This window comes from Impatiens glandulifera, chromosome 4, assembly GCF_907164915.1.
Source record: "Impatiens glandulifera chromosome 4, dImpGla2.1, whole genome shotgun sequence".
Classification (NCBI taxonomy): domain Eukaryota; kingdom Viridiplantae; phylum Streptophyta; class Magnoliopsida; order Ericales; family Balsaminaceae; genus Impatiens; species Impatiens glandulifera.
In genome coordinates this window covers 46117349-46189437 of record NC_061865.1, presented here as the reverse complement: position 1 = coordinate 46189437, position 72089 = coordinate 46117349, and the positions used below count along the sequence as shown (strand labels likewise).

Sequence of the window (72089 nt, the reverse complement as noted above, 5' to 3'; positions counted from 1 at the left end):
AACTAGGGAAGAAAATACCTAAAGAATATCAGTATTTAAGGCATTAGGGTTCAAACATAAATCCTAAACAAGCCTTTATCAATAAATATTTTATGAAAATATCACAAAAAATATTTTGAAATTATTTTCTAATTTTTCGAGATTTTTAGAAAATGGTTTGGAGTTCCAAAATTATAAAAAGAATTTTGGAAATTTTAAAATTGGAACCAAATAGGCATTAGGACTGGTGTCCTAGTTCTTGGGTTTGTTTTATTGGTCGGAGCTAAAAAAAGCCCTCGGTCCTGATCGGGGATCCCTTGGTTTGCGTTTAGGATCCTCGGTTAGAGAGTAGAAGCCCCTCGGTTGGGATGCTATAACCTCTAGGTCCTTGGCTAGAATTTTTGGTCGGGTGCTAGAATTCTTGGTCAGACACCTCGGTCCTAGGTGGAAGTCATTGGTCCTGGGTTATAGAGTTCTCGGTCGGATGCGAGACTCCTCGGTCCTAGGTTTGACTTCTTAGTAGGACTCTTCGGTCTTGAGTAGAAGTCATCAATAATGGGTTAAGGAGTTATGGGTCAGGTGCGAGACTCCTCGGTCCTAGGTTCGACCTTTTGGTCGGATGTAAAAATCATTAGTCGGACCTCTCGGTCCTAGATGAAGAACATAGATCGGACCTCTCGGTCCTAGATGAAAAACATCGATCGGACCTCTCGTTCCTAGATGAAAAGCTTCGGTCGGACCTCTTGATTCTGGCTAAAAATTATCGGTTGGACCTCTCGGTCCGGACCGAAAATCCTCGGTCGGATCTATCGGTCCTAATCGGTTTTACAGAACATCAAAATTACAGGTTTTGCAATTTTGATGGAGACATGAATCCTTTGATTCAAGAGTTTGGGTAGCTTCACATAGCTCCCAAGAACATTAGAAATATCATCCTTAGGTATCATTCGACCTGAGTGAAGATCAATTTGTTCAAAACAGTTTAAATGCCAAAAATCGTGATTTTGGTTTTAGAGTTTAATAAAGTGTAAGGAGCTTGCCAATAGATTTCTTATACTTAAAATAAATATTGATAACAAAATTTGAATATTGGTTATTCATTTGGACCAATTCAAGAACTGAAAATTTTCAATTATTTTCAAAATTTTAAATTTGATCAAGCATTATCGAGATGAATTAAATATGATCCAAATAGTTACCCAACATCATTATAAACATTTTGGGAAGCTTTTTAAGCTGATGTTCTTGAAGATTTTCCCAAGAACAAAAAACCCGCTTTTAAACTTTTCCAAATTCAAACTTGTTTTTTGTTTAAGACCGATTGATCAGTTCTGGCTTTCACATAAAGCTTTTAAATGATCCTTAGATCGATTTTCAATCAATTAATTCAAGAACCATGCAACATACAACAAGCTTATGAAAGCTAAAATACAAAAATTTTAATTTTAAACTATAAGTATGAATTAAATGATGATTGAGATCATATCAAAGATTGGAGAACACTTCTTAGGCTTTGGGTGGCTTTTGGGATGCTTGGATCCAAGCTTTAAAACCTTATACATAATTTCGAAAATTTCAGAAGCTTTGAGCTTCAATGACGGATTTTTGATTTTTTGTGATTGAGGGCAGAAGATGATCTCTTTAGCTTCATAATTATTAAAGGAGACTATTTATAGCCTCCCAAAGTCGGTTGAGGAAGTCAAATGTCTTGAATTAGTCAAACACCATTTATGGTGTTTTGTCTGTTCTTTAGGCTAGTTGTCAAAATAGGCATCACTGATGCCTGTAAATTAGGAGAAATGATCATCGTGGTAGGGTGAACATTTCACCTTTTGAATTAGCAGAAATAGTGGACTATCGACGAAGTTTTATCTTTGAAAAATCAAAGATGGATGTCGTTCATATCCTTCTAGTGATCGCGATGAAGACGACGGCCGCATGAGAAATGGCGTCGTTTTGGGCATATTTTGCGAACGCGGAGCATTCCGTTAGCGCTACGTTGTGTTTCAGCTAGCGGGGCATTAACTGATCTAGTGTGACGCGGGCACGCGTTCCTTCCGCGGGAAACATACACATCTCATGGGCATTTGATGATAATCCAGCGCTCATTTGATGGTTGCGGTTTCAGATATAGCCACTCTCCCGAATTTCTACTACACCCGATTACAGATTTAATTTTTATTTTAAAACCTTATGGGTTTATTTAAAATTGATTTTCTCTTTCACCCTTTTGCCTTTATTTTTACATATTTAAAATACACAAAATATTTAAAATAAATATGACAAATACTTTTCCAATTTATTTTATTTTGTTATGTATTTTTGGGTTAAATAAATATTTTTTTAGATAAAATGGGTACCACATTTCATCTTAAATTATTTATTTTAATCCTTTTAATTTTTCTAAAATTATTTTGAGATAAAATGAGTATAACATTTATCCCAAATATTTTTATTTATTTTATTTGACCATTATCCTTAATTAATTATGTTTTAATTATCATAATAATTAATCTAATTAATTGTTTGATTAGGGTATGGCCTTGAGGTTAATTATTTTGATTTTTTATTAAAAAATAATCAAAATAATTATTTTAAATTTTATAAATTAGATATATAGATTCTTAGTGCTTACACACTCCATACTTAAAACTATTAAAATTCAAACTAAGATTTGCTAATCCCGAAAACTTAAACAATAAATCAAATTGCGAGGACAAAATATAAAAAGCTCTATTCTTATTTCCTTTCTTTTTCTCATATTCTTCTTAAAAAACACATAAATTAACACTCAAATTGTCATAGGTGGGTAATTTTATATCGTAACAATTGCACACAAATATTATATCAATACAACAAAATGATAATAGAAAGAAAAAATACAATAAATTAGTAAATAAAATGAAGAAAAATCTTCTCGTTAGCTCCAAGGTCTGTGAAATCACAGTTCCCTTAAAACAGTTTCACCGTCTCCCGTTTGTGCTAGAGAATTTCGTTTATGGTTGCTTTCCAATATACAACAGAACATGAAATGGTTTAGCATAGAAAAAACACTACAACAACGAACTTTATAAAAATACCTAAATCACAATTATCGGGTTTCGGATAGAAATGGTCGAGTCAATAAACTCGAAGAATACTCACAAAGATAAGGAGAGGTTTTTGGAATTCTAGAGTGTAAAAATGATAAGATTATTTATTGAAGAAATTAAGATCGAGGAATATATATAACTGGAAAGTAAATCATCAAAATGAATCCAACAATTATCAATCCATCATCTAATGACTAACATTTCTTACATCTTCATACAATTAACAATATTGAATGTATTCAATATTTGTTAATTGGCTTATTCAAGAAATTAATGTTAATTAAACAATTAAAAAATTAAAAAATTCATTTTTATTTGAAATAAATTTCACTTTAATTAATATTTGAATTTGGTGTGAATTTTATTTGAATTAAATTTTACCTTAATTCATGTTTGAATTAGTGTGAATTTCATTTGAATTAAATTTATCCAAATTTTCATTTCTATTTAATTAATAAAATTAGTTTAATTTTAAAACCATATACACCCCTTACTTAGTAGATTATGTTTCAAACCGGTAAATGTGCATGTAAATGAACTAAGTATTCGAAGTCACCCATTATAACGTCCCAACACTTCTCTAAAACTCTAGAACGCAAACTATAAGACTTGTTTACTAAAATAAAATAAGTTGATTTTTTTCTTTATTTGTTAAAATTAAATTAAATGACAGCTCTAAAACAAGATACATGAACATTGAAAATAATAATCTATCATAAATAAATTCTTCTCTTAAAATTGATTAGGTCAGACTTTTAAAACCACACAATTTCTTACATTTGTTTTGCGAGAGATATGGAAAGTAAAAGATTTAAAAGATAATTAAGGATAGAAAATATAAACATGTTAGATGTTACATTGTATGTTGTTAATTCACAAACATCCGAACATTTTTCTTAATTTAAAAAAAAATAAAAATAAAAATAAAATCTTGTTGACGATGTCTTATTGTCTTTTGAAATGATCATAAAGTTGATTTCTCTTCAAGTTTCATTTGAAATGTCCACAAAGAACTTAAAATGAAAATGATAAGCATGATGCTTATTATATAGTTTAGTGACTTCAAATAGGGTCCAATGCCTTTTACTTATTTCTATTATGATGTAAATTATATCTTTCTTACTCCTCCCATGTAAATTATCTAAGAGTAAATTAGATTTGATGTACAAATAAAAGAACATGAAAATTGAGAGACTAGTCATAATAAGATATAAGAAATTGAATGACTAATTCTTTTAGCTCAACCATAAATCAAGAGGTTGAGTATAAATAAAATCCATAACTATATATAATATATCATGTTTATACACTTTGTATCAAATAATAGGCACTAGTCCATATGAATATACACCATGAAATCTATAAAAGTTATTAAAATCTTCAATTACTATGATCAGCAACAAAGTTCTCATTCGTGTTTTTGGTTGTTATGCACCATGCCTAATGTCGACCCCTAGCCCGATCCCATTTTTTTTGTCTAACTTAAAACTGGTAATTTTATAAATCAAACTAGTCACCTTAAGATAAAAATTGGGAGACTTGTTAGTCTGTCTAAGTTTGAGGACTCGTTGAACTTACCCTAAGGTTGACCTTGATCATGCCAAAATCAACACGACAAATAATCTAAACATGGAGCCTTATTAGGGGTCCACTTTTAAATGGAATTGTTTGTCATGGTTCAAATCTATATCATAGTAAAGAGAAGGTAAAAAGAGACGTTGGTGGGTATTGTGTATGATAATAATACATATGGGTCAAGAAGTTGACATCTCATCAAAATATTGGTGTGATAACCATACCTTTTGAACAAGATAGTAATAGGCATGCCTTAAGTTGTAGATTTTCAAAAGGAATATGGCATGAGAGAGCCCTTCACATTATCTCTGGGATTTTGAGTAAAGGCCTAGATTCTTGGAATAAAATAGTTGGAGTCATATTTAAACATTTAAACTTTCTTAATTATCTGATTTTATTTCAAATTATATTGAACACCATAAATTTGTCTTCTTTAATGGCACTTGGGATCCCGGTTACCAAGGGCTCTTGTGTCGGTGCCCTTTATGGTTTATGGAAGGGGAATGATGAAAAATATATATAAATATATATTACATTTTTACTCCATCATATATACCAGGCATGAGACTATTTAGTAACAGAGAATCTCAAATGTTTTAATGAAAATTCAAGATCAAAATATTTAAATTGACAGATATTTGAGAAGATTGGATTGTTCGTTTGGTGACCATCCTACCTAGAGGATAAAAATGGGTATCAATTATTGACTTATAATAATTATGATAATATTTTTTTAACATAAATACAGTCAAAATAAAAAATTTACTTAAAATTGTTAAAATATTTGTAACTAGTATAATTGAAAAATAGTTTACTTTATAAAATTATTAGTTACATTTAATTAAATATAAAATTAATTAAAAACAATAATAATAAAAATATGTCATAATTTATTTTTTTGAAATTATTAATATAAATTTATTTTATTTAAGTAAAATCATAAAATTAAAATAATTTATAAAATCATGAAACCTTAAAATCATCTATTTAAAATCATAAACATTTATGTAAACTAGATTAGGGTTAACTTTAATTAAAAAAAAATATAAAAATATTACAGTTTTAGAAGTTTAGACTTTCTGAGAATTTGTACATATATTTTCAAATTTAGCAAAACAAACAATTCAAATGATTTAGCAGTCCAGCTTAATCTTAGGCCGTGATTTCCAGCCAATCTAGCCCAGGAATCTTGAATTATATTAGTTGGCCCAAGCACAACTGGACCGCTAACTTAACAGCACCATTTTTTTGAGAGAAAAAAAGTTTAACCTAAATCAACTGAGCCCTGACACATTTTTATACACCAAATCAGAGAGAATACAATATTTTAAATATTTTAAAGTTTCATTTATTATTTTATCCACAGTAAACTCTAATAATAATATAAATATATAAAGGTTTAGTTTAGGGTGATTAGTTCAAAACTCCACCACAATAATAAGGGAGCTAAGTGTGAGTTAAACTTGGAGTTGGAAGTCTTTTTTTTTCGTTTCTTGACTGTGAAGTGAGATCTTAGAGCCATAAGTGAGATATTACTCCGGAAGAACTAGAATTCTTAACTCGAGTAGGGAACATGAAAATTTTTGTGATACATCCGAAATCTGATTCAAATCCAATATAGCACCTATAGGCACAGAAATATATTGAATCGATTCTTTTTTTGGATTCAAAGAAATCAGAATACTGAGAATCATAGAACTATGTCAACGTTCTTGTTTGTGCCCGTCCTCTTGAAATAATTTAAAATAATGATTAAATTTTTTTTTTAATCATTTTATTTGTGAGGGTAACATACCAAAAACGGTAATAGAAGAAGTTAACTCATATTATAAATGGTGCATATTACATTACTAGAGAAACACACAAATAAAATATTATAATATATTTTTTTGATTTTATAAGTTTTATTTATTTTTGTATAACTAAGATTAGAGATGGGCTAGGGACCGACATGACAAGGTTGGGGCAGGATCATTGGTCATTTTGTTGTTTGTTCATTTTATTTTATTTTATTTCATATTATGGACCTAGTTAATTTAATCCATTTAAAACATTACTAATAATTGACTAATTATTATAAGATTTTTTCTTCTAAAGTTCAAAATTTAGGCTATAAACTCAAATAAATCAAGAATTCCACATCTAGAAAGGGGCATATTTACCTCTTTATATCTTCCATACTTATGTTTTGAATATGAATTCTATAATGAACATTTTAATAAAAATAACACAAAGATTGCATAGCAAAAACATAAAAAGAATACACAACAGGACAACAAAATAAATGACAAAATTTGAACAAAAAAAAAATTGAAACCAAACTTTTCTATTCTCAAGCAGTCCACATTGAACCCTATATATAATGGTTATGAAATTACATCTCAGAAGTCACTATTTAGAAACTTTATCTTTAACCTTATTTTTCATTGAAAGAAATATACATAAGATCGTATTCGACCGATAGTTTTATCTACGACGCTATTATTATAACATTTTGTAAGATTCATTCTAATAATTTTGTGGAGTCGGTTGAGGAACTTATCGTCTTTCTTCATGGCCTTTGTACTCATTAATTTTTTATTTTTCTTTTATTAATTTTAAATTCTATTATGGCATGCTTATTTTTATTGTGTTTAAACTATTCTAATTTTTCATACAACATTCACCGATATTATAAAATAAAAATAGACTGTTTAAAAACTTTATTTTAGCTCGAAGAACTATCCAATTCAAAAATTGTTCACATATATGTACATCCATATATAAACCTACTGAAAACATTGTTGTAAAACTGGTTAGGTTAAGAAAACAAAAACTGAATATACTTTGAATTTCAAATATTGATATATTTGAAAAGTTTAGAGGTTAAATAAAATAAAAGGTATTAAATATAGCATCCCAAATATGACAACTGTCCTTGAATTGGAATTGACTCTTCCATTGTCCTACATGTATGGAAATGACCCCATCCATTAAATGGGTCAAAGCTATAGCTCAAAGGGTAGGACACAGCACATCACAGCCTATATGAAGATTGAAGGGTCCCCCCTTTGAAAGTCACATGGAAAACTGCAGAGGCAGGCTAGAAATCCAAAAGTGGACAAACAATTTACATCCCTCTCTCTTGACCCAATTTTGCCATAGTACTGTACATCACATGAGAAGGAAACTTGTCATCAGTCACAATTCATACCATCATATAATTATTATCAATTATATGAATAAAAGATAGAGAACTTAAATCTTTGTCACAAAAATAAATAAATATTTTGCAGTGCAATCTCATTTTATTTGTTTAATTATATCTGAAATGGTGTATTTGAATAAGGTATGTGTGGATATATATAGTTTGTATGAATTTGAAATATTTTAAAATATAATAATGCAGTTCACCTTATAAAAATATATTATCTCTCTTTATAAATATTATTATTATATGCTATGCAAATTCATTTGGTTGGATTTATCTAGTTACAAAGTACAAACTTGCTATTAATAAATTTATTTTATTATACATAATATGAAATATAAACTTATATAAACATGCAACTTACCAACAATAAAGAAATATATTTAGATAGCTCAATCATATTTAGATCTTATAATATTTGAATATGATATATTTATTAAATTTAAAAAGTAACTTTACTTTTAAATATGTTAAATAATATTATTTTAATAAATTAATTTGAATACACACTATTTGCTGGCACCCATGTCCATTAGCTCCCGTTTCCCAACCTCACAGTGGATTTTGGAGCCCACTTTTCTCACAAGTCATTCATCATTCATTTTCTTTCCTTTGTATTTATTATTCTAGGAACTTGTTTGATTTGATATGGGTTATTTTGTTTAAACCAAAAAATATTCAAATAACAATATTATAATATTCCATTATTTCATTAAATTATAATCTTCTAACATTATAAAATATATTTATATAGAACATTTAATTAAACCATTAATAGTTCAATTAAATAGTGTATGTTCTCACTAAACAATATTTAAAATTTTAAAATAATAAAATTTATTAAATATTCTTAAAATGAATGAATAAGAAACATCATAGGAAAACATTGTCATACTATAATGATGGTCATGAGGCCCATGACATATGCATGCGAAAAGAGAGAGAGAAAGACAGAGATAAGGAAAGACGTGAAGGGGATCAAATGTACGTACTAAGATAGATGAGAGAGAAACAAACCCTAACTACCCAACATGTTAGAACAGATGGGAGCATCTCCATTCACCAAAGCTTGATGATTTCATGTTTGATTTTTTTTTTTTAATGAAAAGGTCATTTTATAAAGGTAATGGAGATAATGAAACGAAAAATATCTAAAAAAAATCTGTAAACAACATAAAGTAAAAGTGAAAGTGAAACTTCAAAAAAGATGGATGTTCTTGTTGAAAAAAAATTAATTATTATTTTTATTTTATTTTTATGTTATATTAAAAATATATAATAAATTTGTATTAAAATTAACAAAAATATAATCAAATCTAATTGGTTAAATGTTTTAATATCATTACTAAAGTCGCAAATTCAAATAATTTTTAATTTTTTAAAGGAGCATCGTATCGGGGTAGCTCGCCTCACAATAGGGTATAGAGGTGAGAGTTCATGGAGGTAGTAAGTAATAATCTTCATGTTGTTTCACACTCTAATCTACCTAGATAAGATAATCATCTTAGAATGCAAAGTCAGAAACAATGTTAGATTATGGCAACTCACTTTCTAAATGAGATATATCATCTAATTTGGTTAATGTAGTTTTTTAATATATTACTTGGTATTGCTTAATAGATATTGATCATTCTTTATGTAAAGGATCATGAAACAAAAAAAAAATCTCCATTAAAATCTCTTTTTTTTACTTCAAGTTTTAGATGATAGGTATTTGTAAAATGGATGCATTGTTGTAAAGATCTTATGTGGTTTTAATGATAGAAAATTCACTACATATCTTTAGTTTTATTGTCACGAGGTGACTATTGAAATTTGTTAAGAAGCTCAACCAATATTTATTGGTTCATGCCTTAAAATTGTTGGAGAATGTTGGGATGCTTAAATTGGAGCGGTTAGTGTTGGACTCGAAAAAACAATTAATGAACCATCATCACATTATTTGTTGGTGTCTCATTTCACTAGAACGAAATTATCGAACTTTTAATAATTTAAAAAGACTTATTAAGTTTATCTATAGCGCAATTCTCGTGACTTTAGGTATATAGGAACTTTAACATATGTATATAGAAGATGATTTAACTAGTTCAATACTAGTTCAATAGCCAAACTTGATGGCAGGAAAGTTTATATTTGTTTTTTATGTTTTTTTTTTGTTAAGTTTTTATAAATTTAATAGTTATGTTTAAATGATAATTCATTATAAGGGAGTCAATGTCCAATTTCTAAGGCTGTCTTTATGTCCAACCGAATATCATCTCCATATCATATTTAAGCTTGGTTGATGTGAATTATTTATATTAATTTAATTATTCAAATCAACTCTGTAAAATTAAATTATTTTTATCAAATTATTCATGTCATTATTATATATTAAATTGAAATTTTTAATAATATTTGTGTAATTCTATCTAGATAAAATTAAGAATATTTTGATAATTTTTTAAAAATAATTAGATCTAAGCAATGCCAGACAATACTATTTGAAAAACAAATAACTAATTATCTTCCAGTAATCCTAAATCATACAAGCCCTATTTTGAAAATATGTTGTCCCATGCCATACCCATCCATGAATTGATTGCATTTGCATTTTTAATATATAAAATATTGTCTTTCATATATATATATAATATTGTTATTTGTTAACATTTATATTACTATATATAGGTTATATATTTCTTTCAAATTTGTACCAATTTATATGCATTTTCAAGAACATTACGGGTTAAAAATAACAAGTTTTTATTAAAACTATAATAAACAAATGGTAAAGATTGCATTGAGTATTTCATAACAAAATAAAGTTCAAAATGAAAACAAAAACCAATAAGTATAAGGAAGTAAAACACAGTTGTACGTGGAAAGTATGGATCGATCTTGATCGTGCTTTGAAGCTGCCACTTTTTATGTTGTATTTGAAATATTTATAAATTCGTATTGATCAATTCTTCATTTTAGCTATGATGTGAAGATTCTAATTCCATAGTTTTGATTTTTTAGCTATTCAGAATGATTATATTCAAAATTTCCACTTCACACAAAACATAAAAGGTGTATTTCAACTTTTGTACATTTTGAACTTTGAAATCGATTATTAATTTTGTTTTCATTTCAATTACACGGGGATAGTCTCGTTAAAATGTAAGTTTATATACTTTACTTTTAATATTTGGGCTCTCATGCATAATATTATAGGTATTAAGGAAATTATGTCTAACTTTTGTACAAGATTGTAAGAGTCTTGGACTAAATTATGCAATACATCCAATTTGAGAAGAAAAAAAATTTTCAATCTTGATTTTTCGTGTCGTGAGCAATATGTTGGGGGCGGAATTGTAGATTTTTTCAAATGTTCACGCTATTATATATAGCTCTTTTGTTCAACAACTTCCTTTGTTACGTTAATTTTTGTAAAAAAACATAAAAAATTTACCTTTTTGTTTAAGAAAGTATTATAAAGAATTTGAAAGATAGAAATTTACATAGAAGAACATTGGATTAATCAGATAATAAATAATTTAAATGAGATAGTTATTAAATATAATATAAATAAAAACAAGTCTATTTTCCTGGTCTCGATGGGGACTGAACGTATGTGAATGTGATGCTCTACAGTGACATGTCCTTTTATCCCAAATAAAGGAAAAGGGAAAATAAGATGCTCGACATTATTAATATACACTACCATACACTTGTTTCACATGCATATATATTATCCAAAGAATAATAAACCCGTGAATAATTTCTCAAAGTATTTCTCAATTTTATATGTTTATATAATTTCAACAAATGAAACAATTTTATTATGAGACCTTTTTAAACAACAACTTTTAACATAATTTTTAAGTGAAATTCAAGATATAAAACTCGATTAGTGCATGGTTACAAATATATTATAAGCCTATAACATGTAGATATCGATAAACTCTGTCTTTAGTCATTTAGATTTGTTAACTATTTCAAATTTGGACAGTATATGTGACTGATATATTTGAACTATTAAATTCACTACCTAAGGTATGATGATTGGACATATGGGTAATTTGCATATAAGATATTGGAGATAAGAGGATGAATCTTGTTGAAACTTTTCTCATTTATATTTATGGTTGTAGTATGAGTTTTATGTTTAGGATTGAATGAAGTTAGCATTTTGTGACAATGGAATAATATCCAACAAAATTGAATATAAAATAACCACACTTAGACAAGTAAGTAAAATGCATGAACTAACAAGAAAAGTGACACAATAATAGTTGTTGACAAATTAGACTAAATGTTATAGTTAAGCAATATTTTACTTATTATTTGGTGAATAACTTGTTTTTGAGAAAAATAAAAGAATATTTGACAGAATACACCGGTTAAATCTCTTAATTAAGAGTATTTTGTTGACTAGTTTAGCTGAAATTCGGTTGAGAAATATAGTTACAAGGATCTTTTGATTTTTTTTATGAGATTAGGGTTAAACAATAGTCTGACATGTTTTTATTTAGTTCAAGCCAACACTTAAAAGATCTTTGAATGAGTATTTGGTCACTAATATCTTTTACAATGGGTGGATATGCATTTTGGATTTTATTTGGCTATAAATGCCCTCACTTCCTAGGCCCTACAAAATTTTAAAACTACACTATCAAAATTTGAATTTAAGAGCATAATAAATATTATCTTAGTATTTAATCAACTAAACTAATCACTTTTATTAATTATAATACAAACCTATTATATGTATTTAATATAATATAAAATATATAATTTTAAATAAAAAAAATAAGAATTGATTTTTTTTATACCATTTATAATCCATACAAAATATTTAAAATAAGTAAAAGTCACAATTAAAATTATTATTTGTTATTTGTTATGAATTTTAAGATACATTTCAAATTTTTTTATTATTAATAATTAAGTTTAACCATTATCTCTTTTTTATCATAAGTGATTTTTTTTTTCTAATGCTATCTAATAAAGTCATATAGAATCTATACAATTGACTATGCGTCTTCATTGATTATGTTTATTCATTGCAAATAAACTAAACTAAATAAATTTAATAATTTTCCTTTTATACTATCAGAGCATCTAACTGTAATGAATTATAACTTCTTATAAGTTGAACACTAGTTACTTAAAGACAAGTTTTTATGCCTAAATAATTTAAAATAAAAATTTTAAAATTATATATCTCTATTAACTCTTTCAAAAGAAAATAAAACATTTTTTATTTTAAAAAATGTTTATTTTCTTCTTATACTATTCTTTTAATTAATGAGAACTTGAATGATACTCATAAACTCAAAACGCTTCTATTACATTTTTATTTTTTAAACTGATTCTTACCAACTACTTTAATTTCTTTACTAAATTTATACTTGTAACCATATTTTCTAATACTTTTAATACCAACTACCTTAATTTTTTTATTTATATATATTTTTTTAATTAATGAGAACTTAAATGACACTCATCAACTAAAAAATGTTTTTAAATGAAATTAAACTAGATCTTTTAACTTTTTTAACTAATTCTTACCGTTTCTTTACTATACATGTAACCATCTTTTCTATTTGAAAAAATAAAATTTATAGTATGTACCATTCATTTTCCTTATTACTTTTAGCCATTTAATGGAATTTATTTAAGATTGGATGGAGTTTATTTACCAAAACCCTTTTCCCCTCTCTTGAAGAAGATATCTTTATATATATATATATCTCCTATATATTATTCCACACACACATAAACGTAGTAGTGTGTGAAGTACTGTTATTGCTACTGTTACACTGTCCTCACTGTGGCTAGTGTCTCTCAACATTGTTTAACTCAATTTGAGAGAAAGAGAAAGGAGGGAGAGAGAGAGAGAGAACCGGGCAAAGCAAAAAGGAACCGGCAGCCCTTTACAGTTCCTGTTTTCTCAGCTCTGTGTTAGATATCAAAACCTGTTAGAAGAAGATAGTGTTTAGAGAGGAGAGGAGAGGAGAGGAGAGGAAATCACGTTTATAGAAGAGAAATATAAAAGGGCAAAGCACACAGATATGCAGCAGCAACAACAGCAGCAGCAGCAGCAGCAGCAGCACCTGATGCAGATGCAGCCCATGATGGCAGCATCAGCAGCCTACTATCCCAACAACGTGACCACTGATCACATTCAACAGGTCCTTCTTCCCTTTTGCCCTACTTTTCTTTTCTCATTCTGGGTGAGTGGGAAGACTTTTTCTCTTTTCTTCATCTCTTCTTCTTCTTTCATTCTGTCAGAAATCGAAGATTTTACCAAATGGGTTATGTCTTCCTTTAGATCTACGGTTTAATGAAAAGAAGAAAAAAAAATAAAGGGTTTTATCATTGGGTGTTTTTGTCTGTCTTAGGTTTTTTCCTTTTCCTTTTTCTAGTCTGGGTTTCTTTGTTTCTATGTTCTTTTTTTTTTTTTTTTTTATCTTTTGTACATCATTTGTTTATTGCTTTGTATTGAGGATTCCAAGTATTCCTTTTGTGGATTTCGTTGCTAGATTATTCAATGATATCTGTTTTGAGACTTGATTTGTGTTGTTTATTCATAGCTTTGTCTTTGCTTACTACTTTGGGTTTTGTGATTATTCTTTATTGGGTTTGGTTTGGTGTTTAGTCTGTGAAGAATATATTCTTTTGATTTATCCCTTTTATTTGGGGATTTCTTTCAAATGTTTTTTTAAACTAATATATCAACTTGGTAGGTAGATCATAGATGCTCTCTTTATGGTTTTCTTTGCTTATTTTAACCCATCTGGTGTACATCTTTCTGAAATGTTTTTTTTTTTTTTATTATTGTTTGAAACCTAACCTAACCTTGAACATAGTAAATGAACTTTAAGGTACAGAAAAATGTAGATCTTTTTTCCTGGTTGTTTTTTTTTAAGAATCTTCTAACTAAGTGGATACAACTGGAAATAGTGTTTTAACTTTCCAACTATCATGATATTTAGACAGTTTGTAGATCTTTATTTAGCAAATACCAACACTTCCTCTATCTGGATGTAGATCTGGGTGAGGCTAAGTTCAGTTACATCATGTTTTCCAATGTGATTCTATGTAGATTCACACATGAATGAGAAATTTGGTTGATACATGGTCTTGGATAATTTGGTTTGGTTCTTAGTAGTGGTTTCATTCTAGATCAAATTTCTTGTTTAAGTTACCCTTGTTTCTATGAATTGTGACAAAATATTAAGACAAGTATGGCTACTATACATAAGTTCATGTATATTTTTCACATTTTATTGGCTTATAATTAAGTGTTTGATTTTGTTGAAACTTTTGCAGTCTCTCATTGATTTATGCATGCTTAAATAAATTAATAAATTTGTCAATTTGTACTATCAGTTTGAAATCTTATGTTGGATTTATGATTTAATAGTGCTATTTCAAATCTTTGCATTCATTGTTATTTGAGCTAATGCTGTTTTTTAATCAATTCTCATTGTGTGCAGTATTTGGACGAGAACAAGTCGCTGATCCTCAAAATCGTGGAGAGCCAGAATTCTGGAAAACTGAATGAATGCGCAGAGTAAGAACGTGCCATTGTCTATTTCTCTAGTAAAAACACAAAAATAACGACATATGAAAACAACATCTACTATGATTGTGTATCTTAATTTGTCTATTCATCATCGATGACAGAAACCAAGCGAGGCTCCAGCGAAATCTTATGTATCTAGCTGCAATTGCGGATTCCCAGCCTCAGCCTCCACCAAGCATGCATTCTCAAGTAAGTAAAATTCATTAAAAACATTTGTCATTGTAAAAACAAGAATAAAAAACTGAAGAAAATAATCGAATTGCTTCTACAGTTTCCTCCAGGTGGGATTTTACAGGGAGGAGGATCTGGTCACTATATGCAGCAGCAGCAGCAGCAACAGATGACTCCTCAATCACTTATGGCTGCTCGATCTTCAATGGTCTACAGCCAGCAGCAGCAAGCCATGCATGCCCAGCTGGGTATGAGCTCGGTTGGGGCGAGTGGGCTCCACATGATGCAAACCGAGGCTAATAGCTCCGGTTATGCTGATTATGGTCGTGCTGGGGAAAATATGCAGGGATTGGGATTGGGAAGGGGAATTGGAATCGGAATGGGTAACAAAATGGAGATTGGGTCTGGTGAAGGAAGAGGAGGAGAAAACCTTTATTTGAAATCTGGGGAAGATGGATCAAACTGAAGTTATCATCATCATCCATCAAACTTGCTATGTGGTTTGGTTGTTTTAACATTCTGAAGAAAACCAAAACATAGGTCACTTTAATTTAGCTTTCTGTTGTTAGATCATGTGTTGTTAGCAAAACAAATCAGATGGAAGATTCTGAATGTCTTAAAAATATTCCCCACTAGTAGTAGTAGCCTAGTAGGTGTATCTTGTATCACGAGTTTTGATCTTAACTATCTTCGTGGTGCCGGCAATGGCGAAAAAAATATTTTCTTTTGCATATATCATTGTTTTGAGCTTGTTCTAGGAATTTAATATTTTGGAAGAAAACTTAGTTTTTATGAAAAAAAAAAGATAGGGTTATTTTGAGTTATTTAATATTTTAATTGTTATACATTTAGTTTAAGAGATAATTAATTGAATAGCACATGCTAGATTTTCTTATCTAGGAGGACAAATAAAGTTATTTTAGGCATGTGAATATTATTAATGTTTACAAAAGCAAACCAAGTTCCAAAAGCTTGGGAGGCTTACCATATTTACAATTATGTTACTATATTTACAACTTATTTTTTAACTCCACTTTAATATTTGACAATGAAATTTTCAAGATGATTACCATGTGGAATGAGAATGCTGATGAGGGTAAAATAGTGATAAAAAAGTTTTCAAATATAAAAAAGTACTAAAAGTAGAATCCATATTATGTCCCTCAGAATAGTGTATAATAAAATATAGTCCATAATAATAAAAAAAACAATTTGTGAATGGTGATAAATAATATCTTTGTATTTCTTAGTGGGGTTCCAAACAAAATGAAGGAAAAAGTCCAATTTATTAGTGTGACATGAACTATTTTAAACCAAAGTTCTTTTGAATGAGAATTGATTTATTAAAATATTAAAACCTTTGTTTTCTTAGGGTTGTACTAATTACAATTTCCAAAATTGATCTTATTTTTTAATTGTTTCAAAATTTTAGAAAATCATTTGGAAATGTCAAGAATTAGTTTTGTTTGAAATGCTCAATAATTTTATGTGTTTTGAGACTCATTATTGAACTTTAAGATTCAGGTACTACAATTATGTTTTCCTCCATTTTCTACAAACCGAAAGAAAAATGATGCCCTAACTTAAAAAGCTAGTTAGACCTCCATTTTCGATCATCAAAAGCTCTTATTCAGTAGAGCCCCAAACAGACAAGAAACAGACATCCCAAAGTAGTAGAAAAGACCTAATTTCATCATCATCTGTTAAATCTGAATAGCAATGGGTAGTAGCAATGTTTTTAATTCATCATCGCTTGAGACCACCATGTTTGGACTCCTTAACTAACACCCGACGAACTACTGTCACAATTTCTTCCTTAACCATGAATAGTATAGCAGCGGCAAGAACACTTTGGACGATCTTCGTGTTCATCCCTTTATAGAACCCGTACAACCCTTCATAATGTATCATCTTCATTATCGCATCAAGCGTACCTATCAACATGAAAAGTTATGATTTTCTTTTTTCCATCAGAATATAATACAAAAATCAAATGATTAAATATAATTACCCTTATAATGACGCGTTTTGTCTCCACCAGTTGTTTGCTTTGCTTGAAGTCGTGACTGCACGAAAATAAACATCAAGTTCTCTTATGAAGCCCAGAAGCTACCAATACGATAAACATCAATACTCCAACTACTAAAGCTTGCAAGTGTTTGAAGCTTTTCAAAGATGTTGTGCAACAAAAATTATTTTGTGTTTCTACGGAACCTAACTTCTTTACAGATGATTTTCTAATTTATTTCCAAATGTGATCTCATATGAATCCACATCCAGATAGATATCAGACAGAAAAATGTTATCTCAAATGGGTCCTTCCTCCACTAAAGGGATCATCAACAAAGGGAGAGTATTTTCACTCATAAGTGTACACAGGTAGATGACCATAATGGCACATGCAATATCCGATAAATTCATGATTATAAGAAATACAATTTGAAAGGCATTAACATCATGAACTAGAGCATCTCCTTAATATATTTATAAATGTTTAGAAGAAATGTGTCAGAATATGATCATTTTTTAAAGTTCTCGTTAAATAGCTAAAATGCACATCCATAGTCAGTTTTACCTTGACAACAAGAAGGGGGTATGTTACAACAGTTGCTCCCAGTTTGGCCAAAGCTCCAAGGAGAAAAATCTGGAGAAAAATGAAAATAAAGGGAAAGGTGTGGTAAATCCATCAAAATAACGAGAATGACCTGAAAAGGAAGATATATTATAACATTGAATGAACTAAACTTGCCTCCAGAGCAGTTATTGTGACACCACTTTTCTTATTCAAGGAACGCCTTTCCTTCAGTTTCTTCAACATAGTTTCATATAGCATGAACTGTATTGAGGGGTTACTGACCTGTAAACAACAATGAGAATGATTAGTATCATCATGGGGAACCCCCAATTAAGAGACTTGTGACCTACCATTATTAATGTTGGGAAGACACCTTTCCAGAATCCCCATAGTCCAGCTTCATCATAGATTTCTTGAATCTGAAACATAGCATGCAATAGATTGTCACCATGATATAACAAAAATATCTCATAAAATAGTTATAAAATACCCCATAAATTGCAAAATATAGATAATAAAATGACATAAGTACCCTCCACATACAGCATTGCTAGTTCCGAAGGGCAACTGCTCCTTCTTGACTAGAACAGCACCTTCTGAGTCAATAGTTGGAGCATTTCCAGGTTGAGTTTTTTTTGTATGAGTCTGCATGAACAGACTTTTTAGTGATTCAGTGACAAAAGAGCTCAAAGGATGACAGTACTTTGAACACTATCACTTCAAAATATATGTAAGAGTGTAGAATGGAATAATCAATTATTTGATACACCAGTCAATGTAAATTATGTGTCTTTTAATCATATGATTACCACCATAATATATCTCAGCCATTTCACTCACTAGGAGTACTATTATGCAATGGGCACAAAAGATAAGAGACAATATCAAATATAGGCCTGAAAATACAATGAAAAGGTTACGTTGAAAATCATGATTGGTTTGAATTTCATTTAGGATTCACTATTGAATAAGATGCTTGTCCTCATTTCAACTGAAAGAAATAGAAATGACATACCATAGTGCACACACATTACATTACATTGCAAGCAAATATTTTTTTTTTTGAGAAACAATGCTTGTTTCTATGAAGGAGGTTAGCATAACATCCTGCCACCAACCACCACCACCGCCACCCTGCCCAACATACACACTTTAGTTTAAGGTGCTTTCATTGGGAACCTTAGTTCAACACTCTTATCACTAAGGTACACTGGGTGGGTCAAATTAGTACTCTTAACGTCTTATATCACCCTTCAACATAGAAAAGACAGTCCACAATCTTTATTTCTAAATCTTGATCAACCCTTTTAAGAGACACTAGTTTTGGATAGATGATGAAGTAGCTCCTTGAACTTGTTGACAAAGATCAAATAAGCCCCTAAACTTTAAACAAAATTATTTAAACCCTTGACAAATACACCACCAATGCCCATACGCCTAAACAAAATTATTTAAACCCTATGTACACAGACGAAGAACATGTGTCACATACGTGAATGACATGGAGACATCTTCTAAAAAGGCACAAGAAACAATGCATATATTTGAATTATCACAAAATGCAAATGATCACATATATGACATCGTTAGGAACAAGCAAAATCCAATGAGGAAAATTTGTAAAGAGAAGTCTCTACAATATGGGCATTTAACTTCCTATGAAGACAAAGAAATAATAAATAATAAACAAAGCGACCCAAAAATCAACTTCAATCGGTCATGGTCCTTCTTCGTCCGCACTGTATGCTCCAAAACAATCGTTAGGATGCCCTCTCAATAAGTGAGACCGAAAGCTCACAAAACAGAACCCCAGGATCACCATACTTCTAGATAACCAATATGTGCAACCATCGAATATATTGGTTGATATTTTAGTGATTATTTTTTGAAAAAGGTCAAATTTTCATTGAAAGTAAAACGCAAGATGCGTTTAGTGAATTAAAGTTGGGAGAAAGAAGAGAAACAAAAATAAAAGAACAGAAGGAGAAGAATAAGACTTAATGCCAATAATTTCAAAAAAAATCCAACCCGTATAAAATCCCCTTTTACGAATAAAAGCAAACGCGTGGAACATAAAACCTTTGATTCTTTCAGCTCCAAAACTTTTCTCTTGGAATGTTCTTCTATTCATTTCTTTCCAAATTGTCCACCACATTATGAGGGGTATAAGCTTCCAATCATCACTGATGTTATTTTGCTCCCCACATGAACCATCTTCCCTGTCTCTATGCACACCTTCTATCCCCATTCTTCCAACTTTCTCAAACTCTCTTCCAAATTACACCACCAATGCCCATACGCCTTTCACACTCACAAACCAAACAATACCAACGTCTCCAAACCCATGACACAAATCCCGAATAACCCACCTCGTTATACCACTTCATCTTCAGCCGCTTTCTCTTACTCAAGATCTGGTAAAGTCGCCCAGATCTGGTAAAGTCTATCTACCATAAACATACTCCAACGTCTTCTCGAGTAAGTCTATCTACCATAAACATACTCCAACGTCTTCTCGAAGGAAACTCGACGTCATCATAAGAGTCTCCCTCAGTCGAGCATCATCACCATTGAGATCCGGTTGCTCTAGCCATTGACACAACATACCTCACCTACTACAGAGAAGTCAATCTTCGTCTCTTCCTTATTCACAAGTTGATGGTTTTGGCGACATGACGACATCAAAGTAAATATGTTTTGGGCCTAGGGTTGGTTTGTATTTTTAGTATTTATTTTATTCCTAACATTAAAAAAACTCATTCCCTCTATTTCATCACTTAACAGATTCAAAGCAAGCCAAGTTTTGAGCTATCATTTATTTTTAAATTAACAACCCTATTCAGTCTCCGGTCAACTTATTAACAACTAAGATTGGTATCATCTCCACCATCGTACCTCTGCAACTCTTTAGTGTTGACTATGTCAATCTTGGGGACGCCGCTCTACGGACACTCCACAACGCGTCTCTGCGAAAGTCTCGACACCGACTTTCTGTTTGACGATTGACTTCATATCCACTCGTTTAATTTTGGCATCACCAACACAGAAACTCCATTGTCGCACCCCTGAAAATACTTCAGCCCCCACTACGTCAATCTAGCGGAGGCCACCATGCAGACCACTCATTTTTAGTTGAACTAAGTACTTTTGAGCATCTTCATTTGGGTTGAATCAAGTCACTCACTAGTCTTCTTAGTTTGAAGAATATGTTGCTTAGTTTGAGGGGAGTGGAAATAGTCAAATTAGGTTTATTTTATTTATTCTAATAAATGTTGAGATATTCTAGGATTGTAATTTACCTTAATTGAGGAAATTAGAATATATTAGTTGAGATATTTTAGGGATTCTATTTATCCTAATTAAGGAAAATCAGCTATTACACTTGTATAAATAGGTTTAACCTATTATGACAAAAATATATCAAAAACATCTCTTTCTCTCTACATTAAAAAATTCCATAGATGGTAATACCAAACTTATCAACAATCAAGGTGATTCTTTTAAACTTCATGTCATAACTAACTGAGCACTGAAGTTTCTTAAGTGCATTCTCAATATTTAATTTCCCCTTCTTCCTCCTGATTCTCTTGTTGTTAAGGAAATAATCAGAAAAGGCTTGAGAAACAACATTGTTCCCTTTATACACTCATCTCCCATTACTCCAGATAAGGGGTTATTTTTAAAATTCTCTTGGACTAGGTTTCTTATAAATAAATTATTTTTAGTTATATGTTTCAGATATTATTGCTTTGGGAATAGAAATGGTCAGAGTATTTTTTGTATCTAACTTAATTCAATACGTTTAATCAGCCAAAGCTCATAAAAGATGTCTGCTCAATACACCCTTCACTGATTGTCAAAAAGATCAACATCAGTGGATGTGAATTTGAGTAACCTATTGGGAACTAGAGAACAGAAGGGTTAGTTTAGTCAATATCACATGTCTACATGGTGGTTGATCCTGGGGAGTCCTGAAAGTATTGACCTAAATTACATCCATCTCACACCCGCCCTTGTGGTATCATAGATACATACAGGAGAAATTCTGATTCATAAAGACTACTTATTTATTAGACTGCAGTATTTAATGAAATCTATTGTACAAAGCTTTAAAGAAAGAATAAATAAGATTTGTACCTGCATGCGAGTGACCACTACCCATATTGGATTAGTCAGCAGAACATTTGTACACCTATGGAGGAAAATTGTATGTCAACCCATGAAAATGAGCTTATATGCATCAGAGGAAATGGAAAAGATTAACCAATAAATAGAACAATGTTATAACAAAAGAGATGGATAGTAGACTAATGTTGTAACAGAAACTATTTCTTTCACGCGGCATATTTTGTCCTATCATTTTCAGTTTCACAAATGGAAAAGATAAAATTCACAAAATCCATCAAAATAGGTGTATCCACATACACAGACAAAAATTCATTGAATAATTCGAAACTAACTGATAAAAACCGTAATGATTAATAATAACTAGTGAAAACAAACAGAAAATTTAGTATTTCCCCTAGTTGAAGTAGCAAAACAATATCCTTAAAGACCAATCTTAAATTGTTAGAATGACGCACTATCGTAGTTGCAACTCATTCAACACACCCACTGAATGCCAAGATTAGTCATTACAACTTAAGTATAACAGACAAAATGTGGATTCTAATTTAAGAAAATTACCCAGCTAGTGCAGCCACGGCAAGCGAGGAGAGCATCCCCACAGATCCATCACCAATACCCCTTATTTTACGTTCAAGGGCAGTGGCCTCCACTCTGTTTCTGAATATTTGATAGAAGTAATAGTAGACACCCTGTTACCATGAAAATTACAAAAGTGTAACCGTCAGGAGAATTGTTTTTTGAGAAAAGCATCAGGAGAACTTGGCAAGAAGGTCATCAACATAATGTGGACATAAGATCCTACATGTTTTCCTTATCAGGAAGAACTAACAAATTTCCCCAATTCAGCAAACAGAGAAACACCATGACATTTTATATTTGTTTCAAAATGAACTAACTTTTGGGCCACAATCAAGCATGTCTTATCTAGGAAAAAAAGGTTATACTTAGACAAGAATTTTCTTAATTGGGGCAAATATACTTTTGATGTCCTGCCATCTCGGGAACCACAAGAAATGAGAACGAGTTTGGTTATCTTCCTAGACACCTTTTGAGCTTGGTTTTGTTGGCCCAGTTATCTGATATACTAGCTATATGAATTGACAACAAAACCTAGCTCAATTGTAGAATAATACCTTGAATTGAATGATGAACAATAAAATTTGATATGAGAAGAAAATTGAGAATTAATGGGCAAAGATAGTACCCTAAATGATAGGGAGAATACAATTGGGACGAGAGAGATAAACTCTACAAGAGTTTTGAACTAATTCAGAAATCTCAATATAATAATGACTAATTTATTTATATTATTCTTATTTGTAACCTTCACTATCCTCCATTTCAATCATAGGGCATTAGCACTAACCCTTCCCCTTGTAACATTGTCTTTCCTACTACATCTATAATTTATATTCAAACACGTGGGTCCATGATGGTGTTACAAAGGGTAACACAGTCGACCCGGTGATGAAACAAAGTGTCATGGGACCACCTCTTGAATCATATTGCAACAAAGTGTCATGTGGGTCACATTTAAGTCCTAACCGAGGATGAGGCTCGGACATGTATTGGAACGTGATGTATCAAGCTATAGGCTATAATTACCTTCTTATGTATCTTTTGGGTTTGTTTGTGGTGACCCGATTGTTTTGCCTAAGGCTATCGTGTATAATCTAACATGTTTCTCAGCCCATCCAGAGCATTACCTTTTGAGCTTGGTTCATCAATCATGAGATGATAATTCTAGTTTTTTTGATTATTTACTATTATAAATAAATTCTAGTGTAGAGTATATAAGCTTGATGTTAATTGAGCTTTAGTTAATCTTAAGAAATGAGACGATGTGAAATAAAATCACAGAATTGCATACAAAAAGAATGATATAATTTAGAATGTGGGGAAGATTGGACTACTAAAAATGCTCTGAACTAAATGTTAGTTATGACTGTGGAGTCATGCTAGTCACTCCCGGAAATAAACCCAGATCAAAAAAACGATTGGATAAGATACTAGTTTTGGAGTGAAGAATGTAGTGTATTGAATATGTACTAGTAATGGCTCTACTATGCACTTTTGTTTCGACACTAACAACTTTGAATATGCATTAATGCTTCGGTTGTAACTGCTCTTATTATGCAATACTACTTTAGTGAGAATGACTATTATTATGCATTACTACTTTAGTGAGAATGACACTCATAATGCATTACTGCTTTAATGACAATAACACTCATAATGCATTACTGCTTTGCTTTGGTGGTAACTGCTTTGATTATGCATTAGTGTTTTGATGTTAACAACACTATGCATTACTCATTTAGCGATAACAATTTGTGATTGCCTTACTACTCTGGTGGTAACGACTTATTATGCATTGCCGAGTAACTTAGTCTTGGCTGAATACCTAACTGCCAAAAGGTTTCGTAAATTCTTTATGTGATTACTTGATTTGGAAGCTTAGAAGGTATAGATTATGTATTAGTCGTCTAGCTCATTCCTTCCTTCCATGATTATTTATTTTTGAGATGATGACTTAGTTAGTTGAGAATGACAACTATGAGTCTCGTATCAAGGGGTGACAATGTCTTTCCTTTAACAGAAAACATTAAATATTGGTTATGATACCAAAATTATATTTTAGAGACCTAAAGAAGTAGTGTTTTCTTTTAATAGCATAGAAGTTTAATAGTGTTGGCAGGAAGGAAGATTAAGAGGGACATGGTTTGTCTTCCCAAGCAAGAAGCTGGCTTTGGAATCAGAAAGTGCAAAGAATGGAACATGAACATATTCAGAAACGCATTTTGGCGTTAGCTAAGGAGGACTCGCTGTGGGTTAAATGAATTCACTATAATTTCATACAAGCCAACAAAAAAGAAAAACTCATCATATGTTCTTATTGCCCGCATTTTACAGAAGGCATTTTCATGTTTAATGGTACAACTTTTCCATAGACTTGTGGAAATGGACTACTAAGTTTGAAAAATCGCCAACTCATATACTTAATATCAAGTAATCTTAAACTAATTGAAGGCCTAGGATCAGAAATCCCAGAGTGTTCATTTGCACTCCCTCTAAGCAGCAGCCTGAGTTCTGTGAAAGAACTTTATGATTGTTTAACATAGTTTTATCTCTTCCTATAGAAATTCACAATTGAACCATGATGTCTATCAAACTTTATCTATTCCATTTCCTTTGGATATACAAAGCTTGAACAATAACATCAAACATAATAGGGTTTATAATGCTTAAGAAAAACCACAAGTACAAGGACAAACAAATGAACTCAATCACTCACTCACTCACTCACCTGAGATACAGCTGTACCAACTAATGACGGTGTTAAGCCACCATATAGCCGATTCCAACCTTCTCTCTTTACAACCTGTCAAATGATCACAGTTCCAATTCAATTCAAACTTCCAATAATAGAAAGCCTAAGATCAAAATCAAACTAAACATCAATTCACAGGAGAGACATGAAGACAAGACCTGATACATTTGCTCTATAGTTCCTTCATTCCTCCTCTCATCTCTTTCTGTTTGCTGCCTTGTATTCACCTGGATCATCACGAAACATATCGATGCAGGTTACAACACAACATCTTGAACGAGGTAAATGAAGAAAGATAGAGAGGTCTTAGTTTGTACTGTTTGAAGAGGAAAAGTGATCGTCTGAGCTATTATTCCACCGCCGGCGCCAGCAAGTCCATTGATCAGAGCGTCTGACATGATCGCTGGCTGTAAAACGGTGAGGAGGAACAAGGTCGGTTTCGGGTCAAAGAGAGAGAGAGAGAGAGTTTTAGATTTGTAGAGATGCCGACATGCCCGGAGAAGACAATCTCTGACCTTGGCTGTAACTGCAAAACAATCCTAATATTACAAGATCAAGGCCATTTCATTCCTGTCGCCGTCGACATAAGGCGGGTCCATAACGTAAGTGTCTTGGATAAATAATAATAATGTATTTCTAAAATTAAACTCTCTTTTTTTTTGTATTAAGATTTGATTTAATTAATTAAATTTTATCTAAATATGAATAATATATTAATAAAAAAAGTAAAAAATATTGGTAAACCCTGTTCTAATCAACTTATATCCTAATCCAACATTTTTATTATAAAGTGTTTGTAATATTCTGTTCTAGCATAATAGTAACCAAATATGAATATTCCGATTTTTCTCATATCCTAAGTTTGAGTCCAACATTTTTATTATAAAGTGTTTGTAATATTCTGTTCTAGCTTAATAGTAACAAGGGATGAATATCTCAGTTTTCTTGAGGTCCTAAGTTTGAGTCGGTCAAACGAAGATGTTCTGTGTACAATTAAATGGTTAAGTGTTCGTGGACAATGAGTTTAAGTTGTGAGATTAGTCAAATTTAAAAAAAAATAAAAATAAAATACGTTTATTTTTGTCTCCTAATTTACCTGTAAAAATAAAATGGGTATCTCTTTATTTAAAAATATCACATTACATATTTATATACAATTAAATAATTATAAAGTATTATTTTATTTAAGAAAATGTTTAAAGTGCATAAGAAAAGAAGAATAGAACGTCAATTTGGACATTTTTAACTCTACTAGGGCATTGTTCGTTATAGGTTTTTATTTGACTTTTTTAAAATTAATTTTTAAATCAATCACTTCTCACCAATCACATCACTCATTTCATTAACCAAAATACTAAAATATCATTTATTTTAAATTATTATTTTATATTTTATTTATATATATCAATACCCTTTAAGTCTTTTTACCAAAAATAATTATCACCTCCTCAAAATTATCACCCATATTCAATTTTTCTCTTCTTGATTTTTAAAAAAACCCATAAACGAACAAGGCCTAAGGATTGTTAAGTCTAAGATATATAATTTATTTACTATTTTATAATTTGAACTCCAAAAAAATTAGATTAAAAACATTTAGAGGGTAACAAGTTACTTCTCATCTTTATAATTTGAAAAAATAATCAAAACCTATAAACTTTTTTTTATTAAACAGATTTGGAATAGTCATTGTTCACGTTTCATAAACAAAACATTAAATCATTTTAAAAAGAAAAAAGGATTTTTCAACGGTGTTCCGTTAGGAAGTAGTCTGGACGTGTTTGTTTATGCCTAATAATTTACTTGATTTGAAAATTTTATTATTATTTGATTTAACTTTAATAATAGATGTAAAAAAATCTAAATCATATTAAAAATAATAATTATATACCAAATAAAACAAATCAATAACCATCTAAATAATAATCTTTTATACAAAAAAATAAATAAATTACTTTTAAATTTTTATTTTAATAATTTTTTATTGAGAAGATATAGGTAAGATAGATGGTAATAAACCAATTTTAAAGGCTCATAAGATAATTTTTTTTTTGTTAAAAATATTTAATTCATTTATTTACTTAGAACAGTGAGAAAATTTGATAAATTTTCATATATATATTTTATATTATAAAAATTCAATCACGTTTCTTTTATATAAATTTAAATAAAATATTTTGTATTTTTCTAATTTTTCTAATTGTGATTAAAATTTCATGGTGATAAAATACATTCTTTTAAAAAAAAAAAACCCAAACTTGTTAAATAAATAAATATATTTTTAATTTTAGTATTGCTATATTAAAAGTAAAAATAATTTGTAATAAAAAAATAATTCTAAAAATTATATCCTCTAATTTAATGATACCTAATTTTTTTTATCGATTCTTTTCACAAGATCATTTTGGTGGTACCTGTATCATCTAAATTAATTAAGGTTTGACACTATTGATTTATATATAAAATGTTATAGGAATAAATATAAAAAATATTTCAATAATTTAAGGGAAAAAAATTAATATGTTAAACAATTAAGGATTTGGAGTAGACTTCAAACAAGGCATAACATTTTCATGACTCCACAAAAGGTGTCGTTCAATTTTGTTGTGGGGCCATTTCGGTCCTTTTCCATGACGTTAGAGTTTGGACAGATTTCTCCTCGGTCCAATGAGAATATTCCAATGATGCGAATTGTGCTGCAGTGTATAATTTTTTTTTTTAATTTTTAGGTTCTATTTTTTCTTCTTCTTTAGATGTTTTTTTTTTAAATAATTCAAACAATGCACAAATTAGATAAGTTATTTCGATAAGGAAAATGGTTAGATTAGATTTCTATTTATTGATCCCAGTTTATTTTTGAGGGGACTAACATCAATACATCATCTCCAAAGTTATTAATGTTTACCGATTTTAATATTTTATTATGTCTAATATTTTTTTTTTTTTTTTGAGAATATTGAAAAATAAATAATGAGATAATTTTTTTTACTATATTTATATTATATATTAAAAAATAAATTAAGAGTTAATTTTTTCTTTAATTAAAAGAAGAGATCTAATAATTAATTATATATATATATATATATATATATATATATATATATATATAATTGTGTGCGATAAAAAGGTCAAGTTTGGTTTTTGTGAGGAAAATTAATTTTACTTGATATTAAAAATTTAAGCGTTAAAAGTAAGGCTTTATGTAAGCACTAAAAATATACACTAATTTATAAGATTAAAATAGTTATTTTAATTTATTTTCGAATAAATAAAATTAAAATAATCAACCTATGGCTAAAACACATTTCAAACAATTAATTAGACTAATTATTGTGATAATTAAAAGCTTAATTAATTAAGAAAAATAGTAAAATAAAAAATAAAAATTATTTGAGATAAATGTTGTACTCATTTATCTTATAATTTTAGAAAAAATCAAGAGATTAAAATAAATAATTTAGGATGAGATGAGTTACCCATTTCATCCCAAAAATTTATTTAATTAACCTAAAATATGAAAAAAATAAATAAATAAATTGGTAAATTATGTGCCATATTTAATTTAATATTTTGTGTATTTAAAAAAGATCAAAATTAAAGCCAAAAGAGTGAAAGAAAAATCAATTTCAAACAAACCCTTAAGGTTTTAAAATAAAAATAAATTTGCGATCCAGTGTAACTGAAATCTAGAAAAAATTCTACAGTCGGAACTACGTCCATTGGCTGAGCACTAGATTCTTATCCAACGCTCCAAACGCGCCCGCATAGCCCGTTGTAGACGAATGAGCGCGCACCCGAGAAACACAAGATCGACTAACGTCTGTTAGCTGAATCGCTAATGGAATGCCCAAACGCCAACGACGTTGGACGGACCACTAATAGAACGCGCAAAAGCGCATGAAACGACGTCGTTTCATGCGCCACCTTCGTCTTCATCATGATCGCCGGAGAAGATAAGATCAAAGACCCGTCTTTGATTTTGCGAATTTGGAACTTAGTCGATAGTCCACCTTTTCGACTGATTCGAAAGCTGAGGTGATTATTTCTACTACTTTCATAGGGATGATTCATCCAATTTCTTCAAATGGTCGGAAGAACGACCAAACCACTATTAGTGGCTTTTTGTTGATTCGATCCACCTAAAGCCTCCACCAACTCAGGGATGCTATAAATACATCTCCTGAATCATTCCAAAGGAAAGAGATAACATCATAAGACCCGAATCAAAAGTTTTCAAAAATCCGTCATTGAAGCTCAAAGCTTCTAATTTTTCAAAAAATTTGTACAAGGCATTAAAGCTTGGATCTAAGCATCCCAAAAACTTCCCTAAGGATCAAAGAGTGTTTTCGAATCCTTGGTAATATTTCAATCAGCCTTTAATTCATATTTATAATTTGAAATTTTTATATTTCAAATTGTATAAGTTTATATGCTTGCTGTTTATGTTGTTTTATGGTTGGAAATCGATCCTAAGATCATTTATAAACTTTCTGGATAGGTTGAGGCAATCAATCAACCTAAAACAGAAAATCCCAAATTTGAATTTTCAAAATAAAAAATTTTTTGTTCTTGGGCTAATTTTCTTGATGTTTTATCCATCCTAATCATGTTTGATCGAAATCAAAAATTTCAAAATAATTAAAAATTTTGAGTTCTTGATTTGATCAAAACGATCCGACAATGTTCTTGTTTTGGTACCAATAAAGTATATATGAGATATAATGAAGATATTAGATAGCTCATTTCTCCTAAAACAACTTTAAAATAAAAAAATCTAAACTTTGATCACCAACTGTTTTGAACGATTTGATCATCATTCAGGCTGATTGATACCTTAAAATGATGATCAACATGTTCTTGAGAGCTTTGTGAAGTTACTCAATCCATTGGATAGAAGAATCCAAGCTTCAATCAAAAATACAAAATCTGCATTTTTGTGTTCTTGAGGACCAATTGGTCTCGACCTAGGACCGAAAGGTCCGACTGATGATCATCAGTCCAGACAGAGACTTAGGACCGATAAATTCGAACCTAGGACCAAGAATTTCAATAGAATCGAGAGGTCCGGCCGATGTTTTTGAGTTAGGACCGAGAAGTCCAACCGATGTTCTTAAGCTAGGATCAAGAGATTCGATCGAGGATTTTCATCTAGGACTAAGATGTCCAACCCATGACTGAGAAATCCTAGAACCTAGGATCGAGAATTCTAGAACCTTGGACCAAGAGGTCGAAACCTAAGACCAAGGAATCTTGACTCAAGATCAAGAATTTCTAAACTTGAGATTAAGGACTTAGCCTAGGACTAACCTATGACTGATGGGTTTATACACTTAGACTGATAATCTCAGCCAAAGACTAAGAGTCCTTAACACCTAGATTGAGGATTTTTAGACCCCGACCCATAAAATCGAACCCAAGGCCTAGGACTCCGATCCTAAGGCCTGTTTGGTTCCAATTTTTTTTATTTTATTTTGGGACCCGAAACTATTTTTTTAAAAATTCCAAAAAATTAGAAAATGATTTCAAAATATTTTTGGGATATTTCCATAAAAAATATTTTGACTAAGGCCTGTTTGGTGTTTATTTCTAAATTTTAATACCTTTAAAAATGATTGATATTCTTCAGGTATAATCCTCCCTTGTTATCAACATCAACAAGTATCAGCATTTAAATATTGTTGTTTCAATATTTTAAATAACGCTAAAACCTAGAAACATAATTAGGACAAAAAAATAATCGGTAAAAATAAAACGTTAAACAACCGATTTTCAAAAGACAACTTTATAAGTAGAGACCGTTTTTAAAATGGGTACGGAGATGAAGCGTGAAAGCTCTTTCCCAAGTATCATCAAATTATGAACTAAAAAAACTATGGTCAATACCTTTGTATACATATGCCAACTTTTATTGATTTAAAAAAAAAATCAATTGGAGACTCTGTTTCAAAACAAATTATCTTTAAAATTAATTACGTTTAATTAATTTAAACTAAGGGATTTCCAAAAATCAAATTGTAATTTGGTTACCGTAAATCCCTGGATTATTTAAAGTTAAACCCGAAATTAATTATTTTTAATTAGTTTTAAAAACTGTCAAGAATTCTTAAAAATAATATTTTATTTTAAAAGAAAAATCTGACATGCAAACCGAAGTTGAAATTCTCAAATCTCAAACTTTTTCGCAAAACCTAAATTAAAAAGGTTTTTTCTGGGGGTTACATAACCCATAACTTACGTTTTCTTCGAATCTGTGAGAGATTAAAATTTTAATGGGAGGTTACCATAAGTCTATTAAAAGTTTTTCGATTTTACAACCTCACGACTATAGAGTCGTCACCTAATTTTTCATAACTAGGAAAATAATTTAGTTGTATGCACACCACATGTTCCACAATGCCCTTAGGTATTTACTAATTCAATTTTTGGCCTTTTAAAACATATTTTTTATTTATCATAAAGCTTATGGTGATTTGTCCACTTTTAAATGGATCTTGTGTTTTGTGTACAACAAGTATAGACAATAAGTGAAATGTAAAAATAAAATAAAAAATGAGAGCAACCTAAAGCTTACAAAATAAATCATCACATAAGTTAAACTAAAATTAATAGTTTAGATTTTGCAAATGTTAGAATTATTCTAAGTCTACTAATTTTAGGATTTTATGTGAGTGTTTAGAATTTAGGCAAAATCTTACAAAATTATATATTTATATATATATATTTATATTTTTTTTATTTTTTATTTTATATTTTTTATTTGGTTTTTGAGTTTTTATATTTTATATTTGTTTTTAGTTAGAGTTTAATATTCTGTTTTCATTTACACAAAACTCAAACTTACAACATACAAACCAAAAACAAAAAATAAACCTAAGAGCCTAAGAGTGATCGAAAAAATAAAAATGAAAACTAAAAAAACTCGGTCGGGACCGAGAAAACTCGGTCGCATGTCAAGCTACTTGATTGCTGACTGAAACGGGTGGAAAACTATGGTTGTGGATCATTTCCCTCGGTCGGAAGACGAGTAACAACAAAGGGGCTCGATTCCTTGGTCGTCTAGTGCAACAATAGCAAGTATCGACTTTCCTAGGTCGTTGACTAAATTCTCGGTCAGGTGCAAGCACGACGTTAGAAAGTAGGTTGCAAGCTTCGGGAAGAGGTTGTCCATCTTCTTCTCGGTTGGATGTGAAGTGGAAGAGAAATAAGGACAACATCTTGATTCCTCGGTCGCTTGGCGAGGAACGTTTGGAGTCCTTGCCGAAACACTATAAAAATTTAGGAATAGTAGCTCTTTCCCTCTCGTGTGCTGCAATAACCAACGCTAGGGAATCCTCATTTGGGGGTTGAGTTTCTCGATCGGACAACTGAGCAACTAGGGGAAGCAAAACAAGCAACTGAACTCAGCCCGGCTACCGAGAAGCATCCGTCTCCAACCGAGCAGCAATCCCTCCCGACTGAGCAGCAACTACTTCCGGCTAATCTAGTCACTCTATAGCAGCAACTAGTATCATCAAAGACATTTGTGCAGAGATTCAGGAGTTTGACTTCTCATCTCAAGCACTGTTACATGTGCCTTCTCCACAATCATCCCTATCTCCTAAAGAACCAAATCCAACTGCCACTTAGAAAAGTGCACAGGCTATTCTCTTGAGATTCTACCAACCGTTTCCCAACATGAACAGTCGACTCTTCATTCTCCAAAAGAATCATCATTAGGAACGGTGGATCTCCGCAGCCTCATTCAGGACACCATTGCTCCTCTGCAACAGAGTATTGCAACCATCTTTGGTGAAATGGAATTCTTTAAGGAGCAAATCTCTTCTAACTCAAAAGCATCGGCCTCAACAGCATCGACGTAGGACAAAATCCTAAGCCAAGTCACGAAGGGCAGTGTTGAGGTTGCGATTATCAGGGAATCCATGAGCAGGCTGAAAACAATATTGTACAACTCCATTGGCGGTTATAATAGAAATCTCTCCGCGAAGATTGATACTATCGGTATGCAAATTGCTAAAGTAACGGACTTCCTTAAGCATGTAGCAAATAATCGATTAGAGGATTCTGATGTTAAAAAGGGGAGAAAGTGGTAGAGGAGGCAGAGCAGTAAGGGGAAAGCCTGAAAGAGGAAAGTAGCAGAGGAAGCCAACTGAAGGCTCAAGCTACAAAGGAGGAAAAACGAAAAAGGGGAACCTATATTTTAAATATTTTGCTCTCTTATGTTCATATATATATATATTTAATTTATCCTTAGTTCCATGCTCTTATAACTTAGTTTTAATATCATCAAAAAGGGGGAATTGTTAGATTAAGTTAAAGAAAGAAAAATGGGAAAAATTATTAAGTTAAGATTAAAGGAGAAATTGTTAATTAAGTTTAAATATGAAAAACGCTTTAATTGATTAAAATAAACTTATGATGATTAAAATAATACGACATAATTTTGATGATGCGTTGATAAATAAATAAAACTAAGCTCTACAAATGTTTTAATGTGCATGTAAATTTAAAGAAGCGTTGGCAGTAGACTTCCTCTACCAGCTGAGCTGACATCAGTAGAGTCGCGCTATCAACAGAACTGACATCATGCGCTAATAGCTGGGTACCCTAACTAATGAGTTGCACTATCAGATGGGTTGTGTTATCAGATGTGTTGCGTTAACAGCCGAGTAGTCAACATTAGTCTGAAGAAGCGCTAACAATTGAGTAGCCCAACATCAGAGTTGTGCTTAATAGAAGGCAAAGAAGTGCTAATAGCAGACTGAAGAAGCGCCAACAACTGTGTTGCACTAACAATCGAGTAGGCAACAATAGTGTTGCATCAATAGTTGTGTTGCGCTAACAGCCGAGTAGCCAACAACAACGTTGAGCCAATAGTAGTGTTGCGCGAATAGCAGCGTTGCGTCAACAACTGTGTTGCGCTAACAACCAAGTAGGCAACATAAGTGTTGCGTCAACAGATGTGTTGCGCTAACAACCGAGTAGCCAACAACAGTGTTGCGTCAATAGTAGTGTTGCGTCAACAACTGTGTTCGCTATTAGTAGACTTCTACATCATCTTAATACGCCAAAATGTACAACTATCACGTATAAGAATATTCCATTAGTCCGCGCACTATTATCCTGTACGCCATGTTTTACCGAATATTCCATCAGTACGCGCACTACAATCCTGTACGCCACGCACCAACGAATATTATTCTTATGCGCACTACCTCGTAGGTCAGACGTACGACAAACGAAAATTTTCCACGTATCTATGTAATAGATTCGACCGTTGCCATGCATCAAATATATAAAGGCATCAAAGTACAACAGCGACTCCCTCGGCTTTTTGATTACTCTCTCTAGATCGTTTTTCACTAGTGAATACGTCAAGTCACTACATCACGTTGAGAGATAATATTTTGTATTACCTGATAGTAATTTCAGTATTGTAAGTTAGACAGAACGTTGTTTGTTCAACAGAGAGTGTGATAGCTAGAATTTTAAAACAGACAAGTGTTAAGACCTGTGATCTGAGTGGGTTTGTGTAGAGGCTATACAAATTAAAGTCTTCTAGTGGAATCCTTCTGGAAACAAAAGAAGGGATGACGTAGGAGTTTTATCTTCGAACATCCATAAAATTTTGTGTTGTCCTTTCATTGCATCATTCACTTCGTACATCTGCTGTTTCAAATCTAGCAATCATTTTCTACAATTGAAACCGTTCAAGAGCTTGTTAAGATTTGTTAAAAAATATAAATAGATTTTCAATCTCTAACAAGATTAAAATCGCATTTAAAGTGAAAAATTAAACAACAATATTCAACCCCCTTCTATTATTGTAGTAGATTCTAACAACAATCCAGTTTATGCTTTAATTAATTTACTAACATGAAGAGACTGGTGAAGTGATGATGCAGAAGATCAGACGGCGACAACGGAAGTAACTGTACGGAAGAAAATTTATGTAGAAGTTGGAATTAGGCGGGATGGAAATAGAAAAGGGCGTTAGAGAAGATTTTCGAAGTAGAGAATAAAAGATGGAACCTATTTAAAATGTGAAGCTTGCATAGGAGCGTAAGTTGTCCGTTTGGTTTTAGAACCACTAGTTTAGGGTGGAAGACAAAAGAGCTTGAAGAGGTTTATATGATTAAAGTATGTTTGAAATGATATATATATATATATGTGTGTGTGAATATGATGAGGCAATGTCATGTCAACAAAATTTTAACGTCGTTAAATAATTCTGCTAAGAATAATAAATTTGACATTTGTCAAGTTTATATACATATATTACAACTTTAATAATAATTTTGACATTTTCGTCGAACTTTGTAAATAAAATTGACATTCTTTCCAATATATATATATTAATGATATTTATATGATGAGAAATATATATATATAAATATATATATATAAATATATATTTATATATATGACAACATGAACAACATGATATGGCACTTTTAAGTCAACAGTGATCTAGGTATGACTCTAAATCCTAGCCCCAAGAATTGTAATAATTCTTTTGAAATTCCAATTGGATACGTTACTCGTAAGTTCGTGTTATATTTCATTGATAACTTTAATAAATTCTTTGAATATTCTCATTGTCGATACGGCTGGACGACTTAAATGCCTCATCCTAAAGGAGTTGATCAATAATGAAAATAAATGTGAGATCATGAATTCTGAGTATGTCACTTGGAGAAGAAAATGGAAAAATGTTTGTAGGAGAGTAGTGGTCTAGGAAGGAAGTGGGTTGTGAGAGAAAGTCTTACGATCCAACTATTTGTGGTACCCCTAAGATCTTTGGCGTAGAGGAGTCTAAATCTTGGCATCCATTGCAACTCCCCACGCTGGTAAGTTGCGGGTTGCTCTGATCACTCATCTTTCACCCTAGTTATCATCCAACATGTAACATCATTTAAATATTGATGTTTCAATACTTTAAATAACGTTAAACCTATAAGCATTACTAGAACCGAAAAAATAATTTGTTGAAACTTAAACGTTATATAATCGATTTTCAAAAGACAACTTTATAAGTAGAGACCGTTTTAAAAATAGATACGGAGGATAAAGCGCGAAAGCCCTTTCTCGAGTATCACCAAACTTTAAACTAAACAAAACTATAATGTAAAATACGTTTTTACCCGTACACCTTTTTATTAATTTTTCTAAAATCAATTGGCGACTCTGTCTTCAAATAAATATCCACCTCTTAAATTAATTATGTTTAATTAATTTAAATCGAATTTTATAAAAAAAATTAAATCGTCATTTGATTATAACAATCTCTAGATTATTAAAATTTGAATAAAATTAATTATTTTTAAATAATTAATTTTAAAAGGGTATAAGGTATTGTCAAAATCTTTTTAAAATAATATTTTATTTTAAAAGATATCTTGCATGTAAATTAAGGTTGAAACTATCAAACCTTCCTTAAGCCACCCCTGACATGCATTGCCACGTCCACCCACATGTGCTAAACTACGAGATTCTTGGGGTTACATCCCTATCCACAAAAATATGATTTTTTTCTCATACAATAATAACTAATTTTTCTTTCCTAATTAATTTATTTTCTCTCAATATATATATATATATATATAATATATATAATATATATATATAATTTTATCAATTTGGATTTATAATAAATAATTTTGAAGTTTTAACTATGTTTTATAATATATATATATATATATATATAATTTTATCAATTTGGATTTTATAATAAATAATCTTGAAGTTTTAACTATGTTTTATAATAATATTATATGGATAATGAAAAATGCAATGAAAGGAGTACTAGTATTCAAGAAGTTGGGCTTCAATCTCAATCTACTACTGTTAATGTTGAAGTTTGAAATATATGATAATGATGTTTCTAAATCTCTTAAAGATAACAAGAGTAGGAAAATATCTAAATTTTGGTTTCATTTTATCAAAGAATATAAATCCTGTCATTATATGTGGTAAGACTATGCATGCGCATGGCATCACATCAGATACTAGTGGGATAAACAATATGTGAAATCATTTAAAACACAATATAAGAAATCACCCATTAGAGATTAATGACAACCACCAAATTATGTGTTTTATAGAAATTTATTTTCGCTCCCAATTTATAATTTATAATTATAAATAATTTTGAGTCTATAAAATTATTTTCTAAAAATTCTTACACAGGCTCATTGTCTAGGATTAAAAATAAATAATTATTCTGAAAAATAGTGTGGTCGAATGAACCCAAAATAATTAAGTGCCAAACAATTTTCGAATAAAATCCAAATATATAAAATAAATAAATAAAATAACTAATAAATTAATTAAATTAAATATGTCTATTATTAATATTATTGTGTCTATTTGGAAGGAGTTAATGAAAAAAATGTTGATCAAAGAAAGTGTCGCGCCGAAGACAGTTAGGCATCATGACCAGGGCCGGCCTTAGGGTAAGCCCGACAAGCCTTCGGCTCCTCAGGGCAGCCCACTTGTTAAAAATATTAAAGTATTTAAAAATTTTTATTGTAATTTTAAATGTAAAATGGTGTAGCTTAGTGGTTCATCGTACCGATTTTGAACCTCGGGGCCGACTCTGATCATGACCACAACATGACTCATCGACAGAACCAACAACCCAGTAAAATAGACACATGTGCAGAGTCCAGGTCCAACCCAGGATGAACGCGGAACGCCGGACGTAAGACTCCTTGACACTGATCGCCATCGTGGACCCGACAAAGAAGGTGGAAAAACCGTGAGTTTTGGAAAATCCCAAAATCCTATTGGCTCCACCAAATTGCGATTCAAAAGAAGCTAAATAACCATGTCAATGCGAAGCTTGATATAAAAAAAAATCCCATTATAGCTCTGAAATTAGGCAGCCAAATAATCCGATAAATCAACCAACAACTAATAAAAAGAAAATGATTTTATTTTTTAATTAATCAAATTAAATCATTTAATCTAATTAAATAAAAACCAACAACTAAATTAATTATTTAAAATAACTAATATAACATAATTAAATAAACAAATTATCAAAAAAAATATAATTAATGAATTTTTAAAATATTATAAAAACGTTAATATATTTTTTTATATTTTTTAATATTCTTTTTTTATTTTTAAAATATTAAGGTAATTAATTATTTAAATGAAACCGAATACGTTATAACTTTCTTAAGTGTTATAATTTAGACAAATTAATACATTAACTTATTAAGAATTCAAAATCAATTATTTTTTAAAAACTCAATTGTTCTATACATAATTGTCTTTAAAATAAAATGTGCAATGAGTCCGTGAATGGATTTAAAAAATTTGTATAGACTCGGATTTATTAAAAGTATAAACTATAAAATTGGGGTGAAAAAAATAGGTGTCTATAACGTAAATCATACATGAAGAAGTTAATTTCATGCTCTTCATTTGGGCAAATATGGCTTGAAGAAAACCAAGACCATACACCAATTTCAATGATTCCGACCTCAATACTTTTGGATGATTCCGGATGATTTAGAAAGTTAAGAGAGTGTTCTACAAAAACCTCTCATCTCGATCTTGGTTTGAAGCCATCAAACGCGAAATAGCTTTGAAACAATGTAAGGTGCCCAAAATCGAACCATAATCAACTTACCCTCGGTTAAAAATCTATAACTTGAGCCACAACACTTTAAAAAGTGATTTCTACCCACATGTGGAAAGTTGAGGATCCAAGCTCTAGGAGTGAATTGGTGATATGCTGCACTTTGAAAATTCATAGCTCATGTTCTACCCAACCATTTAGGGTGAATGGGCTACCATTGAAAAGTTCTTGGAGTCATCTTTCGATTGACACAAAGTAACGTTTGTGGTTCAGTCTACAATCCACGCTAGATCGTCCGTAAGTCAAGATACACAATTCTGGGTCATTGACGTTCCATCGAAAATTTGAGGTCCTATGGTTTGTCTTGTCTAAAACATACAACACGAAAGGTGTAGCTTCGGAACACACATTTCCAATAAGCTCAAGCTCAATCCTTAACATGGCCTGAGTTATCCAGAAGTCCTCGACAAAGTTTCTATCCGAACAATGCATGCTAAAGAAGAAACCAAAAGAGGATCGACTTTAAAAAATCATAACTTGAGCTACACTAAACGAATTGGGCTGATTCAAGTTGGTGAATGCAGTTTAATGAGTTACTTGTCTAGACCACTTGGTCATGAATCATTCAAGCTAGAGACGTGGCCCAACTAATTCACTGAGGTGGTAACCGGTTAAAACCAGGAAAACTCTCCATTTACCCCCATTGCTTTGGGTAAGGCATTAACCCTCATTTTTTTTGGCAAGCATAGCTACACTTGAGAGAACTAACTCCCGAAGGCCAGTTCTCCTATGTTGCTTATGTCTATCTTTGTAAGGTAAGTTCTAATCCTTTGATAAACATATTTTATTGAAATCATGTTAGTTAATCAATTAGATCATTCATCAGTTTGAATTTCGGCTTTGAATGGTTCATATAATTCTGATTATTTGATTTATGAATAATTTATGTTGGATTGATTCAATGCTTGGTTAAAATCTTAGCTGCTAGATCCTATGTTACATTTTCATGTGGTTAGCTTAGGATTAGATATGAAGCTAGTTTAAGCCTAAAGCTCCTTCAACATCCAATTTTGACCTAAAGCTTCCAATTTGAATTATTTAATAATCCCGAAATTAATTTAGCCCTAGACTTCCTGATCACGTCCAGATCGACTTTGAACTAAATTTAAGTTCAATGTTGACCTCAAACTCTTTCAAAGTATTTTTCATAATTCCAAAATATTTCAACCCCTAAACTAGTTGTTCACGTCCAGATTGGCCCTGAAACTTTATAAAAATACAATTTTGGCTTTAAAGTTCCATTTAACACCAAACAAACTCTTTTCATGTATTAAAGTCTCTCAATCATCTTAGAAAAATTTTAAAAATACATGATGGTTAAAAATATTATTTTTAACATTAATAAAAAAAATTCCATCATTTTTAGGACTTGTTTGACTTTATATATTTAAAGGCTCCTATCTTGAGTTCTATTATAAAATTTATTTAGCAGTTTCATAAAAATATTTTTGACTTCCACAAAAAGTTTTAAATTTTGGGGTATATTTGAAAAAATGTTTTTCTTTGCCGTCACATAACCGGATATCTATCACTTCGAAAATTTCAAACTCGATTGCAATGTGCTCTTAAAATTATTGTTGACATTTATACAAATTTCCAGAATTTTTAAAATAATTTTGGAAAAATACTTGATTTTTGTAATGTCATAAACGGGGCTCTAATACTCTGAAATTCTTAATGCAGATTTTCTTACCCTCATGGACTCCTTTCTTACATGGATCTATAGCTAGAACTCATGTGTAACAATCCTTTCAAATATCCAATGACCAACTATATTCGAGTAGCGATTGTTCATCTAGATAAGCGTGTGGGACTTAGTGTCGTAGGCCATTTCCTAACATGTAACCAAACACCAAACCCTTAAAACTAAATATCTGATTTTCTTTCTTTAGTTTCTTTGAGAAGTAACTAAAGTGGCAACTCTTTAAAATCAATTAAGTTAATACGTCCCAATACGTATTAATCTAGTTTGTACAGGCCAAACAAAAATGTTCGTGCTATAGAACTTTATATTTAGTTCCTCATCTCCAAAGACAAGACAACTTCCGCAAGGATAGTCTTCTTGTCTGAATTTTATGAGATTTGAGAGGAATGTAAGTCAATGAGTTTTATAATATAACATGTTAACATATTTTTTTTTTCCTAGAATGCGTACTCGAGGTCGAGTGTACCATCAAAGTCATTCGTTGCGTCCCCTCCAAAGGCGAATCACACGAAAGAAAAGGTAAGACATGAGACTCCGATCAATTTTTGAATTGTATGAACTTCCATAAAGACGGAGAATTCGAATGTAAAACCCGGTAATAAAGAGATCCTCCGAAAAAGAAATAAGAATAAAATCAAGAAGGATAAAATTATTTTATATTTTCAAATAATATATATATGGTTTAGACAGGGCCTAGGGTAAGCCCGCTTGGGCAACTCCCCAAGATAGACCATTTATTAAAAAACAATATGATTTTAGTTGAATTTTTTTTTTTTTTTATCATATTAGTGTGTAACTTAATGGTTTAAGATAAAAAATAGTTAATTTTAATTAGTTATGGTTCAAATCTCATCCATAATTAAAATTAAGGCATTAAATATTTTTTCCACGTTAATAAAAAAGAATAATAACTTTAATGAAAGAAAAGAATACAAAAGAGAGACAAATAAAAAAAATATTAGATGCGTCTCGGTCTAATATTAGAATAATTAAAATTTCTATCTAATTGTTTTTATTTTGGTGATATTATGTAGTTAATAAAAAAAACCTCTAATAATATTAGAAACTTTAATAATTTATTTGATTTAAGAAAAAAAAAAACCTCGTTATGCGTCTCGGTCGTGCCTATAATATAGTAGATAAAAAAGAAAAAAGGAAGGGGGTATAACTGTCAATTCCTGAACAATATAACGCGGCATCAATTCTTTTTCTCTTCCTTTTCCAATTTCCTTTCTCTCTCCTCCGGTGAACAACACATTTGACCAACCAACCGCCGCCTATGGCAACCTCCAGACCACCGCCGCCTCCTTTGAAGCTTTACGATCTCGAGATCACAATCGTTTCCGCTAAGCATCTAAAGAATGTTAACTGGAGAAACGGCGATCTCAAACCCTACGCCATCTTCTGGCTCGATCCCGACCGTAGACTCGCCACCAAATCTGACGATTCCGGCTCAATTCATCCTGTCTGGAACGAACGTTTCATCCTCCCTCTCAATCTCCCCCTCCACGACTCTATTCTCACTTCAGAGATTTTCCATTCCAAACCCTCTGAAGTATCCAAGCCACTCGTCGGAACCCTTCGTATCGAACTTAGGGATTTACAAGATCTAGATGATCCCACCCGGTTACGTACCTTCGAACTCAGACGACCTTCAGGCCGTCCTCATGGTAAGATCCGACTGAAACTCGCAGTTCAGGAACGCCCTTCTCCTCCTGATTACCGAATTCCACAACAATCAAACTATTATTACTCCACTGCTCCTCCACCTCCTCCTCCTCCTCGTCCTCTTCCTCCGCCAACTCGAGATTATAGAGGTTATTCTCCACCGCCTCCTCACCCATCTCATGGAAACCCTTATGGGTCTTATTCGGATCCTTATTCTAGCTACTACCCAGGTTATTATTCTCAGCAACCACCACACCCACCTCCACCTGCAAGGCCGTTTTTTGATCGACAGTCTAGTTATGGTGGACCGAGTGCTCCTGTTGATTATGCTCCGTATGATCAGAATACTAGAAGTAGTAGTGGGAAGATGGGATTTGGAAGTGGATTGGCTGTTGGAGCTGCGGCTGGGGCTCTTGGTGGATTGGCATTGGATGAAGGATTGAAGTATGAGGATGAGAAGATTGCAGCTGAGAATGATTTGGCTTCTAGGGCTGATTACAGTAATGATTATCGTCGGGATTATTAATAACATGAGGTAATTGAATTTGGTGTATGATTTTTTCCTTCAAGTTGTCTGATTCTGTTAATTATGTCTTGTCTGATCTGGTCTGGTCTGATATGATCATGTATATATATATATATGTTATGTTGTTGGATGTTTCTTACCTTTCACTGAAGTTTGTGTATTGAATATTCTGAATGGTGGATACAATTATTATCACCCAATTGAAAGTGCAATGTTATGGTAATTAATGATGTCTGTGTTTCTTGAATTTCTTGTTTCAAGTAATATGGATGCATCTTTTCAGTGGCATGAACAAGAAGAAGAATATGTTTAGACCAAAATTCTTGGGTTTTTTCTCTTCTTGTTTGATGCTTTAATCTACTCTGATTTGAGATTTAGAGAACATTTTGTTTCCTTCAACTTCCCAAATTTGTCTTTAACCCACTACTAGCTCAATTTGTTAGGATCTTGTCTAAGAAATCAAAGGTTTCATGTGCGATTCTATAGCCACCCCTGACCCTATAGCCACCCCCGACCGGTATTGAGATTCTATAGCCACCCCCGACCGGTATTGAGATTCTATAGCCACCCCCGACCGGTATTGAGATTCTATAGCCACCCCCGACCGGTATTGAGATTCTATAGCCACCCCCGACCGGTATTGAGATTCTATAGCCACCCCCGACCGGTATTGAGATTCTATAGCCACCCCCGACCGGTATTGAACTCAAAGAAAAGAGTTGTTTAATAATTTTTTTTTCAAGTTATGAAAGGATAATTTTTTGCCCATGTCCTATAGTCTTGATTTGGATTGAAAAAGTTAATAAATTTTTATTTCTCTAATTAAACTATGTTCTAAATAGGTTATTCCATTAAATTATCTTTCAAACCAGATTCAAATCCAAAAAGTATTTATGGTTTACTTTCTACCATACTTTACAAACTTGTATATGGATTTATGGGTCTGTTTAGATGATTGAAAGTGGTTTTGATGAGCTATTACTTGTAGTTTTGTTGGATTTTTGAGGTTATACAATGATATTTTATTAATATATTTGAACTTTATAAATACAAATATATTAAAATTAAAATTTATAACCAACTGTATTAAATATTATTTAATTTAAATATGAAAAATGAAAATATAATTTGGTAAATTTTTAATATATTGGAACTTGTTTTATGTCAATTTTTTTAGGCATTTCATTTGTTCATTTTATATAAATAATTTAACTTCCTCAACCTTTTTTTTTTCAAATGGTCCGCATATAATACCACCATTCCCAGTCTATATGATATCCTAGGTTCGCAACAAATTATGGATAATACTACCATTCTCTCGTTTATGAGTTATATGTTTAATCCGCGGTATTAGCCTGATTTAAGTATGTTTATGAGTTATATACTTAATCCGCGGTATGTATGTAGAGAGTTAAGTCGATAATACAAACATAACAGTAACTATATTATTATTATTATTATTATTATTTTTTCTTATCCAATTTTTTTTTTAATATTTCTAATGTTATTTCTATTTAATGTGTTATTAATTTTATCATTAAGTTATGTTATTTCTCCTTACCACTAAATTAATGATTTCTACTACTAAATTATGAATTTTTATATTTTTTTAAATAATTAATACAATAATTTTTCTAATTAATAAAAATATTATAAGTATATTTCGAAAGTTACAATTTAACAAAAATAAGTTTAACATTTTAACCAACTAAGTTAATAAGTCTTTATATTTTAAATAACACCAAATTTGATTAACGCGGGACTAAGTTCGACTTTTTAATTAACTAATTTATATATATAATGATTCTTAATTTTTAAAGTGTTCGGATTGCCGTTAACGATTGTTGTTAATGATTTCAACTTTCTACCGTTAATTTTTAAAGTGTCCCATTAATGATTTCTACCACTAAATTATAAAATTTTACATTATTTTACTTAACTAATACAATAATTTTTCTAATTATAAAATAATATATATGATAAAACTTAAAAAATTAACAAATGTCTTAAGCTAAATAATAATATTTTTTTAATTTAAAAAACTAACCAATTATTCATGAATTTTTATCTCTTAAACATCATTCTTATTACTTAAATTATTAAGTTAAATAAATAATTGATGAAAATATTTTATTTATTTTTTAATTTAAAAGTTTGTTCATTAACATTAACTTGTACTTTTTCTAGTTAATTTTTATTTTATTTTAATAATTGATGATTATCAAGTTTTTTTCTAGATGATAAATGTGGCAATATCTGGTTTCTATTAAACAGGCACAATGATCTAGAGAGAGCCAGCTTAGTTGAATCTCGCCATAACCCTAACCAGAGATATAAAAGCAATTTGCTAATTGGATGGAATCAGTCTTCTTCCTCACCAATTAACCTCAAATCCCAAAGCTTATCAATGAAGAGAAGAAGAAATCTCTTCTTCAAAACCCCGATTGCCATCATTTCCACAGTTATCTCTCTACTTTGCTTCCTAATTCTCATCCTCTCGATCTTCAAGCTCCCAGAGATCTCCGCCAAACGCAGCTCTACCCATCTGATGAATTCTAACAACCCACCAGAAAAAAGAGAGATCTTGAGTACAGGAGGAAGATTTGCGGAGACAATACTCGAAATGTTACCAGAAAATCTAGTATTCACGATCTTCATGCCATCAGATAGAGCATTCGAAAGAGATCTAGGTCTCAAAGCAAATGAAAGCTTAGAGGAGGAGAAATCCGGTAATACCTATGCGATATTGACTCGCGTATTGGGATTTTCGGCGTTGCCTAGGGCGATCTATTCAGATTCGGTTCCGATTCAAGGGGAAGTATGTTACGATTCAATATCGGGATTCAATTTGTGTATGTATAGGGAGTTGGATGGGATGTTGAGAGTGAATGGAGTGAGATCTGAGAAAGTGGATGTGAAGATGGGGGAGAAGGTTGTGGTGCATATAATGAATGGTGCGATTATGGATTCTGAATTTCAGCAGTCTGTTCAGCCTGATGAAGAAGACGACTCCATTACTGATGATGGATGATTTACAATATTGTTTTTTTAACTTATGATTATATTTTAGCTTATTTTGGGAATATTATTTGTCTCATAAATCTTTAAATGAAAACTAATTGGTGTTTTTTTTTTGATTTGGTTCTCAAAGTATGGGGAAATTTGAATTTTATACACAAATTAGTGTCAAATGAACAAACTTTTAAAATTAAAAAATTAATTTTGGTTTTATAGCACTTAAAATTTGTCATGCATCATATAAATTATTAATATTTGATTAATTAATTTTTTTATATTTATTTTCTTTAACAATATCATAAACCTATCACAAATACTTAGAAGTAAGGCTCAATGTTATTGATACAAAATTAGCGTAATAATTTCAAAATTTTACCTTTAACAACCTAAAACTTAGTTTAACGACACAAAATTCTAACGTATTTGTTGGGTATTGGTTGACCCAACATTGTGGTTCAATCTTTAGTAACTATTTACTATATTTGACTTTATAATATAAATAGATACTATTCTTTTGGTGGGAGACATATATCAAGCTCCTTTGTGGTGTTGGATGTTAGTGAGAAGTCAAGCTCCTTTGTGGTGTTTGGATACTAGAGAAAGAATTGTCTCCTTTGCGTGAGATAGTGGTGCAACGGAATTGATAAACAAGAGGACTGAGTTTGAGGATATGAGTTATCTTCACCAATAAGGGCATACTGTTCTTTTTGGGGACTACTTTTTTTTTTTTCTCTCTTTCCTTTCTCTTTTGCTGACTGATTTAATCATTGGGTTTTAGTGGGAGATTCTCTTTGAAAGAACCCAACCCAACCCATCCTGTTTAGAGAGAGAGAGTTTGTCGGCTGAAACCTGCTCCGATCTCATCCGCTTCCCCGTACTGATCGTTTGCTCCGACGAAAATCTATCTCTCTGGTTTCCTTCTGTTTTTTCTTTCATCGTGCTGTTTTTATTTTCTGCTTCAGCTGCTACTGGAGGAAGAAGAAAGTCGTCGCCGCCTCTAGAGAAGAAGTTGTTGTTGTCTTGTTCAACCGTTATCGGTGTCGGGTTTGTCGCAACCGCTGAGAATCAAAGTCGTCGTCGTGCCGCTGTTGAGAAGATAATATAGTCCTGTCCGCCACAAGTGTATTTCCATTATTGGAAAGTTGATGTACTTTAATAGTTCAGACATGACACACACTTTAATGAAGGTGGCAAACTAGAAAATGTAAATAGTTTAACTTTCATTTCAGTGGTCGGGTTAATGATCACAAAAGTTTGATTGAATTGGGTTTCGTCTTGACTATTTTACAAAAAAAATATCACCTCTTGATACGAGTAGTTGACGGTCTCTCAAAAACTCTCAAAAACTCCATAGAATGTGGTTGAATGACCCTACTTAATTCTAGGCCGGTAAGAACCAAAAGTTTGATTATGTTCTCGCTGGCAAAATGTCAAACATTGTACTACACTTAGCCAACGAGAACTCTAGAGTTTTTGAGAGATGATTATCTATTCGTATCGAGAGGTGATCTTCTATTTTGTAGAACACTCGAAACAAGACCTAATTCTATCAAACATTTTGTGATCATTAATCCAGCCATTGAAATGAAGGTTGAAGTACATTTTCATTTGTTAAACCGCATAAAAGATAATTGTTTGATGGTTGTTCAATTATAATAAAATTTATGATTCGTCTTTTATGATTATTATGGAAGATATTGATAATTGAAATCCAATATATAACTGCATTATATAATCTCTTAATGAGAGGAGAAGAGTTAATGTATCAATGTTGGAGAAAAAAGTTTAACTGTGGAAAATCATTTGTTTTTCGGTGGTTAAGTTTTTTTTTTCCAGATTTGATAGTTATTTCACGCGTATAAGTGAAAATTATTTCCTGTATATTTTGTGTTACAACATAGAAAACGAGAAATCACAAATTTTGAGATTACCAAGACGTGCAAACAAATGGCAAAATCATAGTACTTGTCAACTCAAAATTTTCTTATAAAACAAGTGCAAGACAATTCCTTGTTAGGTTCCTGAAAAGTTTATTCAAGATATGAGTTTAAAATAAAATTATTAAAACGGGTTCAAATTATGAGGATGACACTATCCGATATTAAATTTCTAGATCTTGTGCCATTAGATGTTGTTGGTTTTAAAATAATAAATGGAAAGACGTTACTTATTGCAACAAAAAATAAAAGATGGTCACTCTAATATGCGAGAACTATGAATGCTCCGGACAAAATTCTCATGATCCAGACACAAATTTATAATGTATTCGAACTTTAACACATTGGGTCAAATTTCAAAGGATGTGCCCCTTTTCCAAAAAGTATAGATTAGATATAAGTAAGAAATATAAAATTTGGATTCATTTAAGAAAATTGTTACATTGAACATATAATATTATTTTGTAATGAAAAATGACTACTCATCTTACTATTGTAATATATTACAATAGTCCAATTTGTTCTATTATAATTTTTGAATGGGGCCTATTATTAATTTATATTTTTACTAAATTTGATCTTTAAAAGAAATAGTCATGTGTCTTGTAATATCTATATTTGCAAGTATGAAAATATATTGGAGTTGTAGAAGCTTTTGAAAAGGTCAACAAAAGTTGATATGGGTTCTACTGAGGAGAAGTATAGCCTGAACTTAGTTAATTAGGATAACATATGTCGAGAAGTATAGTCTGAACATAGTTAATTAGGATAACATATGTCGACAATTCTTTTGAGAATTTTGAAATACTAATCTTGTTAATTATTTGATTCTAACTATCAATTCAGAAACACTATTATCTTAAATCAAATACATTATTATTTTCCTATGAAAATATTGTTAAAAAATTATTTATACGAAAACACCTATTAAGTTGAATTTCGATTAATTTAATTACAATTTTTTTAATCAAAATTAAGCCTTTGAATGTCTTTGTTATAAAAAAAAAAATTCAAAAGCATATTTTTTTTATAAAATTTGTAACTAAATTAATCTAAACTCAACAATGATAATTAATATGTTTTCATAAAAATTGAATCTAGATCAAAATAATAGGGTTTTCTTAAAAATGTATATATACGGATGCTTCTAGGGTTTGAAGTAAGGAAGATATTATTGGTGTAGTTGATTTTGAACCAGTTTTAACTAAATATAATTAGAGAGAAGTGATCTTCTTGTTGTGTATTCTCTAGTCTTCCTTAAGCACTTAGGCTTGTACTGTCTTATTTGGATTAGTGTTATAGTTTATGGCATTATTATGATTTTTTTCTTGACATGTTACATTATTATGAAGACTTGCTTTTCCTCCAAAGCATTTTTGTTTACTGTAACTTATCACAAATTATGTCATAAATTATGTACAGATTGTTTTGTTGAGTTGTATTTCATCATAATTTTGCAATATTCACAAAAATGTGGATTATTGAAATGGTTCCATTCTTTAAAAAAAATGATATGATTGAGAGCCTTGATCAAAGTCCTTAACTCATTTCTCCCACATGATCAAGAAATCATGATTAGTTTTAATCATAATTTTTTTACATAATTTCATTGAAGATATTTGCATTGATACTTGCAAAATTCATCTTCAAACTCCAAAAATGATAAGTGTGCCTAAATATTTTGTTTAAGTGTAACTTCTCATTAATTACTCAGTTGAGAAGATCTCAATTTCTTAAAACGAAATTTCAAAACTCAAGTACAATGAAGTGTAACAATGATAAAATCCTCCTCCCCTCCCTCAACATATGATGATTCACACTTAAGTTCACAATAAATTAACCTAAAACTTAATTAGTATATAAGAGATAATAAAGAAAGAGATATGATCAATTTATAATAATAGCCAAAGAATTCATTCTCAATTACAAATTAAGAACACTAATCATAGTTAGAATATTTATTTAAATTCTCCCAAAACATTTTTTTTCCTTATTTATGTTTTGGCACCATTTTTAAACATTTATAATCACAGTATCTTTTCAGTCATTAACTGTGTGTCTTTCATGCTTGAAAGTTCATCATTTTAACCCAACATAATATTGACTATGAACAATAGTTCTATACATTTATAAAGCTAAAACTATTTTAGCTAAGGTCGAACCTGTGTCCAGACTGATATATAAAAAATTATATTCACCAAGGCTTCTCAATTATCGTTTTCAATGTTCTTGATTTTATTTTATAATAGAAATATTATTTTTATATAATAAAAAAATCAGTTAATCATAAAATTTGTATCAATTATCACTAGTCAGTAAAAATAAGGGTAATAGCGAGCATTACTACCGATTGGTATAAAGGCCCATCGCTATTATTAAGTTAATATCGATTGGTTTTAATTCCAATCACTACTACCTTCCTAATAGCGATTGGTCTTTACACCAATCACTATTATACTATATATAACGCCGATTGGTTACAAACCAATCGGAATACCCGCATTACAAGACTGCGGGAAAAAAGTGTCAGGTTTTTACCATGTTTTTGGAAGTATTAGTACTTATTGGTATATCAACCAATCAGTGATATCACCTTAATAGCGATTGAAAAGAGACCAATCGGTGATACCTTAAGTCATATTACCTATTGGTACTTATACCAATTGTTATCGATTGATACTTATATCAATCATTATTACCTATAAAAACTCTAATTAACTCGAGTCTCCCCTGCTCCCGATCTATCAAACTCTTTCTTCCTCCTGCGCGTCGACGTCCAAGATCCGTCTTCAAATCCGTCCAAGTTTCCGGTAAGATCTTCTTCCTTCCCTGCACATCTAGATTAACTAGATAGAAAGATTTATCCAAGATTCTTATTTTGGACATTGATCTTTGTTTAAGTTTTTTTATTTTGAACGCTGCTCTTCGCCATCTTTTGCACGTATTCGCCTCAAGTCTTCAAGTAAGTCTTATTAAAAAAACATAATACTTTTAAAATTTATAAATCAAAAAATCTATAAATAAAAAAATCTCAATAAAACAAAGTTATGTATTGTGATCCGTCAAACTTACCGTAGGTTTATGAGATAAAAGACCCACAATTAGGTTGCTGGTAAAACTTACAATGTTGAAATTAAACTAATTTCATTAATTAAATGGAAATGATATTTGGATAAATAAAATTTACATAAAATTCAAATGTAAATTAATGAAGAAATTTAATCCAAATGAAATTTAAACAAAATTCAAATGTGAATCAACTGTGAAATTTAATTCAAATAAAATTTACACCAAAGTCAAATATGAATTAAAGTGAAATTAATCCAAATGAAATTCACACCAAATTCAAATGTGAATTAAAGTAAAATTAATTTAAATGAAATTCACATCAAATTCAAATGTGAATTAAAGTTAAATTAATTTAAATGAAATTCACATCAAATTCAAATGTGAATTAAAGTTAAATTAATTTAAATGAAATTTACGTCAAATTCAAATGTGAATTATGGTGAAATTTAATTCAAATAAAAATGAATTTGTTAATTGTTATAATTAACATTAATTCCATGAATTAGGCAATTAACAAATCTATATATATAATGATGCTTAATTTTTAAAGTGTCCGGATTGGCGGGTCGAGAGCTGTGGTTAATTTGGATACTTGGGTCGGATTGTGGGTTGACCCGTTTTTAAATTTAAAACGGTTAAAAATAAAATTAAAAATGCTAGAGGTATGTTCCGAACTTGCAACCTAACAAAACAAGTATAACTCTTTAACCAACTAGGCTACAAAGACTTTATATTTTAAATTCAACACCAAATTTGATAAACGCGGGACGTTTTAATATTAATATAAGTTCAACTTTTTAACTAACTAATCTATATATATATAATGATGCTTATTTTTTAAAGTGTCCGAATTGGCGGGTCGAGAGCTGTGGTTAATTTGGATACTTGGGTCGGATTGTGGGTTGACCCGTTTTTAAATTTAAAACGGTTAAAAATAAAATTAAAAATGCTAGAGGTATGTTTCGAACTTGCAACCTAATAAAACAAGTACAACTCTTTAACCAACTAGGCTACAAAGATTTTATATTTTAAATTCAACACCAAATTTGATAAACGCGAGACGTTTTAATATTAATATAAGTTCAACTTTTTAACTAACTAATCTATATATATATAATGATGCTTAGTTTTAAAGTGTCTGGATTGGCGGGTCGAGAGCTGTGGTTAATTTGGATACTTGGGTCGGATTGTGGGTTGACCCGTTTTTAAATTTAAAACGGTTAAAAATAAAATTAAAAATGCTAGAGGTATGTTTCGAACTTGCAACCTAACAAAACAAGTACAACTCTTTAACCAACTAGGCTACAAAGACTTTATATTTTAAATTCAACACCAAATTTGATAAACGCGGGACGTTTTAATATTAATATAAGTTCAACTTTTTAACTAACTAATCTATATATATATAATGATGCTTAATTTTTAAAGTGTCCGGATTGGCGGGTCGAGAGCTGTGGTTAATTTGGATACTTGGGTCGGATTGTGGGTTGACCCGTTTTTAAATTTAAAACGGTTAAAAATAAAATTAAAAATGCTAGAGGTATGTTTCGAACTTGCAACCTAATAAAACAAGTACAACTCTTTAACCAACTAGGCTACAAAGATTTTATATTTTAAATTCAACACCAAATTTGATAAACGCGGGACGTTTTAATATTAATATAAGTTCAACTTTTTAACTAACTAATCTATATATATATATATAATGATGCTTAATTTTTAAAGTGTCCGGATTGGCGGGTCGAGAGCTGTGGTTAATTTGGATACTTGGGTCGGATTGTGGGTTGACCCGTTTTTAAATTTAAAACGGTTAAAAATAAAATTAAAAATGCTAGAGGTATGTTTCGAACTTACAACCTAACAAAATAAGTACAACTTTTTAACCAACTAGGCTACAGAGACTTTATATTTTAAATTCAACACCAAATTTGATAAACGCGAGACGTTTTAATATTAATATAAGTTCAACTTTTTAACTAACTAATCTATATATATAATGATGCTTAATTTTTAAAGTGTCCGGATTGGCGGGTCGAGAGCTGTGGTTAATTTGGATACTTGGGTCGGATTGTGAGTTGACCCGTTTTTAAATTTAAAACGGTTAAAAATAAAATTAAAAATGCTAGAGGTATGTTCCGAATTTCGTCCCCGGAATTCGATAATAAAGGCAGTACTAAAAATTGTGATTTTGAAAATAGTTTCATGCAAAACCTTACTTAAAAATCATTTTGAAAACAATTTCATGTCATGCAAAATTTTAACGAAAACTATTTACAGACATGAAGGCCTTGGAGGTGCATATGCAGGAGCATATGTGTGAAAGTGCTAAGATTCGGAACCGTTGCTCTGATACCAAGTTGTTACACCCTAATTTCCTACTTTCATGCACATAAATCAACGTGATTTCGAACATAAATGCGGAAGCTCTAGGGTGCTTATTTGACCCAATCATTGAAAATGTTGATATAAAAGTCGGTCCTACGGTCTCGGTCCCTCCTTCCACACACATCTCCGACACCACGCTTCTGCTCCAACTCTTCCTTCACCTGTCATAAAATCCGTTGGCTGGATTCCTACACCACACAAGCATAGTGAGTCTAGGGACCCAACAAGCATTTATAAGAACACTTTAAAGACATTGCATCCATGAGGGTTTTTAAGGGTATCTCATCAGCCAATCATGTATAGTTGCATACTGAGCACATATTCGGGATCCTTAGCCCGGAGAGCTGATCCTCCAGGGTGGGCATCCCTTCGTCAATTCCACCAGCCATATTTTGAGAGCATCGGACCACCAGAGCTCATCCTGGTAGCCATCCTCTCATATTCATCAATTCCTCCATGATTATCTCTTAGATTCCATAGCCCTTAACTTAAAACCATCATTCTTTAGAAAATCATGGACTTGCAATGAAAACATGTTTTGAAATCATATGCATCGTATATATAAAATACATGAATAAATAGCACTATGTGGGTTTTAGAAAACGTATAGAAAAGTACTTGCCTGATAATTCCTTGTTTGCGGAATCATCGGTCGGACCACTCGGCCCTGGGTGCCAGCATCCACGGTCATAGATCTCTGTCACGACCGCAGATTCCTCGGTCAAGAAAAGTGTGATTTTAGGACGTGACAAACTACCACCCTTATAATGAATTTCGTCCCCGAAATTCGATAATAAAGGCAGTACTAAAAATTGTGATTTTGAAAATAGTTTCATGCAAAACCTTACTTAAAAATCATTTTGAAAACAATTTCATGTCATGCAAAATTTTAACGAAAACTATTTACAGACATGAAGACCTTGGAGGTGCATATACAGGAGCATATGTATGAAAGTGCTAAGGTTCGGAACCGTTGCTCTGATACCAAGTTGTTACACCCTAATTTCCTACTTTCATGTACATAAATCAACGTGATTTCGAACATAAATGCGGAAGCTCTAGGGTGCTTATTTGACCCAATCATTGAAAATGTTGATATAAAAGTCGGTCCTACGGTCTCGGTCCCTCCTTCCACACACATCTCCGACACCACGCTTCTGCTCCAACTCTTCCTTCACCTGTCATAAAATCCGTTGGCTGGATTCCTACACCACACAAGCATAGTGAGTCTAGGGACCCAACAAGCATTTATAAGAACACTTTAAAGACATTGCATCCATGAGGGTTTTTAAGGGTATCTCATCAGCCAATCATGTATAGTTGCATACTGAGCACATATTCGGGATCCTTAGCCCGGAGAGCTGATCCTCCAGGGTGGGCATCCCTTCGTCAATTCCACCAGCCATATTTTGAGAGCATCGGACCACCAGAGCTCATCCTGGTAGCCATCCTCTCATATTCATCAATTCCTCCATGATTATCTCTTAGATTCCATAGCCCTTAACTTAAAACCATCATTCTTTAGAAAATCATGGACTTGCAATGAAAACATGTTTTGAAATCATATGCATCGTATATATAAAATACATGAATAAATAGCATTGAGTGGGTTTTAGAAAACGTATAGAAAAGTACTTGCCTGATAATTCCTTGTTTGCGGAATCATCGGTCGGACCACTCGGCCCTGGGTGCCAGCATCCACGGTCATAGATCTCTGTCACGACCGCAGATTCCTCGGTCAAGAAAAGTGTGATTTTAGGACGTGACAAACTACCACCCTTATAATGAATTTCGTCCCCGAAATTCGATAATAAAGGCAGTACTAAAAATTGTGATTTTGAAAATAGTTTCATGCAAAACCTTACTTAAAAATCATTTTGAAAACAATTTCATGTCATGCAAAATTTTAACGAAAACTATTTACAGACATGAAGACCTTGGAGGTGCATATACAGGAGCATATGTATGAAAGTGCTAAGGTTCGGAACCGTTGCTCTGATACCAAGTTGTTACACCCTAATTTCCTACTTTCATGTACATAAATCAACGTGATTTCGAACATAAATGCGGAAGCTCTAGGGTGCTTATTTGACCCAATCATTGAAAATGTTGATATAAAAGTCGGTCCTACGGTCTCGGTCCCTCCTTCCACACACATCTCCGACACCACGCTTCTGCTCCAACTCTTCCTTCACCTGTCATAAAATCCGTTGGCTGGATTCCTACACCACACAAGCATAGTGAGTCTAGGGACCCAACAAGCATTTATAAGAACACTTTAAAGACATTGCATCCATGAGGGTTTTTAAGGGTATCTCATCAGCCAATCATGTATAGTTGCATACTGAGCACATATTCGGGATCCTTAGCCCGGAGAGCTGATCCTCCAGGGTGGGCATCCCTTCGTCAATTCCACCAGCCATATTTTGAGAGCATCGGACCACCAGAGCTCATCCTGGTAGCCATCCTCTCATATTCATCAATTCCTCCATGATTATCTCTTAGATTCCATAGCCCTTAACTTAAAACCATCATTCTTTAGAAACCATGGACTTGCAATGAAAACATTCTTTGAAATCATATGCATCGTTTATATAAAATACATGAATAAATAGCATTGAGTGGGTTTTAGAAAACGTATAGAAAAGTATTTGCCTGATAATTCCTTGTTTGCGAAATTATCGGTCGGACCACTTGACCCTGGATGCCAGCATCCACGGTCATAGATCTCTGTCACGACCGCAGATTCCTCGGTCAAGAAAAGTGTGATTTTAGGACGTGACAGAGGGTGTCATTCATGCTATAGATGCCCTTATATTAAGCGATCCCAGATAAATAAACACAATAAAAATTCGACAAAAATAAACATAATCATCGAAAGACACGTGATTTCCGCAGATAATTTTTTTCGCCGATATTGAAACGTGGTTGACTTTTCTTTCTCTTATTTTCTTTGAGATAGTATATCATGCACTTATATATATGATTCACATTGTTATTATCTTCCATAATAATTAAAGAAAAATTATTATAATTGAAAACAACCTCAAACAATTATATCTTTCTCTATTTTTGACAAACTAGAAAATGTAAATAGTTTAACTTTCATTTCAGTGGTCGGGTTAATGATCACAATAGTTTGATTGAATTGGGTTTCGTTTTGACTATTTTACAAAAAAAAAGAATATCACCTCTTGATACGAGTTGTTGACGGTCTCTCAAAAACTCCATAGAATGTGGTTGAATGACCCTACTTAATTCTAGGCCGGTAAGAACCAAAAGTTTGATTATGTTCTCGCTTGCAAAATGTCAAACATTGTACTACACTTCGCCAACGAGAACTCTAGAGTTTTTGAGAGATGATTATCTATTCGTACGGAGAGGCGATCTTCTATTTTGTAGAACACTCGAAACAAGACCTAATTCTATCAAACATTTTGTGATCATTAATCCAACCATTGAAATGAAGGTTGAAGTACACTTTCATTTGTTAAACCGCATAAAAATAATTGTTTGATGGTTGTTCAATTATAATAAAATTTACTATTCGTCTTTTATGATTATTATGGAAGATAATGATAACTGAAATCTAATATATAAGTGAATTATATAATCTCTTAATGAGAGGAGAAGAGTTAATGTATCAATGTTGGAGAAAGAAGTTTAACTGTGGAAAATCATTTGTTTTTCGGTGGTTATGTTTATTTATTTTTTTCGGATTTTATAGTTATTTCACGCGTATAAGTGAAAATTATTTCCTGTATATTTTGTGTTACAACATAGAAAATGAGAAAACACAAATTTTGAGATTACCAAGACGTGCAAACAAATGGCAAAATCATAGTACATGTCAACTCAAAATTTTCTTATGAAACAAGTGCAAGACAATGCTCTGTTAGGTTCCTGAAAAGTTTATTCAAGATATGAGTTTAGAATAAAATTATTAAAACGGGTTCAAATTATGAGGAAGACACTATCCGATATTGAATTTCTAGAGCTTGTGCCATTAGATGTTGTTGGTTTTAAAATAATAAATGTAAAGACGTTACTTATTGCAACGAAAAACAAAAGATGGTCAGTCTAATATGCGAGAACTATGAATGCTCCGGACAAAATACTCATGATCCAGACAAAAAATTATAATGTATTCGAACTTTAACACATTGGGTCAAATTTCAAAGGATGTGCCCCTTTTCCAAGAAGTATAAATTAGATATAAATAAGAAATATAAAATTTGAATTCATTTAAGAAAATTGTTATGTTGAACATATATTATTATTTTGTAATGAAAAATGACTACTCATCTTACTATTGTAATATAATAGTCCAATTTGTGTTATTATAATTTTTGAATGGAGCCTATTATTAATTTATATTTTTACTAAATTTGATCTTTAAAAGAAATAGTCATGTGTCCTGTAATATCTATATTTGCAAGTATGAAAATATATTGGAGTTGTTGATGCCATAGAGAAGGCCAACAGAAGGTTGATATGGGGTTCTATTGAGGAGAAGTATAGCCTAAATTTAGTTAATTAGGATAACAACATATGTCGAGAAGTATAGCCTGAACTTAGTTAATTAGGATAACATATGTCGACAATTCTTTTGAGAATTTTGAAATACTAATTTTGTTAATTATTTATTTTTGACTATCAATTCATAAACACTATTATCTTAAATCAAATACATTATTATTTTCCTATGAAAATATTGTTAAAAGATTATTTATACGAAAACACCTGTTAAGTTGAATTTCGATTAATTTAATTACATTTTTTTTATCAAAATTAAGCCTTTGAATGTCTTTGTTATAAAAAAAAGAAATTCAAAAGCATATTTTTTTATAAAATTTGTAACTAAATAATCTAAACTCAACTATGATAATTAATGTGTTTTCATTAGTTAGTAAAAATAAGGGTAATAGCGAGCATTACCACCGATTGGTGTAAAGACCCATCGCTATTATCAAGTTAATAGCGATTGGTTTTAATTCCAATCACTACTACCTTGCTAATAACGATTGGTCCTTACACCAATCACTATTATACTATATAACATTGATTGGTTACAAGCCAATCGGTATACCCCCATTACAAGACTGCGAAAAAAAAGTTTCAGGTTTTTTCCGCGTTTTGGATGCATTAGTACTGATTGGTATAGCAACCAATTAGTGATATCACCTTAATAGCGATTGATAAGAGATCAATCGACGATACCTTAAGTCATATTACCGATTGGTACTTATACCAATCGTTATTACTTATAAAAACGCTAATTAACCCGAAAGTCTCCCCGACTCCCGATCTATCAAACTCTTTCTTCCTCCTGCGCGCCGACGTCTAAGATTCGTCTCCAAATCCGTCCAAGCTTCCGATAATATCTTCTTCCCTGCACATTTGTTGCGAAAAAAAAGTCTCAGATTTTTTCCGCGTTTTGGATGCATTAATACTAATTGGTATAGCAACCAATTAGTGATATCACCTTAATAGCGATTGATAAGAGATCAATCGACGATACCTTAAGTCATATTACCGATTGGTACTTATACCAATCGTTATTATTTATAAAAACGCTAATTAACCTGAAAGTCTCCCCGACTCCCGATCTATCAAACTCTTTCTTCCTCCTGCGCGCCGACGTCCAAGATTCGTCTCCAAATCCGTCCAAGCTTCCGATAATATCTTCTTCTCTGCACATCTGTTGGGAAAAACCCTGACAGAAACAGAAAAGAAGAAAACAAACTGAAAGAACACTAACAGAATTTGATAACGGAGTTCGACCAAAATATTGCCTACGTCTCCGAGCACTAAGGCTATCAATTAATAAAGAATAAGATATACAAATTTGGGTGCAATAAACCAATGAGGGGAGAGTTTCTTTTATACACTAAGAAACTTTCCCAACTCCCATCATCTTCCGATGTGAGATTTATTCTAATCGTGAATATAGTTTCTTTTATATACTAAGAAACTTCTTTCACTCCCATCATCTTCCGACGTGGGATTCTAATTGTGTGAAAAACAACAAATCTTCACCTTGGAACAATATCCAAATACTAATCTTCAATATTAAAAATAAACCTTCAGTGCTTCCAATTGGCGCTTTTCAGCGCCGACTCAAACGCGGAAGATGTTTACCAAATCTAAACAATTAGATTTGGTTTTCCACATGTCTTTCATCACGAACTCTTTACCCAATTGAGCCTTCAATTTGTCAACTTCATATTGGCTCTTTGATGCTATCAACATATCATCAACGTACAATAGTAGATAGATGTAAGACTCATCTTTAAATTTGCACAAATACACACATGAACTGAATCTGCTTCTTGTGTACTTGTGCTCCATCATAACTTGTCAAGTCGCTTGTACCATTGTCTCAACGATTGCTTTAACCTATAAATGATCTGTTCAACTTGCAAACCCAATTTTCTTTATCAGCAACTTTGAATCCATCTAGTTGATAAATGTAGATTTCCTCGTTCAAATGACCGTGTATGTCTGCGGTCTTCACATCTAGTTGAACTAGCTCCAAATTCATCTGCGCTACCAAGGCCAACAAAATTCTAATGAAAGAGTGTTTAACAACAGGAGAAAGTACCTCATTATAAACACCTCCTTCCTTCCGAGCGTAGTTTTAGCTACCAATTTTGCCTTGTAACGGACGTCAAATTTTTCGGAAAATCCTTATTTCTTAGCAAAGATCCATTTACCACCAATAGCCTTCTTCCCTTTTCGTAGATGCGTCAACTTGCATGTCTCATTCTTCTGAATAGATTGCATCTCATCTTCCATAACACCTCTCCTTTTTCTATTTTCAGTACTTTGACTGACATCTGAAAAAGTGGATGGAACATCATCTACGACTTGAAGTGTATAGGCCACCATGTCAACAAACCGACCTGGTTTTTGAGTAACTCGTCTTGGCCTGTTTACAGCAATTGATTCACGTTGTTCTGAAGGTTCATGGGTCAGAACCTCTTCCACATTTAACTCTTCGTCTGTCGTCGGAGAGTCACTTCTAGTTGGGCTTATCTTTATATGCTCAAACTCCACCTGTTGCGGAGTACAATCAATCTTGTTTGGTGTTACCTTATTCAACATTGAATAATCATCAAAAGTGATATCTTTTCTGATAATGGTTTTCTTTGCATCCAAACACCAGAGACGATATTCTTTAACTCCCGTATTAAATCCCATAAAAAGAGCCTTCTTTCCTCGTGGATCCAACTTTGATTCAACTACATGATAATATGTAGTAGAACCAAAAATATGCAAAAAATCATAATTAGTTGCAGGTTTTCCAGACGATACCTCTAATGGAGTCTTTCCACCAAGTATAGATGATAGTAGGCAATTTACCAAATGTTTAGCGTATGACACAACTTCTGCCCAAAATTTCCCGTATAACCCAGCATTAGACAACATACATCGAACTTTCTCCACCAATGACATGTTCATACGTTCCGATACTCCATTCTGTTGTGGTGTTTTTCTGACTGTGAAGTGTCGAACTATGCCACACTCTTGGCATAACTTCTGGAATGGATCACTCTTGTATTCTCCACTGTTATCAGTCTGGAAAACTTTGATCTTTTTTCCTGTCTCGTCTTCAACTTGAGTTTTTCATTTAAGAAAAATCTCAAACACTTCATCTTTGTTCTTCATAGTAAACACCCAAACTCTTCTGGAAAAATCATCAATAAAAGTAACAAAATAATGTCTACCTCCAAGAGAAGGAGTCTTGGCAGGTCCCCAGACATCTGAGTGCACATAGTCCAAAATACCATTGGTATTATGCATAACAGTGCCAAATTTTACTCGCTTTTGTTTTCCCAGAATACAATGTTCGCAAAAATCTAATTTACAAACGTTTTTACCTTTCAACAATCCTTGCTTGACAAGAGTTTGTATAGATTTCTCACCAGCATGCCCCAATCGCATATGTCATATCTTTGTTGCCTCTAACTCCTTACTGCTCCCGGAAGTTGATACATCTGTTGTCCAATTAACTATACTACATTGATAATAATACAAATTATTACTTTTCCTAATAGCTTTCAACATCACTAGCGCTCAAGAGATTACCTTAAGAATTCCCTTTTCTAATTTCACCTGTAGGCCTTTTGACTCCAAGGTCCCCAAAGAAATGAGATTCTTTTTCATATTCGGTATGTACCGAACATCTCTGATAATTATGGTGGATCCGTCATCATTTCTCAGCTTGATTGAACATATCTCCTTTATTTTACATGTATTAGCATCTCCCATGTAAACAACTCCACCATCTAGCTCCTTAAAGTCAAAGAACCACTCTCAAACTGGTGTCATATGATAAGTGCAGGCTGAGTCCAATATCCACGCATCAGGATGTGATGTATGTGATATCAATAAAGAGTATTCTGAATCTGCATCACCTTTGTTTTCTGCAACATTCGCATCTTCAGAATCTTTCTCTTTCTTCTTCAACTTTGGGCAGTTAATCTTCCAATGTCCTTTCTCACGACAGAAAGCACATTCATCTTTGGCAACTCTACTTTCAGATCTTATTCCTTTCCCTTTTGATTTGCTCTGCTGACGACCCCTGACCATCAATGCTTCATCTGCTGTACCTACTTTTCTTTTCCTTTTATCCTGCTTTCTCAATTCATGACTATATAAAGCAGAACTTACAGCATCAAGAGAAACATTTCCCTTCCCATGAAGTAACGTTGTTTCTAAGTGTTCAAATTCATTAGGAAGGGACGATATCAACATCAACGCAAGATCTTCATCCTCAAACTTAACGTCAAGGTTTAACAGATCTGCTACCAATTCATTAAACTTAGTAATATGTTCATTCATAGTAGTACCTGATTGGTAATCAAACCGGAACAATCTCTTCTTCATAAGGAGCTTATTCTGACCACTCTTCTTCAGAAATTTGTCCTCTAATGCTTGCCACAGTTTCTGTGCAGAAGTTTCATTCTTCACAGCATACTTCTACTCTCTAGACATGCACGATCGAATTGTTCCGCACGCCAACCGATTCATGATACTCCACTCTTTTTCTTATATACCATCTGACTTTCCGACCTCAATAGCAACATCTAGACCCTGCTGAAAAAGACAATCTAGAACCTCACTTTGCCACATGCCGAAATGCCCAGTTCCATCAAAGATCTCTACCGCAAACTTCGAATTCGACATCGGTGTCCTCGTCCAGGATGACGAAGGAGTTGACGCCCCTTTTGAAGACTCCACCATGCCAAGGACGAACCTTCGGCTCTGATACCACTTGTTGGGAAAAACCCTGATAGAAACAGAAAAGAAGAAAACAAACTGAAAGAACACTAACAGAATTTGATAACGGAGTTCAGCCAAAATATTGCCTACGTCTCCGAGCACTAAGGCTATCAATTAATAAGGAAGAAGAAATACAAATTTGGGTGCAATAAACCAAAGAGGGGAGAGTTTCTTTTATACACTAAGAAACTTCCCCAACTCCCATCATCTTCTGATGTGGGATTTATTCTAATCGTGAATATAGTTTCTTTTATATACTAAGAAACTTCTTTCACTCCCATCATCTTCCGATATGGGATTCTAATTGTGCCAAAAATAACAACATCTATATTAACTAGATATAAAGATTTATCCAAGATTCTTATTTTGCACATTGATCTTCGTTTAAGTTTTTTATTTTGAACGTTGCCCTTCGCCATCTTTTGCACGTATTCACCTCAAGTCTTCGAGTAAGTCTTATTAAAAAAACATAGTACTTTTAAAATTTATAAATCACAAAATCTATAAATAATAAAATATCATTAAAACAAAGTTATGTATTGTGAGCAGTCAAACTTACCGTAGGTTTATGAGATAAAAGACCCACAATTAGGTTGCTTGTAAAACTACAGCAATATTAGAAATAAACTAATTTCATTAATTAAATGGAAATAATATTTGGATAAATGAAATTTACACAAAATTCAAATATAAATTAATGGTGAAATTTAATTCAAATTAAATTTAAACAAAATTCAAATGTGAAATTTAATTTAAATGAAATTTACACCAAATTCAAATGTGAATTAAAGTGAAATTAATTCAAATGAAATTCACACCAAATTCAAATGTAAATTAAAGTGAAATTAATCTAAATGAAATTCACATCAAATTAAAATGTGAATTAAAGTGAGATTAATTCAAATGAAATTCACATCAAATTCAAATGTGAATTATAGTGAAATTTAATTCAAACGAAATAGAATTTCTTAATTGTTATAATTAACATTAATGCCTTGAATGAGACAATTAACAAATGGTGTTAATTTCTATTGTAACTATAAAATACGTATTGTTGGATGTAATTTGCAAGGACGATATAAATGCAAACAATGATAACCGTTGAATGGATGAATGATGGATTAGTGGTCATTGGATTAAAGAATTGATTATGAGTTTAATTTTCAACTATAAATATCACTTTATCTTGTATTCCTCGGCACATCATCTCATCATTTCTCACTCTAGAATTTCAAAAGTTCACTCCTTATTTTGTGAGTAATCTTCAAGTTCTTTGCTCGAAATTTCCGTTGAAACCCGGTGATAGTTCAGGTACGCTTTTAGTGCAGAATCATTACTGAATTCGTTGTACCCTAAGAGACAGTCATCTGCAATAAACTCCAGCACAAACGGGAGACGATGAACTGTTTTAATAGAAATGTGTCTAACACGTGCCTCGAATCAACATTTAAATTTGGTGATATCGTTCTTTATATATTGTATTTTATTTTATTTCTTTGTAACATCGTTCTATTATATATTTTCTTGTTATTTCAAGACAAGAATTCTAACAATCTTAAAACAGTTTCGTGTGCTAAGTTATTTAATAGCTTGTGTGATCGAAATTTTTGTTTTTGATGTTTCAGAAATACGAGTTATGATATTACAAAAGAGATGATGAATGAGGTCTTAAGGATGAAGTCGATTATTAATCCTTCAAAAGGAGTGGTCAATAGTTATTGTTGAATAACACTAAAAGGGCGATATCATCACTATCTTCTTTTATATATATATATATATATATATATATATATATAATTTAATTGCTATAAGAAAGAAGTTGAAAAGTTAGTTTTCTATTTTTAAGAAATTAACATGATTATAATATGCTTAGTAGTCACATTAGCGGCGCTTGGGATGATTTTAGGCGCGGCCTATTCCCTTTGGCTATATAATCGTGTGGTTTCTTGTGGATGTAATTACGAATGAGCAAGTATTAATATTCATTAAAATTAATTATAATTAAAACATATGGTTTCAATATTAATAAAAATGCGATATGGTGTTTGTTAACTAAGGAGAAAACAAAATCTAATTATAAATATACACTGTCTTATATATATTACTTTTTATGATATTAAGATATCAATTATAAATGTAATATATTCATTTGTTGACAGAGTGAGTGAAAGAAGAAGTATATATGTTCTTCTTAATAAAGAAAACAAAGAAAGAGTACGTTGGTGCAGTGGTTTGAAGTTTGAATGTAGGGATGTGATGTGAAAGGTCCCTAGTTTAAATCTCATTTTAGCCAATAATTTCTTTTGTAGAAATTATGAGATGATTGGATAGTCAATCATTTTTTGGTAGAAATTAGACTAGTTAAAAATGACTTTAGTTATTATTGATGTTGAAACCATTCCAATTTCATTTATAAAAATTATGAGATGAATGGATAGTCAATGATTTTTTTGATAGAAATCAGACTAGTTAAAATGACTTTAGTCATTGATGTTGGAGATGAATGGGATAGTCAATTATTTTTTATAAAAGTTTGACTCCTTAAAATGACTTTAGTCATTGATGTGATAATCATTCTAATTTCTTGTGTATAAATTATGAGATGAATGAGATCGACAATGATTTCTTACAAGAAATTTGATTTATCAAAATAACATTAATCATGAATTTTGACATCATTATAATTTCTTATGTAAAAAATTATGAAATGAATTAGGGATTTAAATTATTTCTTATGTAGAAATTTAGTTTGTCAAAATGATGTTGTCATTAATATTTTGAAGCATTTTAACTTATTCTATAGAAATTATGTGATTAATCATGACAGAGAATGAATGTTATATATATAAAGAGATTAAATAAGTTGTTTATGTTAGAACTTATTCTAATCATATATTTAAAAAGACACAACTATGTTAATCGAAATTGTCTTCGCAAAATTTGTCTCGATGAGAACAATCTGCCCAGATTTATTTTTGAGCATTCATTGTCGTTTCACGTCGATTATTGTTCAAAACATGGCAATGTAAGTGTATCGATTAAGATATTAAATATATTTAGAGTTATATATTTTTTTGATTATATTGCTAGGTAACTATTTGTATATATATCATGCATATTGACTAATAATATTATGATTCGTGTTCATTCATAATAAGTATGATTATCTATCCATTTGTATACCTATATGAATAAAGATCTATTGTAAATGCATTTTGTTTTAATAGAAAATTCTTGGAAAAAAAATTCATAAAATTATGTGTCCCTTTTATGAAAAGTTAAAGTCATCTAATTAATTAAGATAGAGACGAATTGATGACATGAATAATTATTTATAATAATTAGTTAGTTTTGTATTTGAATAAAAATAATTTGTTATTAGTCTAATTAGTTGTAATAATTAGTTATTCTAATTAATTATAATAATTAGTTATTGATGTATTTTATAAAAATATTTATTTAATGATATATGAAGTAATTATAATATATATGAATATATTAAATAAAGACTTACTTAAATTGATATTTTTGAAATCAAATAATTACAAGAAAAGTCTTGTTTGATTTGAGAAAAAAATGTGGCAAACGTGCAGCCAAAAATAAATGTTTAAGCGACTTCAGTCAAAAATGCTTGAAACATTATAATTTATTTTGTATAAATCATGTGATATGGTAAATATTTATTTGATTAAATATCATAATTTCTTTTTATAAAAATTAAGTGTTGAAATAAATATTTTAATTGATTACATATTTTTAATTTTTTATGTAGAGATTATGTGAATAATGATTTATATATGAATAAACATTATAATATCTTGTATAGAAATTATGTTTTATTCAATTAAATATTTATAATATAGTTATCTTTTTCATTATGATAAGTATAATAAAATAATTTTTTAAAAGAGTTGTGTGACAATTTCTTGATTAGAAAATCATTGATTAAAATCATATAAATGTGTGATTTAAATCATAGGAGCAAATATTTTTATTGATGATAGCACAAAAATAATTATGTATATTATGTAATAAGATAGTTTATTGTTAGAGAAATATATTCTCTACAAAAAATAAAGTTGCGCAATTTTATAAAAAGAAATAAAATAGCTAAAAAAATGTCTTGTTTATATTGTAGAGTTGAGGCTCAAATCGATATTTTAAATTTAAGGATTTTGAAATCAAGAAACGTGTCATATTTTGACATTACTTTCATAAAAAAAATTAAAGAACCAATGTCTTCAAAAGTATTTTATGAAATAAATGGAAAAGAAAGTTTATAAAGTTTTGATATAACTTATAACAAATTTTATAATAATAATATGAAAAATTGATCATATTTTTTGATTAAAAACTGAATGTGACAATTATATATATATATATATATATATATATATATATATATATATATATATATATATATATATATATATATATATCAGGAAGGCATTAAAAACTATTTTATTACATGTCTTTTGTACGATATTTTTATTGTTGAAAATTACAATAAAAATGATTAAATCCATTAAAGATGTGAATTGTACTACATGAAATATCATGTTGTTATCCTATGATATATTGATATTTTTGAATGAAATATTTAACGTCAACAAGTGAATATGTTTACACTTGAAAGTACAATCTACGTATGAAAATCTTCAAAGAAAATTATGTTTGATAGATAGATTAAACGTTATAATCTATAATTTTGACTTATGTCGAAAAATAAAATATTTATATGAAAAATATGTAATCATTTACCTGAAGGAATAATAGTTCAAAGACATTTTGTCTACTAATTAGCCAAGTAAACAATATTTTCATAAAAAAAATTAAATGGTAAGCATTTACGAATGACTATGCCTCTTATTAGAAGATGTTCAAATGTTATATAAGAATGTACCAACGAGAATTTCTAATTATTGTGATAGTAATTTGAAATTGGACAAGCTTAGAGTCAATGACAAGTATAGACATGCACGTCTTAACATAATGTCATTAGATTATACTCTCTAATTAAGTTATCAAATTTGACTGTGTAAGTCAAAGATAACATTGTGGATCCATTAATCAAGTTATTAAATAGAGAGTTAGTTTGAAGTCTTTTGAGACATTAGTCTACTATAAGTTGGTATGAAGAGAAACCCAACTTATGCAGACTGGTGATCCAAGAACTAGGTTCAATGGGATTACCTAATTGTACTGACTTAGAAAGTTATTGTTAAGGATTAATCTTATAACGAAACAATATATATTTTGATGAGAATAAGCATATCGCTTTTAATGATTCTTTTTGATAAAAGAGATCACCTATGAGAGGGAGAAGTGGGGCCGCTTCGAAAGAATTGCACGACTCAATTCTAGACCCTCTCACAGAACAAGGCGCGTGTTCCATGGCCAAAAAGAACACAACCATTAGAGTTTGACATTTATAATAGAGAATTCTATGTGAAAGTGTGTAATTGTTTACAGAAATGACAGTATAGTTCAAGGACATCGAGTACACTAAATCGGCTAGTAAGTTATATACTTTCAATGTTCAAAGGGTTACACCTTCTATCCTATGTAGGATTCAACTGTTGAACCTTTCATTGGGTTAATATTTCAATTTCATTAATGTGAAAATTGTTGAAATTAAACTAATTCCATTAATTAAATAGAAATGATATTTGGATAAATGAAATTTACACCAAATTCAAATTTGAATTAATGATGAAATTTAATCCAAATGAAATTCACACAAAATTCAAATGTTAATTAAAATGAAATTAATCAAAATGAAATTCAAATGTGAATTATGGTGAAATTTAATCCAAATGAAAATGAATTTGTTAATTGTTACATTTAATATTAATGTCTTAAATGAGACAATTAACAAATGATGTTAATTGCTATTATAACTACAAAATATTTATTGTTGAATGTAATTTACAAGGATGATGAAAAGGTAAGTAAGGATAACCGTTGGATGGATTAATGATGGATTAGTGGCCGTTGGATTAAAGAATTGATTATAAGTTTAATTATCAATTATAAATATCATTTCACCTTATATTCCTCGACCCATCATTTCTCACTCTAGAATTTTAAAAGTCCTCTCCTTATTTTGTGAATAGTCTTCAAGTTATTTGCTCGAAATTTCCGTTGAAACCCGGTGATATTTCAGGTACGCTGATCAAGTTCGATGAGTAGTGATTTTAGTGTAGAATCACTATTGGATTCGTTGTACCTTGAGAGACAGCCATCTGCGATAAGCTCCAGTACAAACGGGAGACGATGAAACTGTTTTAAGATAAATGTGTTTGACACATGTTTCAAATCAATATTTTTTTGTAACATCGTTCTATTATATATATTTTTTTGATATTTCAAGATAAGAATTCTGATCATATATATAACATTGATTATAATCTCATACACCATTTTTATTAATTTATTAGTTATTTGGTATAATAAAAATTGTAATTATAAAATTATGAGAGTTGTGCTTAAAATTATAAAACGGTAAAATTGAAAAAACAACGTTTGTATGATCATTGAGGATATTTGTAAGGAGGGTGTGACTTCGCCGAAATGGTTTAAGACGAACATACCAGGCTACGTTTCATATTATAGTACAAACATAAAGACTTCACTTTCATTCATTTTGATGCATTCACTTTCGAATCGATCATGTAGCACTCATGTTTGGCCTGCATTATAAAATTTAAAATATTTTATTTTATTTATCTAAAAATATGATTATACAAAATAAAAGTCATTTATTATTTTTTAATAAAAATATAAAACATTCAATAAATCACCAATAAACTTACAAACTAGAAATATGTGATTAAGATTCACGAAAATCTTTCATATTTTTTTAAAATTTTTTTTATTATTTTATTATAATATAGGAATAGATAAAATTTATTTATAATTAATTATTTTAAATATTTTTTATTTTAATTTATAAGCTTTATATTTACATACAAAATATTAATAATAACAATAAAATAAGAAAATTATTATTGGTGTATTGATAGAAAGATTTATATAGTATTCATTTATATTTTTTCATCTATAAATTTAATAATTATAGAAAATACATGTTTTATTAATATAAAATTTATAACTTGTTATTTTTCTCTTAGTATAATGATTTAATTTTCTCAAAAGAATGATTAATGTTAAGATATATTTACATAACAACTAAAAAACAATAATTTTTTAATATTTGAAATAAAAAAAAATAAAAAAAAAAGATAAACTTTATTTTAATAACATTATCTTTATATGTATACATTAATTTTTAAAATAAAATAAATAATTTTAGCCCTATTATATGTTATTAAGATGGACCTCAAATTAAAAAATAATAATACAAATTATAATTTTAATAATATATTTATTATGTATGTTTAGATGTTATAACTTAAAAATAATTAAGTAATTAACTTAGTTAAATTCATTAAATATTTACATTAAAAATATATTATTTATAAATAATTAACATGAATAGATGTATATTTGTATCATTTTATTATTTATATGATTATAATTTATATTCTTATAACATATTATTTGTTTATCAAAATTTATATTTAAAAAAATCATAATATTTTACTAGTCCATAATCTTTTTCTATCTTTAATTTCAAGCATTTTCGAGAGGAATCTGACTAATTAATGATTGAAATTATAATATTTCAAATTCGGAAATATATTGCTGATAAATTGTATATATCTAAATAAGTTTTTCTAACCCTAGAGCCGATTTCTTTCTCACTTTTATATTAAGAAAACTTGGATCCTTTAGAAATATATGGAGCCCTACAAGAAAATTGAATTGTTCAAGTTTTTTTTCTTACAAAAAATCATACAAATCAAAAAGGTCCATTTACAACATCAAAATCTGTTTTGTGAATTTAGTTTGTGATTTAAAACTACTTAACATAATTATTTTGGATGTATAATTAAACTATTTAATAATATTTATTACACTGAAAAATTCATAAAATTGTTAATCTATAAGGGTTTAATATGCAATAAAGGACCTTAATTAAATCTAATTAAACAAAAGTCCTTTTGGATATAGAAATCAAAATGGATAAAATGAAGTTGAAATGATAAGATTATGGTTGGTTCAGTATCATCATATAATAATAACACAATCTAACAACATTAATTTGTTGTTCTAACTGAAACATCTTACTTGTTTGTGACACAAATCAACACAAAGGGGATGGATTGCTTTCCTCTAAATTGTCAAATTAATACCCAAAAGAGAAAGAAAGAAAGAAAACGAGTTCACATTCTTACTTAGCTTGCAGCAGCAGCAGGTACAGCCACTGGTTTCGAGTCCTCTGCTTTCTCGTGTTCTTTGTTGAGCATCTGGATATCAAATCACAATAAATCATTTCAGTAATAATCAATCAAACAAGGTTAATTCTTGCTTTAATGTTGATGTCTTTATTATGGGTTCTTTCGGCTGTTCGATTAGAGGTATTCATTGTTTGTCTTCTTTGATGCCTTTATATAATATAAGCTTTTATCAATCAAACAGAGTTACTTCAAATGACCCAATATCAGAATCCATGTTTTGTTAGATAGAATTCAAGGATAACTATTTGTATCATCGTTTAGGATAAGACATTAGAGAATTATATGAGTGCAAGAAAATATGTTCATCCCAAAATGTCACCTTATTATTAATCAAGTTGTGGAGAGCGATCACACTTCGGATAAGTGAAGACAGATATATAACCAACATCATGTCGTTTGTTTTCACTGTGGGAGAAACAAGTACATTATTAGCAAGCAAACATACCAAATTCATATCAAAATAATAATACAAACTAGAGTTTACCTGCAAATGCTTTAACTAGCTCAGTCACATTTAGATTTGGTAATAGATTGAACACATCCTGTAAGAGAAATTTCCAAGATTATAAGTAATACAAACTATATTAACAACCCTACAAAGATCCTTCGATTCACCCATTTTTAAATAAGGTTTGGAAACACTTTTAGAGATCACAAACAGAAGACTCATAAACAAAAAGTGTTTCCTCATAATAAAAAACTAGACAACTTGAGGACCTGTAAATGGCAAAGAATTTCATGATTCAAAGGCAGTTTCCCATCAATGACAAGTTGCAGATAACCACGGATCTCTTGAAGTCGTGCATCCAATCCCTTCAGGGCTGCAAGTTTTCCTGTCACCTATATTTAAGATACATGAAAAATTATTCCTCATTTTTGCCTA

At 30.8% G+C, this 72089-nt stretch overlaps 5 protein-coding genes across 5 annotated transcripts in view; 3 read left to right on the top strand and 2 right to left on the bottom strand.

Annotated features, from left to right (window-relative positions):
- Positions 1 to 13610: 13610 nt before the first annotated feature.
- Positions 13611 to 16297, top strand: LOC124935930 (GRF1-interacting factor 1-like). The gene is made up of 4 exons (XM_047476374.1): positions 13611 to 13997; positions 15306 to 15382; positions 15496 to 15583; positions 15666 to 16297. The coding sequence occupies exons 1-4, from the start codon at positions 13878 to 13880 to the stop codon at positions 16029 to 16031; spliced, it is 651 nt and encodes a 216-aa protein (XP_047332330.1). The 5' UTR covers positions 13611 to 13877; the 3' UTR covers positions 16032 to 16297.
- A 760-nt stretch (positions 16298 to 17057) lies between these two features.
- On the bottom strand, positions 17058 to 26144 carry LOC124934247 (peroxisomal nicotinamide adenine dinucleotide carrier). Its single transcript, XM_047474748.1, has 11 exons — positions 25917 to 26144; positions 25758 to 25826; positions 25576 to 25650; positions 22827 to 22957; positions 22278 to 22332; positions 18684 to 18785; positions 18491 to 18559; positions 18315 to 18422; positions 18141 to 18209; positions 17577 to 17631; positions 17058 to 17499 (listed from the first exon to the last, which is right to left on the bottom strand). The coding sequence occupies exons 1-11, from the start codon at positions 25995 to 25997 to the stop codon at positions 17312 to 17314; spliced, it is 1002 nt and encodes a 333-aa protein (XP_047330704.1). The 5' UTR covers positions 25998 to 26144; the 3' UTR covers positions 17058 to 17311.
- Positions 26145 to 42160: 16016 nt separating this feature from the next.
- Positions 42161 to 43393, top strand: LOC124934081 (protein SRC2 homolog). The gene has a single exon (XM_047474553.1). The coding sequence runs from the start codon at positions 42232 to 42234 to the stop codon at positions 43144 to 43146; it is 915 nt and encodes a 304-aa protein (XP_047330509.1). The 5' UTR covers positions 42161 to 42231; the 3' UTR covers positions 43147 to 43393.
- A 2100-nt stretch (positions 43394 to 45493) lies between these two features.
- LOC124936216 lies at positions 45494 to 46322 on the top strand. Its single transcript, XM_047476698.1, has one exon. The coding sequence runs from the start codon at positions 45554 to 45556 to the stop codon at positions 46175 to 46177; it is 624 nt and encodes a 207-aa protein (XP_047332654.1). The 5' UTR covers positions 45494 to 45553; the 3' UTR covers positions 46178 to 46322.
- Positions 46323 to 70928: 24606 nt separating this feature from the next.
- The window catches only part of LOC124936374 (26S proteasome non-ATPase regulatory subunit 7 homolog A), a 5374-nt gene continuing 4213 nt past the window's right edge, over positions 70929 to 72089 (bottom strand). Inside the window, exons 7-10 of the mRNA XM_047476869.1 lie at positions 71924 to 72046; positions 71691 to 71748; positions 71526 to 71611; positions 70929 to 71215 (exon numbers count right to left, since the gene is read on the bottom strand). Coding sequence (XP_047332825.1) covers positions 71144 to 71215; positions 71526 to 71611; positions 71691 to 71748; positions 71924 to 72046 — 339 coding nt within the window. The 3' untranslated portion in view covers positions 70929 to 71143. The remainder of the gene's footprint in view (positions 71216 to 71525; positions 71612 to 71690; positions 71749 to 71923; positions 72047 to 72089) is intronic.

Bases quoted from the DNA above. Each gene is read 5' to 3' on its own strand.
- LOC124935930 (XM_047476374.1), top strand. From the start codon at position 13,878: ATGCAGCAGCAACAACAGCAGCAGCAGCAGCAGCAGCAGCACCTGATG. The intron at 13,998-15,305 runs GTCCTTCTTCCC...CATTGTGTGCAG, and splicing joins CCACTGATCACATTCAACAG to TATTTGGACGAGAACAAGTC. The intron at 15,584-15,665 runs GTAAGTAAAATT...TTGCTTCTACAG, and splicing joins CACCAAGCATGCATTCTCAA to TTTCCTCCAGGTGGGATTTT.
- LOC124934247 (XM_047474748.1), bottom strand. From the start codon at position 25,997: ATGTCAGACGCTCTGATCAATGGACTTGCTGGCGCCGGCGGTGGAATA. The intron at 18,560-18,683 runs GTATGTGGAGGG...GCTATGTTTCAG, and splicing joins CCTTCGGAACTAGCAATGCT to ATTCAAGAAATCTATGATGA. The intron at 18,423-18,490 runs GTAGGTCACAAG...TGTTGTTTACAG, and splicing joins TCTTCCCAACATTAATAATG to GTCAGTAACCCCTCAATACA.
- LOC124934081 (XM_047474553.1), top strand. From the start codon at position 42,232: ATGGCAACCTCCAGACCACCGCCGCCTCCTTTGAAGCTTTACGATCTC.
- LOC124936216 (XM_047476698.1), top strand. From the start codon at position 45,554: ATGAAGAGAAGAAGAAATCTCTTCTTCAAAACCCCGATTGCCATCATT.